At 44.2% G+C, this 72,089-nt stretch overlaps 1 protein-coding gene across 1 annotated transcript; it reads right to left on the bottom strand.

Moving 5' to 3' along the window:
- Positions 1–23,369: 23,369 nt before the first annotated feature.
- Positions 23,370–60,661, bottom strand: LOC147115388 (scavenger receptor cysteine-rich domain-containing protein DMBT1-like). The gene is made up of 15 exons (XM_085989655.1): positions 60,616–60,661; positions 54,946–55,014; positions 52,369–52,680; positions 46,878–47,195; positions 44,977–45,291; positions 43,629–43,943; positions 36,270–36,581; positions 33,853–34,167; positions 33,164–33,478; positions 33,017–33,091; positions 31,848–32,153; positions 25,839–25,970; positions 24,726–24,812; positions 24,556–24,639; positions 23,370–23,574 (listed from the first exon to the last, which is right to left on the bottom strand). The coding sequence occupies exons 1-15, from the start codon at positions 60,659–60,661 to the stop codon at positions 23,519–23,521; spliced, it is 3,057 nt and encodes a 1,018-aa protein (XP_085845781.1). The 3' UTR covers positions 23,370–23,518.
- Between the last annotated feature and the right edge of the window lie 11,428 nt (positions 60,662–72,089).

The raw sequence follows: 72,089 nt of genomic DNA, 5'->3' as shown, positions 1-72,089 counted from the left end.
GCACCTTGCCAATTTGGAGCAGGTGCTCACTAGGCTGAAAGAACGAGGCCTACGAGCAAATCGCCCCAAGTGCGAATTTTTCCAAAATCAGATATCATATTGTGGCCACATAATTAATAAGGAAGGGTTGCATAAGTCACCTGAAAAAATTGAAGCAGTTATAAAAGCCCCAGCACCTGAAAATGTTTCACAATTAAGGTCATTCCTAGGATTAATAAATTACTATCATAAATTTTTACCGAACTTATCAACTATTCTACACCCTCTTAATGATCTTCTACAGACAGGAGTGATTTGGAAATGGAACGAAGACTGTAAACGTGCCTTCCATAAATGTAAAGACTTAATCACATCCGAGAAAATTTTGGCTCATTACAACCCATCACTACCAATCAGACTGGCGTGCGATGCATCCCCTTACGGCGTAGGAGCGGTATTGTCCCATAGATTCCCTGATGGCTCGGAACGGCCGATAGCTTTTGCGTCACGCTCATTGAACTCAGCTGAGCGTAACTATGCCCAGATAGACAGGGAAGCACTCAGCCTGGTATGGGGAGTGAAGAAATTCAACCATTACCTACACGGACAAAAATTTACCTTGCTGACTGACCATCAACCCCTCATCTCCATATTCAACCCTAAAAAAGGTGTCCCCATTATGACGGCACAAAGACTACAGAGGCGGTCCCTTTTTCTAGGGGCACACCAATACAACATTGAATACAAAGGGTCAAAACAGCATGGGAATGCTGACGGTTTATCGCGCCTACCGTTGCCAACGATAGAAGAGGCACCTACAGTAGACCCAGTAGAGATATTCCACTCAACCATAGTGGAATGTCTACCTGTGACAAATTCTGCCATTGAAAGGGAGACAAGAAATTACCCTCTCTCTCGGGTCTACGATTTAACAGTGAAGGGATGGCCAGCACATGGCGAACCACTGTTGCCAGCATTCTCACAAAGAAGAGAACAGCTGTCAGTGTGCCGAGGAACCTTGATGTGTGGGTCCAGAGTGGTGATTCCACCCAAACGCCAGGATAAAGTGCTAAAGGAGCTTCACGAGGGGCATCTGGGTGGAGTGAAAATGAAGAACCTAGCTAGGGCGTTTGTATGGTGGCCAGGTATCGATGGAGACATCGAAGACATGACCAAGAGCTGCCTAGGATGCCAGAAGGTCCAAAATGCTCCGCCACAGGCCCCTCTACATCCATGGGAGTGGCCCTCATCTCCCTGGCAAAGGGTGCACATCGACTTTGCTGGTCCATTTATGGACTCAATGTTCTTAATCGCAGTTGATGCACACTCCAAGTGGCCGGAGGTAATAAAGATGTCCTCCACCACCACGGAAAAAACCATCACAGTATTAAGGACCATATTTGCCAGGAATGGGCTGCCGGAACAGATATGTTCTGATAATGGACCGCAATTTGTGTCCGAAGAATTCAGAAAGTTCTTAAAGAACAATGGGGTAAAGCACTACACGTCCGCCCCATACCATCCCGCCACCAATGGATTGGCTGAAAGGTTTGTCCAGACCTTCAAGAAGGCCATCAAGGCCATGGGTAATGAAGACATAAAACTTCAGCACAAGGTGGATAACTTCTTATTTGCATATAGGAATGCAACGCATATGGTTACTAACCAAACTCCCGCCATGATGTTCTACAATAGAAACCTAAGATGCCGGCTGGATTTGGTCAAGCCCAACATCCGAAGGGACGTGGAGAACCGGCAGTTTCAGGGCATGAATGAAAGGCCAACTAGGGTCTTCCAGATAGGCCAACCGGTTTTGGCCCGGGACTACCGTACCGAGAAATGGCAGCCTGGAACTATCTGCACACTATTAGGACCACTGATGTATACCGTGGACATCGGAGACAGCATAATAAGGCGCCATGCTGACCAAATCATCAAGTCATCCGTAAAGGGACAACCTACACCACCACTCTATACATCTAACGATGAAGTAGCGATGCCCATATCTACCTCCGATCCGGTGATACTGGAGCCCGATGAACCCGACACTGGCCTTCAAGCCGAATCAGCCTTGCCAGAAGAACCTACTACACCACCAGAAACTACTACACCCCCGAGGCATTATCCGGACCGAGTCAGGAAGCCTGCTGAGAGACTAACTTATAATTAATTAATACAGCAATATATATTATTTTGCATATAACATGTAATTAATAATTACTTAAAAAACGATGTACTAGTTAGCTAGAAGGGGAGGAATTGTGGTGTATGTGCCTTTAAGAGCAATTATGGTGTATGTGCCTTTAAGAGCCCCAGGTGTGCGTAATGCCGGTAATTGCCACTTGGGCTATATAAGCCTGTGTATTGTGTATATCCTTTAGAAACCCCCCCCCCCCAGACTTGCTTAGTAAATACCTATGAACCAACTCCTGTCTTCAGTGTCTTTATCTGCACACGGACACTACATTAACCACGACCTCTGACTGTTCGCCCTCCCCCTTCAGAATGCCCTGCAGCCGTTCAGTGAGATCCTTGATCCTGGCACCAGGCCGGAAACATACCATCCTGGAGTCACTTCTGCAGCCACAGAAACGTCTAGCTGTTCCCCTTAGGATAGAATCCCCCATCACTATTGCTCTCCCACTCTTTTTCCTCCCCTCCTGTGCAGCTGAGCCACTCTTAGTACAACGGACTTGGCTCTTGCTGCATTCCCCTGAGAAACCATCTCCCCCAGCACTATCCAAAATGGAAAGTCTGTTGAACAGGACACAGGGGACTCCTGCACTACCTTCCCAGTTCTTTTCCTCTGTCTAGCGGTCACCCATTCCCTGCCTACCTGTGCACTCTTAACCTGCGGTGTGACCACCACGTTAAACATGCTATACATGAAAATCTCAGCTTCGCAGATGCTCCACAGTGACTCCAGCCGCAGCTCCAGCTCCAAAACGCGGATTTCGAGTAGCTGCAACTGGAGACACTTCCTGCAAATGTGTTCGCCCTGGACACCGAAAGTGTCCCTTACTTCCCGCATAGCACAGGTGGAGCACTCCACGCTGCAGAGCTACCCTGCCATGTCCCACCCTTAATTTTCTCCCTTTACTTCCTTTAAATTAAAAAATATTCAATACAATAGGGGCCTTACTTCTATTTAAACACCACTTACTCTAAACTAGAGACCTTACTTTTTCTTTAACGATTGGACTGTAGAAATACCCACCAGTTCCTACTTACCAATCAGATCCTTCCCTGGTTGTGACATCACTTGAGCGATTTCACAGTTCTTTGACTGCTCCCACTGTTGGACTCTTTCCCAAATTGCAGCACACCAGTGTCGGGCCTCCTCTGCAGCGCTCTTTTATGGCCGCTCCGCCTTCTCTCAGGTCTCGCTGCCGCTCCCACACAGGTCAGCCTCCTCTGGTGTCGGGCCTCCCCTGCAGCGCTCCTTTATTGCCGATGAGCCTTCTCTCAGGGCCCGCTGCCGCTCCCACACAGGTCCGCCTCCTCTGGTGTTGGACCTCTTCTGCAGTGATCCTTTATGGCCACTACACCTTCTCTCAGGACCTGCTGCCGCTCACACACAGCTTCTCCTCCTCCGGTGTTGGGCCGCATCTTCAGCGCTCCTTTACAGCCGATCCGCCTTCTCTCAGGTCCCGCTGCCACTCCCACACTGGTCCATCTTCACCTGCTCTATCAGTGACCTTCCCTTCATCATAAGGTCAGAAGTGGGGATGTCCACTGATGATTGCACAGTGTTCTGTTCCATTCGCAACTCCTCAGATAATGAAGTGGTCCATGCCCGCATGCAGCAATACCTGGATGACATTCAGGCTTGGGCTTATAAGTGGCAAGTAACATTGGCGCCACACAAGTGCCAGGCAATGACTATCTCCAACAAGCGAGAGTCCAACCACCGTTACTTGACATTCAATGGTAATACCATGGTCGCATCCCCCACCATCAACATCCTGGGAGTAACCATTGATGAGAAACTTAACTGGACCAGTCACATAAATAATGCGCAGTCACAGAAATAACAAGAGCAGGTCGGAGGGTGGGTATTCTACAGCGAGTGTCTCACCTCCCTAATAAGCTTACCACCATCTACAAGGCACAAGTCAGCAGTGAGATGGAAAACTCTCCACTTGCCAGGATGACTGCAGCTCCAAAAACACTCAAGAAGCTCGACACCATCCAGGAGGAAGCAGCCCACTTGATTACCACCTCTTCCATCACTTTAAACTTTCACTCCCTCCACCACTGGTGCACCATGGCTGCAGTGTGTAATGCAATACTGCCCTTTATATCTATAGGACTAGAATACAAGGGGTTAAAATTCATGCTTCAGCTACATAAAGCACTGGTTATACCACACCTGAAGTATTGTGAGCATTTCGGGATAGCACAACTTAGGAAGGATTTATTTACCCTGGAGGGAGTAAAGCGTTGATTTACCAGAATGATACTTGGACTCACTGGTAGGAGACACCACGGGACACACTCACTGGAAGGAGACACCACGGGATACACTCACTGGAAGGAAACACACTATAAGGAGGTCGGGACCCAGAAGCGAGGTCAAGGCCCAGGAGCGAGGTCAGGACACAGGAGCGAGGACGGGACCCAGGAACGAGGACATGGCCCAGAGGCGAGGACGGGGCCCAGGAGCAGGGACGCAGCCCAAGGGCGAGGACGGAGCCCAGGAGTGAGGTCGGGACCCAGGAGTGAGGGCGGAACCCAGGAGCGAGGTCAGCGCCCAGGAGCGAGGACGAGCCCAGCAACGAGGTCGAGGCCCAGGTATGTTGCAGCGTGGACCAGCAATGGGGTTGGGAGGACCACACGGCAGGCAGGAGAAACCCAGGCAGAGAGGACCCGTGGGAATGAGGGAGGAGGACTGTAGGTGTATGTTTGTGTGTGTGTACTAGGCCGATGTAGCAGAGCCTGGTCCCCAATCATCTTGGATCCTCTTGCCATTGGACCAAGGCTTTGCTCTGTCAAGCCCGTGTGGTAGCTGGTGTGCAACGGCCACCCCACGTTAAAGTAATTCATGCACAGGCATCTTCAACACTTTAAAATGAAGTATGTGACCTGGGACGTCAGGACCCTCATGCACAACCCCAACAGCGACAGACCAGAACGCCATACTGCTATCGTTTTCTGGGAGCTCAGACGTTTCGACATAGACATCGCTGCCCTAAGCGAGACCCAGTGGGCAGGGGAAGGCCAGCTCAAGGAGCAAGGCGGTGGTTACACCTTCTTCTGGAAAGGCAAACCTGAAGAAGAATGCCGAATCCATGGGATAGGCTTCGCCATAAAAAATGAGCTCCTTGAACGTCTCAGAGATTCCCCCTGTGGAATAATTGAATGCCTCATGAATCTATGGCTCACCCTAGCCTGCAACCAGTGTGCTATGGTCATCAGTGCGTGCGCCCCAACACTGGATGTCACAGACGAGACCAAAGAGGAATTCTACACCAGCCTCGAACAATCCTTGCCCCGAGTCCCAACGGGCGACAAGCTGATCATCTTTGGGGACTTTAACACCAAAGTTGGAAAGGACACAGACCTGTGGGGAGGTGTGATCGGCAGAGAGGGTGTAGGGAAAGCCAACTCCAATGGTACCCTCCTCCTGACAAAATGCTGGGAACATGGCCCTGTCAAAACCAACACCTTGTTCCATCAGAGAGACAAGTACAAGGCTTCATGGCAACACCCTCGCTCCAAGCACTGGCATCTGCTGGACTATGTCATCGTCCGAGCAAGAGACTGCAAGGACGTTCGGATCACTCGTGCCATGACAGGAGCTGACGACTGCTGGACAGACCACCGCCTAATCCGCTCTGTCATCTCCATCAACATTTTAAGTCAACCTTGGTTCCGAGGGACAGCCTAAGAAGCAGGAAAGGTTAAATTGCGAGGCAATATTACACACACTAGGGATGTATTACCTGAAATTGTGAAGGTTAAGAGGTGATTTGATCGAAGTTGTCAAGATATTAAGTGGAACAAATAGGGAAGATAGAGATAAACTATTTCCGCTGGTTGGGGAGTCTAGGACTAGGGGGCATAGTCTAAAAAATTAGAGCCATGCCTTTCAAGAGTGAAGTTAGGAAACAGTTCTACACACGAAGGGTGGTAGACGTTTGGAACTCCCTTCTACAAAGGGAAATTGTTAATTATAAATCTGAGATTGATAGATGTTTGTTAACGAAAAATATTAAGAATATGGGGCAAAGGCGGCTATATGGAGTTAGGATGCAGATCGGCCATGATCTCATTGAATGGCGGATCCGGCTCGAGGGGCTAAATTGTCCACTCTTTCTCCAATGTTCCTATAAAATCCTTGGGTACATTTATGAAATAAATTGCATAATAAGAAAGACGTGCATTTATATAGCAGCTTTCATGATCACCGAACGTCCCAAAGAATGTTACAGCAAATTAAGTATTTTTGAAGTGTAGTCACTGTTGTAATGTAGGAAATACGGCTGCCAAAAATGCGTACAGGAAGCTCCCACAAACAGACATGTGAAATTGACCGCACAATCTGTTTTAGATGTTGATTGAGGGATAAATATTGGCTCGGATACTGGGGATAACTCCTCTGCTCTTCTTCGAAATATTGCCATAGGATGTTTTACGTCCCCCTGAGAGAGCAGACGTGGCATCAGTGTAACTTCTCATCCGAAAGAGGGAACCTCCGACAGTGCAGCACTGCCTCAGTACTGCACTGGAGTGTCAGCCTAGGTTTTTGTGCTCTGGAGTCTGTACTGGGACCCACAACCTTCATTACTCAGAGGCGAGGATTGTGCCCACTGAGCCACAGCTGACACTTCAATGGGGCGACGTTAAGATCTCTGGATGAATTAATCAGCTTAATGTATATTATTTTTTTTTAAACAAACCTGATTATGCCACTGGAATTAGACATATTTGCCAGTGCTCTGATGGTCCACTATTCGTACTGTGTGTTTTTGAAGAGCAATTTCAGCACAGCTCATTACTAAATGTAATTTTCCTTATTTATTGGTATGCAACAATTGTTATTTACTTATAGCAAAACGAAGCTTTTTTTTAGACAAAAATATAGAAGTTTCTTTGGAAACGTTATACTTCCTATAGATTTAAAAGTCGCTGTTATTGAGACCAATATTTGTAACAGTCCATTGCTGTTTTGTTTCCTTATTCAATATTAAGATCGTTATCTAGTAAAGCCATTGGGGTGGAAATCTGCTTTGGGCAGAAGTGCAAGATGGGCGGGATCGCATCCACCACCTATTATAGTGCCCACTCATTTCCCTTGACTGCAATATAACTGAATATTGGGCGGGGGCGTATAACAGGCGTCCCATGCGCTACTTCCCGTCTTGAACTAAGGTCCAGGCCGCATTTTTCACCCAATGTGTCGAAATTATGACACGTTATGTTGATGGTTTTCGAAAAAGAGGAAGTGACGTTTCCAACCCTTCAGAAACACGGATTTCAAAAATTCGTTTCGATATAGAAAGAAATATAAACTAATGAAGGGGTTTGGGAGGATTCAGGAAAGGGCAAATTTAAAAGCAGCTAGAGAAATATCAAGGCTCTAGTGCAGAGTAGAGTTTTGGATAAAAATAAGCAGCGTGGGTCAGGAAGGGTCAGAGTGAGTAACAAAGGTAATAAGGCATCAGTGCCGAAGGTGATCTAAGGGAAAAATATAAATAAGTCAAAGCTAAAGGCTCTATATCTGAATGCGCAAAGTATTCACAACAAAATAGATGAATTAATAGCGCAGATAGAAATTAACAGGTTTGATCTAATAATCATAACAAAGAAGTGGTTGCAATGTCACTAAGATTGGGAACTAAATATACCAGGATATCTAACTTTTAGAAGAGATCGGTAAAATGGAAATGGAGGAGGGATAAAGACATGAGAGAGAAAGGAACTTAGCTCAGAGAATCAATAAGTAGAATCAGTTTGGATGCAGCTAATAAACAGCAAGAGGCAGAAAACATTGGTGGGAGTGGTTTATAGGACCCCAAACAGCGGTTGTAATGTAAGGCAGAGTAAAAATAAGGAAATTAGAGACACAAGATTTTTCTCGTTTCTGGGATGTGAGCGTCGCTGGCGAGGCCAGCATTTATTGCCCATCCCTAATTACACTTGAGCAGGTGGTGGTGAGCTGCCTTCTTGAACCGCTGCAATCCCTGTGGTGAAGGGTCTCCCACAGTGCTGTTAGCACTTACCGCCCCCAGCAAAACTTAAGTTCCCCAGCTATCATAGTGGGATTCAAACTCACGTCATTAGTCCAGGCCGTGGGACTACCAGCCCAGTGACATTACCACTACGCTACCATTCCCCATTGCCATTATCGTAACAAGGGTAATACAGTCATCACGGGGACTTTAATCTACATAAAGCCTGGTCAAATCAAATTTGCATTAATAGTGTAGAGGACGATTTCAAGGGCTGTATGCTGGACAGTTTTCTAGGCCAGTATGTTGAGGAACCAAAGAGGGAACAGGCTATTTTACATCTAGTATTGTGCAATGAGAAAGGATTAATTAATAACCTTGTAGTAAAGGGGCCTTTAGGGAAATGTGACCATAAGCCGAGGCATAGAATATAAGAGCAGGGAGGTTATGATGGAGCTGTACAAAACGCTAGTTAGGCCACAGCTGGAATACTGTGTGCAGTTCTGGTCGCCACACTATAGGAAGGATGTGATTGCTTTGGAGAGGGCGCAGAGGAGATTCACCAGGATGTTATCTGGGCTGGAGTGCTTCAGGTATGAAGAGAGACTGGACAGGCTGGGGTTGTTTTCCTTAGAGCAGAGAAGGCTGAGGGGGGACCTGATTGAGGTGTACAAAATTATGAGGGGCATAGATAGGGTAGATAGAAAGGTACTTTCCCCCTTAATAGAGGGGTCATTAACCAGGGGACATAGTTTCAAGGTAAGGGGCAGGAGGTTTTGAGGGGTTTTGAGGAAATACATTTTCACCCAGAGGGTGGGTGGAATCTGGAAGTCACTGCCTGAAAGGGTGGTAGAGACAGGAACCCTCACAACATTCAAGAAGCATTTAGATGCGCGCTTAAAATGCCATAGCATACAAGGCTACGGATCAAGTGCTGGAAAAATGGATTAGAATAGATAGGGCTTGATGGCCGGCGTGGACACGATGGGACGAAGGGCCTCTTTCTGTGCTGTATAACTCTATGAGTCTATGACTCTATGATATAATTTTATATTTAGTTTGAAAGTGATTTAGTTAAATCCGAAACTAGGGTCTTAAATCTAAACGAAGCAAACTACGTTGGTTTGAGAGGCGAGTTGGCTACGGTAGATTGGGAAATTGCATTAAAAGGTATGTTTTTAGACAAGCATTGGCTAGCATTTAAAGAATTAATACATAATTTACAACAAATATACATTCCTTTAAGGCACAAAAACATAGCAGGAAAGGTGGTCCAACCTAAGTTAACAAGAGAAGATAAAGATAGGATTAGATCAAAGGAAGAGGCTTATAATGTTGTCAAAAAGTAGTAAGCCTGAGGGTTGGGAGGATTTTAGAATTCAGCAAAGGAGGTCCAAGAAATTGATCAAGAAATGTAAAATAGAATACGAGAGTAAACTAGTGAGAGGCATAAAAAGAGACTGTAAAATATTCTATAGGTATGTTAAAAGGAAAATATTAGCGAAAGTAAATGTGGGTCACTTACAAGCTCAGACAGGAAAAGTTATAATGCCGAATAAGGAATTAGCAGAGACATTTAAAAAATGCTTTGTGTCCGTCTTCATGGAAGAGGATGCAAAAAAATTCCAGGTAACAGTGGAGAACCTGGGCTCTAGTAAGAATGAGGAATTGAAAGGAATTAGTGTCAGTAACAAAATAGCACTGGAGAAATTAATGGAACTGATGGCCTATATCCTTGGGTTTTGAAAGACGTGGCGATAAAGGTGGTGGATGCATTGATTGTAATCTTCCAAAATTCCATAGACTCTGGAATGGTTCCTGCGGATTGAATATTAGCAAATGTAAACCCAGCATTTGATAAAGAAGGGGAAGAGAAAACGGGGAAATTCAGATCAGTTATCCTGACATCAGAAGTAAGGAAAATGCTATAATCTATTATTAAGGACGTGGTAACAGAGCACTGAAAAAATAATCATAAGATTGACAGAGTCAATACGGATTTATGAAAGAGAAATCGTGTTTGACAAATCTTTTAGAGTTTTTTGAGGTTGTAACTAAAATAATATATAAGGTGTCACCAGTGGATGTGGTGCATTTGGATTTTCAGCAGGCATTCGATAAGAACATAAGAACATAAGAAATAGGAGCAGGAGTAGGCCATTCGGCCCTTCGAGCCTGCTCTGCCATTCAAAAGAGATCATGGCTGATCTTCTCCCTCAACTCCATTCAGCGGCACTATCGCAATATCTCTTGATGCCATTACTAGTCAGAAATATATTGAATTCTCTTTTGAATATACCCAATGACTGAGCCTCCACAGCCCACTGTGGTAGAGAATTCCAAAGGATCACCACCCTCTGTGTGAAGGAATTTCTTCTCAACTCAGTCCTGAATGGCCTACCCTTTATCCTGAGGCTGTGGCCCCTGGTTCTAGACTCCGCAGCCAAGGGCAACGTTCTCCCAGCATCCATCCTATCAAGCCCTGTAAAAAATTTGTATGGTTCAATGAGATCCCCTCTCATTCTTCTGAATTCAAGAGAATACAGGCCTAATTTAATCTTTCTCTTCTCATACGACAGTCCTGTCATCCCAGGACTCAATCTCGTGAACCTTCGCTGCACTCCCTCTATGGCAAGTATATCCTTCCTTAGGTAAGGAGACCAAAATCGTAGACAGTACTCCAGGTGTGGTCTCACCAAGTCCCTATATAATTCGAGTAAGACTTCTTTACTCCTGTACTCAAATCCTATTGTAATGAAGGCTAGCATACCATTTGCCACACAAGGAGCCACAGAAGAGTTTATTAAACAAAATTAGAGCTCATGGGATTGGGGGTAATATACTAGCATGGACTGAGGATTGGTAAACAGACAGAAAACAGAGAGTAGGAAAAAACGGGTCATTTTCGGGTTGGCAGGCTGTAACTACTGGGGTACCACACGGATCAGTGCTTGGGCGTGAGATATTCACAATCCGCATCAACGATTTGAATGAGGGGACCAAATTTAATGGCCCAGAAATTCGGGTCGGGGGCTTCCCGCGGGTGCAAGCCCCCGCTCTGCACTTACCTTGCCGTTGAGCTCTGGGCCCCCGTAGAATTCTGATCCGGGGCCTGGTCCAGCTGCCTGCGCGCAGTGCTTGCGTATCCCAGGGGCGCAGTTAGTTCGATGCGTCCCTGGGATCACGTGGGCCATGGGGAGCCAATCGGAGCAGGGAATGCTCCATTCATAAGTCTGACAGGAAGTGCTGTCAAGACTTATAAATACTACGGCCCCAAAATAGCACTAAATCTTCAAATAAATTTTTTAAAAACATCACATTTTTTAAATAAACTATAAATTACATGAAACAACTATTATAAACAATAATTTACATTTTTGAAAAAAAAAAAATTATTTTCTAATGGGGCTAAAAATAAACTTACCTTGCTTTAAAGTATTTAAAAATAATAAACCTGTGGAGAAAATGTTTTAATTTTAATTTTAATTAATTCACCACTTACCTTGTAAAAAGCAGGCCTTACGGCTGCTTTTTACATTTCTAAATTCTGCAGGCTTACCCTCACGGGAAAACCTGCATAAAAAAACGAAGTTCGATGCACACACGCAGCTTCTCCCGCGCACGCGCTCAATCTCTGAACCTCTTCGTTCAGGGGATCGGAAGTGCCGGTTTCCCGCGCATGCTGATGATACAAGCTGGGTGGGAATGAAAATTGTGAGGAGGATTCAAAGAGGCTTCAAGGGGAGACTAGGCCCATATTCTCTAGACTTTCGAAGCATGAGATTTGATCTCATTGAACCACACAACATTCTTACACGGCTTGACAGGGTAGGTGAAGGGAGGATGTTTCCCCTGGCTGGGGATCCAGATCCATGGGTCACAGTCTCAGAATAAGGGGTCGGCCATTTAGGTTTGAGATGAGGAGAAGCTTCTTCACTCAGATGCTGCTGAATTTTTGGAATTCTCGACCCCAGAGAGCTGTGGAGATCAGTCGTTGAGTATCTCCAAGACAGAGCTCTATAGATTTTTGAATATTAATAGAATCAAGGGATATGGGGATAGTGCAGGAAAGAGGGGTGAAGTAGAAGATCAGCCATGATTTTATTGAATGGCGGAGCAGGCTCGAAGGTTAAAATGGCTTATTCCTGCTCCTGTTGTTTATGTTCTTATGAAAGCAAGTGAAGATACAAACAGGTTTTACCAGAGATTTACTGGGTTCTAGTAGAGGTCAAGGGAAATCCAGCTGAATTTCAAAGAGGAAAATGAAAGCCCTGATGAAAAATATCTCCTCCCATCTTGTCCGAGAGGATGATGACTTCCCTAAGAAAGATCCCTACCAAGTGTGCGGTTTCGTTTTAGAAATCTGTGAGAAGCCATATCAATGCGAGGGGTTGGAACTATCGCCTGGGATGCTGTAAGTTCACGTCAGTTTGCTCTTTTCAAACGTGGAGGCTTAACGGTAGTCTACTGGATGCATTTATAATGTTACTTCACTTGTGCTGGCAAATTTATACAGTCAGACAGCACTAATTATGTTTGTTTTAAAACTGGATAATTCACCAGCAGTTACTTGGCAGAATAGACGTGCACTAAAGTGGCTGCACTGGAAAGAGGATGTAATTATAGGGTGAAAAGTTTTCACAGGCAGATTCAATTATAAACCTGTTTCATAGAGTCATAGAACCATAGAAAGATACAGGACAGGAAGAGGCCATTCGCCGCATCGTGCCTGTGCCGGTTCTTTTGTAGAGATATTAAATTAATCCCACCTCCTGCTCTTTCCCCATAGTCCTGTAATTTTTCCAATGATTCCCGTTTTTAAACAAAGTTTTTTACAAGGAATTTAAATGGAAAATGTCAGCAATTGCACGTTGATGTAAGGATTATAGTAATTTATATGTGCATAATCCTCCGCGTGGGAACAATATGACATTCCCACCATATCCTTGCCACGCAACTGGAATGGCCACAGCCATGCCTGCAGTTGTTACCTCCTCCACATGATGGCACTGCAAGCTCCAAAAGCAAAATTGGAAAAATGCTTGTTGACAAGATAACTAAAGCCGAGGAAGCCCATTCGGCCCACCTTAGTCCATCCATCCACGGAGTTTCTAATATCATACATTGTAATAGCCAACTGTTTCTGAAATTAATCCATTTATTTCATCAGAACATAAGAACTAGGAGCAGAAGTCGTGCATTCGGCCCCTCGAGCCTGCTCCGCTATTCAATAAGATCATGGCTAATCTGATCGTGGCCTCAACTCCACTTAACTATCCACTATTCTATCAGGACATGTATTCTTGTGGATTACAGCTGGATGCAGTATAGTTTGCTCACAACTTCCTCTGACTTATGTCTGTTTTGGCGATGTAATTCAACAGCTAATTGGCTTTGTTGATTGCGATCCGGCATTAGTTGACTATTTTAGTCCTGAGTCTACGAAGACTCGTAGGTCTCTTTCAGCCTCATCCTTCACAATCTCAGCGTTATTCATGGAATATGCATGCTGCCTATTTTCTTACGTAGTGTAGCACATTAGGATTACCTGTATTAAATTTCATCAGCCACTGTTCTGTCCACCTACTTAATCTGTCATTTCTGAGCTGGCGCCACCAAGTCCATTTCCTCTCTTACCATGATATTGGCCCAGAAATTCGGGTCGGGGGCTTCCCGCGGGTGCAAGCCTCCGACCTGCACTTACCTTGCGCGCTGGCCGTTGAGCTGTGGGCCCCGTGGAATTGCGATCCTGGGCATGCTCCAACTGCCGGCGCGCAGTGCTTGCGTATCCCAGGGGCCAGTTAGTTCGATACGTCCACTGGGATCACATGGGCCATGGAGGGCCAATGCTAGCAGTGAATGATTCATTCATAAGTTTGACAGGAACAGCTGTCAAACCTATAAATACTATAAGCCCCAAATCATCACTAAAACCTCAAATACATTTTTTTTTAAATCATATTTTAAAATAAACTACAAATTACTTGAAATAACTATTTTAAACAATAATTTAAATTTTTGAAAAATTAATTACATTTTCTAACGGGGCTAAAAATAAACTTACCTTTCTTTAAAATATTTAAAATTATAAAACTGTGGAAAAAATGTTTTAAGTTTAATTACTTCACCACTTACCGAGTTAAAAGCAGGCCTTGCGACTGCTTTTTACATGTCTAACTTCTGCAGACTTACCTTCCCGGAGAAACCTGGAAAAAAAACCTATGTTCAATACGCACAGGCTGCCTCTCCCGCGCACGTGTTCCACATCTTAACCCCTTCTTTCAGGGGAACGGAAGTGCCGGTTTCCCACGCATGCGCAGTGCAATCACAAAACCGGCACTTTCATTTGGTCTACGCGTGAGTACCCCGTGCGTACTCACGCGTTGGGACCCGAATTTCCGGGTCTCGGCCCAGAAATTCGGGTCGGAGGCTTCCCGTGGGTGCAAGCCCCCGACCTGCACTTACCTTGAGTTCTGGGCTCCCATGGAATAGTGCTCCGGGGCCTGCTCCAACTCCCGCGCGCTGTGCTTGCGTGTCCCAGGGGCGTAATTAGTGCAATGCGTCCCCTGGGATCACGTGCGCCATGGGCAGCCAATCAGAGGAGGGAAAAGCCCATCCATAAGATTGACAGAAAGACCTGTTGGGCCCCTAAATAACAGTAAACCTTCAAATAATGTTTTTTTTAATCACACTTTTTAAATAAACTATAAATTACATTAAATAACTATTTTAAACAATAATTTAAAATTTTTGAAAAAAATAATTTTATTAAAAAACGGGGCTAAAAATAAACTTACATAGAAACATAGAGATAGGAAAAGGAGTAGGCCATTCGGCCCTTCGAGCCTGCTCCGCCATTCAATGAGATCATGGCTGATCTTCGTCTGAGATCATAGCTGATCTTACCAGTTCAGTACCCCGTCCCCGCCTTTTCTCCGTAACCCTTAATCCCCTTAGCCTTCAGAAATATATCCAATTTTCTCTTGAAAATATTTATTGAATTAGCCTTCACAGCCCTCTGTGGCAGGGAATTCCACAGGCTCACCACTCTTTGAGTGAAGAAATTCTTCCTCATCTCTGTTTTAAATGATTTGCCCGCTATTTTTAGACTGTGGCCCCTGGTTCTGTGCTCCCCGGCCATTGGAAACATTCTCTCTGAATTCAGCCTGTCCAGGCCTGCCATAATTTTATATGTTTCGATGAGATCCCCTCTCAATCTTCTAAACTCCAGTGAGTACAAGCCCAAACTATTTAATCTCTCTTCGTAGGTCATTCCCGCCATTCCAGGTATCAGCCTGGTGAATCGCCGTTGCACTCTTTCCATGGCAAGAACATCCTTCCGCAGATGGGGCGACCAAAACTGTACACAATACTCCAGATGCGGTCTCACCAGCACCTTGTACAGCTGTAGTAAGGTATCCCTATTCCTATACTCGAACCCCCTTGATATGAAGGCCAACATACCATTTGCCTTCTTGATCGCCTGTTGCACCTGCATGCTCTCCTTCAGTGACTGGTGCACAAGAACACCCAGGTCCCTCTGCACTTCCCCATCTCCCAATCTATTGCCATTTAGATAATAATCTACCCTCCTGTTTTTACCCCCAAAGTGGATAACCTCGCATTTATCCACATTATAGTGCATCTGCCACGTATCCGCCCATTCCCCCAACCTGTCCAAATCGCACTGTAGCCTCCTGACATCCTCATCAGAGCCCACCCCTCCTCCTAGTTTAGTGTCGTCAGCGAATTTGGAAATATTGCATCCAATTCCCTGATCCAGATCATTTATATATATTGTGAACAGCTGGGGTCCCAGGACAGATCCTTGCGGCACCCCGCTGGTCACTGCCTGCCACTCCGAAAACGAGCCGTTTATTCCAACTCTCTGTTTTCTATCCGCCAGCCAGTTCTCTATCCACGTTAATACTTTGCCCCCAATCCCATGAGCCTTAATTTTGCATGATAATCTTTTGTGTGGAACCTTATCGAAGGCTTTCTGGAAGTCAAGGTACACCACATCCACTGGCTCTCCCCCATCTATTTTACCAGTTACTTCCTCAAAAAATTCCAGCAGATTAGTCAAACACGATTTACCCTTTGTAAATCCATGTTGACTCTGTCCGATCCTTTCCCCATTTGTCAAGTGCTCCGCTATTTTATCCTTAATAATGGACTCTAGCATTTTGCCCACAACCGATGTAAGGCTTACTGGTCTATAATTCCCTGCTTTCTCTCTACCCCCCTTTTTAAATATTGGGGTAACATTAGCTACCCTCCAATCCACGGGTACTGTTCCCGAGTCAATGGAGTTCCGGAAGATGATCCTTAGAGCATCTGCTATCTCCAGGGCCACCTCCTTAAGTACCCTAGGATGTAGTTTATCAGGCCCTGGGGATTTGTCGGCCTTCAGTCCCCTCAACTTACCCAACACCATATCCCTAGAGATACTAATTTCTGTCAGCTCCTCCCTCTCATTAGTCCCTATGTTTGCCGATATTCCTGGGAGGTTATTTGTGTCCTCCTTTGTGAATACAGAACCAAAGTATGAGTTTAATTGGTCTGCCATTTCCTTATTCTCCATTATATATTCTCCCGAATCGGACTGCAAGGGACCGACTTGGGATTTTACCAGTCTTTTCCTCCTGATATACCGATAAAAGCTTTTGCAGTCTGTCTTTATGTTTGCTGCAAGTTTACTTTCGTATTCTATTTTCCCCTTCCTGATTAATCCCTTTGTCCTCTTTTGCTGTATCTTGTACTGCCCCCAATCTTCCGGTCTGGTGCTTTTTTTTGCCAGTTGATATGCCCTTTTTTTTGATTTTATGCTGTCCCTAATTTCCCTCGTTATCCACGGTTGAGTCACCTTTTTAGGTTTATTTTTATGCCAAACCGGTATAAACATGTTCTGGAATTTTTCCATTCTATCTTTGAATGCTTGCCATTGTCTCTCCACTGTCAATCCCCCCAGAAACACCACCCAATCAATCTTACCCAATTCCCGTCTCATACCCTCGTAATTCCCTTTATTTAAGTTCTGGACCTTAGTCTCTGATTCAATTTCCTCACTCTCCATCTCGACTGAGAGCTCGATCATATTATGATCGCTCTGACCCAAGGGGCCTCGTACAAGAAGATTGCTGATAAGTCCCTTCTCATTGCACAATACCCAGTCTAAAATGGCCTGATCTCGAGTCGGCTCCTCGACATATTGGTCCAGATAACCGTCCCGAAAACATTCCAGGAATTCCTCCTCCTCAGAATTTTTACTAATTTGGGTAGTCCAATCAATATGTAAATTAAAGTCACCCATGATGACAGCTGTGCTCTTATCGCACGCTTCTCTAATTTCCCTTTTTATGCCTTCCCTCACCTCCATATTACTATTTGGAGGCCTATATATCACACCCACTAACGTTTTCCTCCCCTTGCTATTTCTCATTTCTACCCATACAGATTCCGTTTCATCCGAGTTAATATCCTTCCTTTCCATTGCATTAATCCCCTCCTTTACCAGCAATGCTACCCCACCTCCCCTACCTTTTTGCCGATCCTTCCTAAATATTGTATATCCCTGGATGTTAAGTTCCCAGCCTTGCCCACCCTGCAGCCACGTTTCTGTAATCCCAATCAAATCATACTTGTTTACCTCTATTTCCACAACTAATTCATCCACCTTGTTCCTAATGCTTCTAGCATTAAGATACAAAGCCTTCAGGCTTGCTTTTTTCACACTCTCATTATGAATTAGTTTGGCCCTTTGTGTTTCTCTCCTTTGCTTATTGCTTCTCACCTTTCTACCATCTATTTCTGACTTCATATGACTTCCCTCTTTTCCACTATCTAGGTTCCCATCCCCCTGCCAAATTAGTTTAAATCCTCCCGAACCGCCCTAGAAAATATTACCCCGAGGACATCGGCTCCCTCACAGTTCAGGTGTAGACCGTCCCCTTGGTACAGGTCACTCCTCCCCAAGAACTGGTTCCAATGCCTCAAGAATTTAAATCCCTCTCCCTTGCACCACTGCTCAAGCCACGTATTTAGCTTATCTATCTTACTCTCTCTAAACTTATTAGCTCGTGGCACTGGTAGCAATCCAGAGATTACTACCTTTGAGGTCCTACTTTTCAATTTAGCTCCTAACTCCCTAAATTCAGCTTGTAGGACCTCCTCCCTCTTTTTACCTACATCGTTGGTACCTACATGTACCACGACAACTGGCTGATCCCCCTCCCCCTTCAGAATGCTCTGCACCCGCTCCGAGACATCCTTGACCCGTGCACCAGGGAGGCAACATACCATCTTGGAGTCTCGGTCTCGGCCACAGAAACTCCTATCTATCCCCCTTACAATTGAATCCCCTATCACTATAGCCCTATCCCTCTTTTTCCCGCCCTTCTGTGCAGCAGAGCCAGTCATGGTGCCCTGAACCTGGCTGCTGGTGCCTTCCCCTGATAAGTCATCTCCCCCAACAGTACCCAAAACGGTAAACCTGTTTTGGAGGGAGATGACCGCAGGTGACTCCTGCACTACCTTCCTGCCTTTACCCTGCCTTTTGGTCACCCATTTACTGTCTGAGCTAGCCTTTACCTGCGGTGTGACCAACTCACTGAATGTGCTATCCACAACATCCTCAGCATCGCGTATGCTCCAGAGTGAGTCCATTCGCAGCTCCAGCGCCGCCATGCGGTCCGCTAGGAGCTGCAGCTGGACACACTTCCTGCACACATAGTTGTCAGGGACAGTGTCCCTGATTTCCCACATGGCACAGGAGGAGCATGACACGGGTCTGAGCTGCCCTTCCATGACTTAACCCTTACAATACCTTTTTATTTACTACGATTTAGCTTAATTATTGAATTCTACTTAGAATAAGTTTGTGAAAGTACTCACCAACCAGTCACCTACCTGTTTTCTGGTGTTGTATTTTCACTGCCGCCTCCTGTCCTGGAACCTTTTCCACCTAGGTTAGGCTCCTGAAATAAAATAAATTGAACCTACCTTTTCAACTTCCCCTAACCCCTAAAAGGTTAGAGGAGGTGGAAGGGTGGGAGACACTACACTGTAGTGTTTCGGGTTTAGCAACAGCTCCACCTATATAAGAGTTACTGGCCTCCTGCTCTCCCGACTGCACCAGCTGCTCCCTGGTGACGTCACACACTGATTACTATTTACCCCTCTCCTCTGCTGTTGATTTGGTATGCCTCGCAGCTGCCGCCGGTTTTTAAGCCGGTCTCCTCCTTGCTGCTCTCTGCTGCTCCGAGTGGTCGGGCCTCGCAACTGCCGCCGGTTTTTTAAGCCGGCCTCCTCCTCGCTGCTCTCTGCAGGCCTCGGTGCTCGTGCCGGTTTTTCTACCGGGCTCCTCCTCGCCTCACTGCTCCCTGGAACTGGTCGGGCCTCGGTGCTCGCGCCGGTTTTTATACCGGGCTCCTCCTCGCCTCACTGCTCCCTGGAACTGGTCGGGCCTCGGTGCTCGCGCCGGTTTTTATACCGGGCTCCTCCTCGCCTCACTGCTCCCTGGAACTGGTCGGGCCTCGGTGCTCGCGCCGGTTTTTATACCGGGCTCCTCCTCGCCTCACTTGCTTTAAAGTATTTAAAAATAATAAACCTTCAGAAAAAATGTTTTAATTTTAATTAATTGACCACTTACCTTTTAAAATGCTGGCATTACGCCTGGTTTATACATTTCTAAAATCTAAAGAATTACCCTCACGGAAAAACCTGTAAAAATCCGTAAGTTTAAAGCGCATGCGCAGACTCCCGCACGCACGCGTTCGACCTCTGAACCCCTTCGTTCAGAGGAATGGAAGTGCCGGTTTCCCACGCATGCGCAGTGCATGCAAGAAACCGACACTTCCATCGGGTCCATGCCTGAGTATCCCGTGCATACTCATGCATTGGGACCCGAATTTCTGGGCCATGGCCCAGTAATTCCTGTCACAACCCGTGAGTACGGACGGGGTACTCACGCGTGTGCCCGGAGGAATTGCCGGTTTTCAGCATGCACAGCGCATGCGCTGAAAACCGGCATTTCCTTTCCTCTGACCCAAGGGGTTAAGAGGCAGTACGTGTGCGACTTGTGATGCAGCATGTGCGCAGTGAAATTCCTTTTTTCCCCAGAGTTGCCCGAGTGTAAAGGCCTCCGGTTTTGACGTGCGGAAAAACCAGACGTAAGTATTTAGTTTTACAGGTAAGTGGTCTTTTAGTACAATTTTGAAAAAAAATTTCCACAGGTTTATTATTTTTAAAGAATTTACAGTAAGGTAAGTTTAGTTTTAGACCCTATTTTTTTTTAAATTATTTTTTTCAAAATTTGATTAATTGTTTAAAATATTTTATTAAACTTATTTATAGTTAATATAATCAGTGGGAAGTTTTTTAAAATTTTATTTAAAGTTTAAGTAGTGTTTTGGCAGCCCATGCTTTTCATGAGTTTGACAGTTCTTACTCTCAAAATCATGAATGAGTTTCCCCTCCCCTGATTGGCTGCACAGTGCTCACCTGATCCCAGCCGGCACATCGCACTAACTACGCCGCTGGATCAGGTTAGCACATGGCACCGACATCTGAACCGGGCCAGTGACAGGAAATGCAAGCAGGCCCGGGCTTCAGATATTGGTGCGCCGGGTGAGTGCACATCGGGGGCTTGCATGCGCAGCAAGCTCCTGATCCTAATTTCAGGGCCATTGCCCAGAAATTCGGGTCTCCACGGGTGAGTATGCATGGGGTACTCACTCGTAAGCCCAATGGAAGTGCCGGTTTCCTGCATGCACTGCGCATGCGCGGGAAACAAGCACTTCCATTCCCCTGAAAGAAAGGGTTAAGAGGTGGAATGCGTGCGCAGGAGAGGCTGCGCGTGCGCATCGAACTTAGGTTTTTTTTACAGGTTTTCCCGGGAGGGTAAGTCCCCAGAAGTTAGACATTTAAAAAGCAGGTGTAAGGCCTGCTTTTTACAAGGTAAGTGGTGAATTAATTAAAATTAAAACATTTTTTCCACAGATGTATTATTTTTAAATACGTTAAAGCAAGGTAAGTTTATTATTAGCCCCGTCAGAAAATAAAATTATTTTTTTCAAAAATTTAAATTATTTTTTAAAATAGTTATTTCATGGAATTTATAGTTTATTTAAAAAATGTGATTTTTTAAAATGTATTTGAAGATTTAGTGATGTTTTAGGGCCGTAGTATTTATAAGTTTTGACAGCTCTTCCTGTCAATCTTATGAATGGAGCATTCCCTGCTCCGATTGGCTCCCCACAGCCCACGTGATCCCAGGGGACGCATCGAACTAACTGCGCCCCTGGAATACGCAAGCACTGCGTGCCGGCTGCTGGACCAGGCCCCGATCGCCATACCACGCGGGCCCACAGCTCAACGGCCGGCGCGCAAGGTAAGTGCAGGTTGGGGGCTTGCACCCACGGGAAGCCTCCGACCCGATTTTCTGGGCCATTAAAACACAACTCTAATAACGCCATTTTTAAGGTAAACGTAGTTAACTTGTCAAATATTTAGGTTGGACATAGCTGCCCGCCCCGATGGGTCAGATGTGGAGCTGGAATATGCTCAGCATTGATGAGAAAGCGAAGACCCTCCATCGCCAGGTTCCGCCCTGTGAGCCAAGACAGGGAGTTGAAGAAGCCAGAAACAATCAAGTGCTTTGATGTTCCTGATATTGAGAGGCGGGGAGTTTTCATTCATGCAAAACTTAATGTCACGCAGGCATTGGGACAGTACAGCAGGGAGCCTGTGAGTCAATACATCAGGGACAGAAGGATATTAATCCGTATAAAGGCAAAACAGGATTGGAATATTTAATGTAAATTGTGAGCAACTTAACTGCTTCAGTTCCTAATGGCAACAAGTGGTCTCGGGCTTTAACATTGCTGTCATTGGTCCTACAGGTTTGTAATATCTGTAAAGAAAGCGTTAATCCGACTGTCCTGAAGTCTACTAATGTTACACCGTAATTGATTATTCTTTATATTGTAGTAATGATAATCTTTGCTTTGTAAGCAGGCAACTTTAAGTCAATTTCAAGTACCACTGGCCGATTGGGCCAGGCCTGATCCTGCAGCAATGGCCAGTTTCAGGATAAAATAATACATGGTTTCATTAAAGGTTACCATTGAATCATTTGATAAAAGTGCGGGGAAAACATCTGGGCATAAATCATCCTGTTCAATTGTTACAAATGATACAGAAACGAAGACAGGTTGAAAGTTAAAGGTTTCACGTAGTAAAGCAGCAATTATATGGAACAAGAGAGAAGCTAACAAAGTTAAGGAGTTGTACAGTTCTATGGAAAAAGCGCTTGTTCAGTCGGGAAACTAAAGTTATTGATAAGGGATAAGTCAATTGCATTCTTCTTATTTGGAGTTGTATTTTAGCTTTTATATAGCTATAATGCAAAACTGTGTGGATTGTAATGAACATTTGGATTCGCAAAGGCCTAAGATGCTGAAATAATTGTAACCCGTTTGAATCCCCAACAATAATATGACGTTTGGTATAAGTACTGCCTTTTAAGTGTATGCTTAAGTTTTATTGCATGTTCTCCTTCTTTAATAAATTGGTGACACCTGATGTTTCAATGTTTAGAACTTTATTGATTTGAGGAGTAGATTAGGAATAAGCACCCCTCCTTTAACAGTCAGGGTTCAGGCTTATATCCGATTAACGAGCCAAGAAGCCAAATGTTTGCATATCTGTAGCTAAAGAGAGATCGGTACCTCTACAGTGTACAGCTGGTATAGACATTGTTTGTTCAGCACTAAGAATCAGACCTCATTAAACAGGTTCGTTCGTCAATCTATTTCACAACTACCAGCATTTACTTTGCCACTATCATTCGATCAGGTCGGCCGTCCCGCTGTCGATGATACAACATAAGGATCATCACTTTGATGAATACCAGTACCTGAGCACGAGGAGCAAAATCTAGCCAAGCGCAGTTCCTTTAAGCACTCACGTGTAATAACTACAATAAGAAAGCTGCCAGGCCTTTAAGTTTGCATCCTGTAAAAGCAAATGGACAGAGCGTGAAAATTGTAAGGCATTTACCAAAAAAAATCCAAAATAAACCCATTTTAGAATTCGAACCGATGAATGAATCTACAGAAAGTTCCAATCTGCCATAGTCTGCACAACAAATTACTGTCCTGTTTAATTTCTCGGAACTTCCCACTGGAACTTCCCCATCACTGGTGACTGAGAATTCTGTTGGATTCTCTTTTCGATTTCCAATATCAGGGCCTGGTTCAAATCAAATTCACTAGTTAATTAACAAATGACAGGATTGTTCCTAATTCCACAAATTGCAGGGTGAGTAATTCCAGTCATGGTGGTCCTCACAGCTCCATCTCAAGTTATTCAACATCATCATATTCTCCTCCGAATTCAGTATCAAAGACAGTAAAGGAACCTAAAAAATTAGACAGACATAGTGAGCTGATTATAGACAATTTAGTCCCCAAAATAATGAGCTCAGCTGTCACATAGTCTGTTTATGAATCTATCCAACTCCAATTGGTTTGCTGTCAGTCCATCTCATCACTTTACATTTCCATTCAGCTATCGCTCACTTGACACAAGGATTCACGATACTTTAATTGGGATACTTCATTGATATTTATAATTGATCCCAATAAATTCGCAGGAAATACTTCTGAATAATGGCCCTTTATAACTAATCATGGGTTTAATTTAGAGGACAATGCAAGGTGTGGGGTAAATAATGTGTTCTGTAGATAGGCGATGCTGAATTGCTTTCTTTCTATTTTTGAGTGCTGAAGCCATGACAATGATTTACTGCCCTTTCTATAAGGTGAACTTATAACACCTTTAACGTACCGGGTGAACGTGTGCAGTTTTTTTCTGAGCCCGAATTCAATGAGGCCGATGACAATTCAACCACCTAACACAAGGGACATTGGAGTCCCGACACTGATACCGACAGAATGTTAAAACTCTAGTTTTATACTATGCAAAACGTCTAAATGATATTTACAAATCGTTTCAGCTGCATGATTTCCACAGTCAGGTCCCATTAGTCCAAGATTAGCGAATTATCAGGTATCTGCCACTGCAATTATCGGCCTTCGATCACAATGCAGGCAGGTAGCTGAGTAAATTCGGACTAATAACAGCTTCAGATCCACAGCTAAAGAGTGTAACGTCCCTCGAACAATGCAGTCAGTGTGCTTCAGTGGATGATACAATCAATGATTAACATACACTTTTACACAGTGTCCGTGTTAATTAAATCAGTCCGCACTAAAACCAGTCTATCGTTAGATAACTGTGTGTTTGTAAAGTGTCTGAGTATGACTGTGATAGATTACTTCATTTTATCTCGATCTGTGTCGCGGCGGGCGGCGTGTGACATGATCTCAAATTGTCTTACCTTCCATATTTATATCTTCTCTTTCATGTAAATCGCTGTCTAGATAATATTCCAACTTGTCCGCTGAATTGATAGAGTGCGAATCTAATAATGAAGCACAATTTAATCTTAAAATACAAATAGTTATCAAAATGCAAGGTAACATAGGCATCAAGCTTAAAGATAATTACCGGGTCCTCCCCCAAACTCCTGTATCTCTATCTCCTCATAAACCGGCTCAGGGAATCCATTCGTTGAAGGTTGTCTTTTTCTTTCACCTGTAATACCAAGAGCAGGAGAATATCGGGTGACCGAGAGTCGAGAGTTATTTATATCTCTCTTTCCTCGTTTCCTCTTTCCAACTCTCTTTACTACTTTCTGGCAATAATCGGTTACTTTGATTATGATATATCAGCGTAATTCCCCTTACCATGTCCCGGAAGAGCGCTGCACCACTGAAGAACTCTCTCGCTCTATTTTGCAGAATAGGACCACTAGAGGTCGGCACAGAATCAACAGCTGGCATGATCTTATGGCCGGAACTATCGTTCTAACAGGAAACATGGCCTAAGAGTCCTGACAGTATTCTCGTGCCTGTGGGACTCGAGTTCCTCTGGCAGATGTTGGCGAGGCCAACGTCTCAATGTCCAGCTGAGGTAATGAAAATAATTGGCGTATCTTCTGCGGTGCTCCATTTGGCCTTCTCCCGACCACCACACAACCACCCCCGCCCACCGCCCGCCTCCACACCCCGGGATCCTCCCGATCTGAGGAGGGTCCTGGCAGGTCCATCACTGCCAACTTCCTGGGAGTGTATCTGAGTTCGGGAACCCCATGGGCGTATTTCGAGGAAATCGAGGCAGCAAGGCCTTATTCGAAATAATGGACCGGTGCCGCTTGCAGGTGCAGATCCACTTACGAACTCGCTGGAAATCGCAGGGCAAGGGTCAGAGCCGGGGACATAACATTAAGCATTTTCGCCCTTTATCCATGCAAAACACCAGGGAACTTAACATTTCTCAGGCGCTACGAGGAGGGAAATCAGCCGTTTCGTGTTGCGGCAATTCAGCTCTGGTCAGGGATGCCAGTATCATTGATTTTGGAAGCGGACGTTTGATTGGTTTGGCTGCTTGCCCCATAAAGAGGATCTATCCTCTCTTATATAGTCTATTTTGTTCTGCATATATTGTGCATTCCGTGGGTTGACAACCAATTCCGATAACATTTAACAATGACTAAAAAAGATGAACAGTAATAAGACACACAGTTTGTTCACCAAGAGTTCCGACGATTCATAAACCAACCTTTCTGGAAGATTCTCTGCAGTTCTGCGGCCAAAGCAATTGACATGGCAACCAAAAGGACACCAAGAATGCAGGGGATGATGAAAATGGAGGGTCTCTGCTGGTTGAAAGGCGCTGTGTACTGCTGATGGCCTGTAAACAAAAGCACTTACTATTAAGGAGAGGACTTGTAAATTGGCCAGAAAAAGCAGTAATCCAGAGGATTGGAAGCAGTTTAGGATTCAACAAAGGAGGACAAAGGGATTAATTAAGAAAGGGAAAATAAAATATGAGAGTAAGCTTGCAGGCAACATAAAAACTGATTGTAAAAGCTTTTATAGATATGTGAAGAGAAAAAGATGGGTGAAGTCAAGCGTAGGTCCCTTGCAGTCAGAATCAGGGGAATTTATAATGGGGAACAAAGAAATGGCTGACCAATTAAATACATATTTTGGTTCTGCCTTCACAAAGGAGGACACAAATAACCTCCCAGAAATGTCGGGGAACATAGGGTCTGATGAAAGGGAGGAACTGAATGAAATGGTGTTAGGGAAATTGATGGGATTGAATGTCGATAAATCCCCAGGGCCTGATAATCTACATCCTAGGGTACTTAAGTAAGTGGCCCTAGAAATACTAGATGCATTGCTGATCATCTTCCAACATTCGATGGAATCTGGAACAGCACCCATGGATTGGAGGGTAGCTAATATTACCCCACTATTCAAAAAAGGTGGTAGAGAGAAAACGGGGAATTACAGACCGGTAAGCCTGACATCGGTAGTGGGGGAAATGCTAGAGTCCAGTATAAAAGATGTAATAGCAGCTCACTTGGAAAACAGTGACAGGATCGGACATGTCAACATGGATTTACAAAAGGTAAATCGTGCTTGACTAATCTGCTGGAATTTTTTGAGGATGTAGCTAGTAAAATAGATAAGGGAGAACCAGTGGATGTGGTGCATTTGGACTTTCAGAAGGCTTTCGATAAGGTCGCACGTAAGAGATTAGTGTGTAAAGTTAAGGCACATGGGATTGGGGGCAAGGTATTGACTTGGATAGAGAACTGGTTGGCAGATAGAAAGGAAAGTGTTGGAATAAACGGGCCTTTTTCTGAGTGACAGGCAGTGAATAGTGGGGTACCGCAGGGATCGGTCCTTGGACCCCAGCTTTTCACAATATATTTTAATGATCTAGATAAGGGAACGAGATGTAATATCTCCAAATTTGCAGATGACACAAAGCTGGGTGGGCGTGTGTGCTGTGAGGAGGATGCCAAGAAACTACACGATGATTTGGACAGGTTGGGTGATTGGGCAGAAGCATGGCAGATGCAATATAACGTGGATAAATGTGAGGTTATCCACTTTGGTGTCAAAAGCAGGAAGGCAGATTATTATCTGAATGGCATTAGATTGGGAGAAGGGGAAGTGCAACGAGACCTGGGTGTCCTTGTGCACCAGTCGCTGAAGGTAAGCATGCAGGTGCTGCAGGCGGTTAAGAAGGCAAATGGTATGTTGGCCTTCGTAGCGAAAGGGTTTGAGTACAGGAACAAGGATGTCTTGCTACAGTTGTACAGGGCCTTGGTGAGACCACATCTTGAGTATTGTGTGCAGTTTTGGTCGCCTTATCTGCGGAAGGATATTCTTGCCATGGAAGGAGTTCAGCGAAGATTCACCAGGCTGATACCTGGGATGGCAGGAATGACGTATGAGGGGAGATTGGGTCGATTGGGCTTGTACTCGCTGGATTTTAGAAGAATGAGAGGGGATCTCATTGAAACTTATAAAATTCTGGCAGGACTGGACAGACTAGATACAGGGAGGATGTTCCCGATGGTCGGGGAATCCAGAACCAGGGGTCACAGTCTAAGGATAAGGGGTAGGCATTTTAGGACAGAAATGAGGAGGAATTTCTTCTCCCAGAGAGTGGTGAACCTGTGGAATTCTCTACCACAGAAGGCAGTAGAGGCCAATTCATTAAATATATTCAAGAAGGAGTTCGAAATATTTGTTAAAGCTAAAGGGATCAAGGGGTATGGGGAGAAAGCAGGTACCGGGTACTGAACTTGGATGATCAGCCATGATCGCATTGAATGGCGGAGCAGGCTCGAGGGGCCGAATGTCCTATTCCTGCTCCTATCTTCTATATTTCTATGTTTCTATCTTAACCACCTTTAGCCAGAAGTGCCGAATGGCTGATCCTTATCGGCCTCTTCCTGAGTTCCGCACCATCACAGAAGTCAGTCTTCAGCCAATTCGTTTCACTCCACATGATATCAAAAAACGGCTGAGCATACTGCATACAGCAAAGGCTATGGTCGTCGACAACATCCTGGCTGTCGTCCTGAAGACTTGCACTCCAGAAGTAGTCGCGCCTCTAGCCAAGCAGTTCCAGTACAGCTACAACACTGACATCTATCTAAAATTGTGGAAAACTGCCCAGGTATGTGCTGTCCATAAAAAGCAGGACAAATCCGGCAATTACCGCCCGATCAGTCCACTCTCAATCATCAGCAAAGTGATGGAAGTTGACTTTGACAGTGCTATCAAGCGGCACTTACTTACCAATAACGTGTTCACCAGTGCTCAGTTTGGGTTCCGCAAGGTCCACTCGGCTCCAGACCTCATTACAGCTTTGGACCCAAACTGGACATAAGAGCTGAATCCCAGAAGTGAGATGAGAGTGACTGCCCTTGACATCAAGGCAGTATTTGACCGAGTGTGGCGTCAAGGAGACCTATGAAATTGAAGTTAACGTGAATTGGGGGGGGAGGGGTGGGGGAGATTGACCACTAGCTGGAGTCATACCTTGCACAAAGGAAGATGGTTCTAGTTGCTGAAGGTCGATCATCTCAGCCCAGGACATCGCTGCAGGTGTTGCTCAGATTATTGTCCTAGGCCCAACCATCTTTAGCTGCTTCATCAATGACCTACCCTCCAGTTCAAGGTCAAAAGTGGGGATGTTCGCTGATGATTGCACGGTGTTCAGTTCCATTCGCAGGTAATGAAGCAGCCTATGCCCGAATGCAGCAAGATGTGGATGACATTCAGGCTAGGACTGATATGTGGCAAGTAATATTCGCACCAATCAAATGCCAGGCAATGACTTTCTCCAACAAGTGTGAATTTTACCAACGCCCCTTTACATTCAACGGCATTACCATCGACGAATCCTCCACCATCAACATCCTGGGCTTCACGATTGACCAGAAATTAATTGGACCAGCCACATAAATATAGTAGCTACCAGAGCAGGTCAGAGACTGGGAATTCTGCGGTGCGTGTCTCACCTCCTGACTCCCCAAAGCATATCCACCATTTACAAGTTACCCGCTAGGAGTGATATGGAAAAGTCTCCACTTGCCTGGATGAATGCTGCTCCAATAGCCCACAAGAAGCTCAACACCATCCAGGACAAAGCAGCCCGCTTGATTGGCACCCCATCTACCACTTTAAACATTCATTCCCTGCAGCACTGGCGTATCGTGGCTGCAGTGTGTACCATCTACAGGATTCACTGAAGCAACTCGCCAAGACTTCTTCAGCAGTGCCTCCCAAACCTGCGACCTCTACCACCTAGAAGGACAAGGGCAGCAGGCGCATGGGAACATCATCACCTGCATGGACCCCTCCAAGTCACACACCATTCTCACCTGAAAATATATCGCCGTTCCTTCATCGTCAATGGGTGAAAATCCTGGAACTCCGTCCCGAATAGCATCGCGGGAGTATCTTCACCATAAGGGCTGCAGCGGTTCAAGAAGGCGGCTCGCCTCCACCTTCTCAATGGCAATAATGAATGGGCAAAAAATGTTGGCGTTGCCAGCGACGTCCACATCCCAGGAACGAATTAAAAAAATTAGCGCAACGCACGTCTGTCCCACTCATTTCATTCACTCACGGATACAGCAACTGGATCGAACTGAAATATTCACGGGTTAGAGATGGGAAGTGTTCCATCACCTGTTTGGTGTTCTATTTTTGTTTTACAGAGGTTATTACTCTCCGCAACATTTTAATTTAATCCCAGATAAGAAACGCAAGTGTCAATGTAAATCTCACACTAACTTTTCCTTGGATCGCGATCTGAAGCTTCCATTAAACGTAAATTGCACTGTTTGTCTAACAAGGGTTCAGTTCCGGACAGGCATTGGACCGTAGAACAGACGGGTAGATAATTCTACCCCGAGGTGCCAATAACGTAAAGCAACAGAGAGCCATAGATCCATTTGCTGTCGACACCAAGTCATTTGCCACAGTATATCATGCAGATAGGCGCATCACGCTGCAAATGGAGATTACAAGTTTAAATGAGTGGACAAAACTGTGGAAAATGGAGTTGAAAGTGGGGAAGCGTGAGGTGATCCACTTTGGAGATAAGAAAGATAGGTCGGAGTATTTTCTAAATGGTCAGAAGCTAGGAACTGTGGATGAGCAGAGAGATTTGGAAGTCCAAGTACAGAAAACAGTACAATCTAGTGGATAGATACAAAAGATAGTGAATGGAAGAACAGGCATGCGGGGCTCAATGACCTATCACTGTCGCTCTTTCATCGCATGTAGGACGGTTCTCAGGATGGACTGTGTCAAATACCACTGTGTACCGGTGCAGTAAGAGCCGGCATCGCTTCACCAGGTGACATCCTGGGTCAAGAATCGCTGTTTCCGAATGATAAAGCCTTTCAGTCGTCCAGCAGACTGAGGCGGTTACAATGCAATTCAACACATTTTAATTGAACATCTGGACGATGTCAGGAAACATGTGACTGTAGTGTTAAACTAGTGAGAGATACTTAGTTACTCCTGAACTATTCCAAACAATCCTAGTTTTGTCCCTTTGAGCGTGTTGTCTACATGCGGATTATCACAATATCTTCTATTTATTTAATACCTTTAAAGTGGTAGAAACATCCCAAGGCGCTTCACACGAGCGTTATCAGAGAAACTTTGACACCGAGCCACATAAAGAGATATCAGGACAGATGACCAAAAACTTGGTCAATGAGGTAACGTTTAAGGAGCGACTTAAAGTAGAGCGAGGTAGAGAGGTGACGAGGCTTGATATTCCCGAGTTTACAGCCAAGCAGCTGAAGGCAAGGCAAGCAATGGTGGAGCGATGAAACTTTGTGATATGCAAGAGGCCAGAGTTGGACGAACACATAGATCTCGTAGGGCTGTAGGGCAATATTGGCCAAGAAATTCCGTTGGAATTGGAAACATTTCCGCCTGGACCGGAGGGCTCCTGGGAGGCACAGAGTTCCATGGCTGGGCCTCTTCAAACTGACGGTGTGCAGGGCACGCGTATCCCAGGGGCGCAGGTAGTTCGCAGCGTCCCTGGGATCACGTGGGCCATGAGGAGCCAATCAGACCAGTGAATCTCCATTCATAGAATTGACAGGAAGACCTGTCAAATCGATGAATAGAGATCACCCCCAAAACATAAGTAAAACTTCAAATGAATTTTAAAAAATATCACATTTTTTAAATGACTATAAATTACATAAATTAAATAGTTTAAACAAAAATTTAAACTTTTGAAAAAAATAATTAAAGTTTTTAACGGGGATAAAAATAAACTTACCTTTCTTTAAAGTATTATAAAATGATAAATCAGTGGAAAACATTTTTTTTTTACTTTCTTCAACTCTTAGCCTGGTAAGAGCAGGCCTTGCTCCTGCTTTTACAGGTGCAAGAATTGTAATTGTTTTCTGCGGGCGGAGGATCTCCAAAAAATGGAAATCTCCACCCGCAGAGGCCCTGCTCCAGCGCAGGCGGCGGATCTGCCAAAAGCTTCCTTGAGAGATCGGAAATGCCGGTTTCCAGCGCATGCGCAGTGCATGCCTGAACCCGGCATTTCCGATGTCCCTACGGGTGAGCACACAGGTCGTACTCACCCGTAGGGATCGAAATTTCTGCCTCATAATGTTATAGACGTGGGGTGGCGGGAAGCCATGGAGGGATTGGAACACAAGGTTTGATATCAAGGATGAGAATTGTAAAATTGCGACTTTGCTTTAAAATCACCTACCAGAACATATCACACCGACGTCCTCCTTATGCCCACAGTCATGACGGCCCATTGCTGAAAACTGGCAATCCCACAGGAATTGCTCACTCCCCTTGCATTTAGCCTCGTCCATCCAAATGGTGCCGTTTCCTCGGCCGACTAGCGTCTCTCCGGGAGCCCAGACTGGGTCGCCACAGTTTAATTGTCTACAGACGACAGCGGCATCGTGTCTATCCCAGGAATCATCGCACACCGTTCCCCACGTACCACTAAAGAATATTTCAACTCTTCCGGAGCAATTACTGAATCCTGCAGCCAGCCGCAGCTCTACATCAAAAGATACACGTGTAAGCACTTGGACACTTTAACGTGCACTTGGATACAATCACTTTGTTTTATTTGTCCTGCTCCGAGTCCCAACCCATTGTCTGACGGGACACATGCTAACGATCCTGGGATTCCCAGAGGCCGGGGTCACTCTGTTGGAACACATAAAGCTAAACTAGATGGCGAACGTGTACAGTGGAAGATAACTGTTCACCCTTGGGTTTCCTGATGTTTAATGCGAGACTTCAGAAAATGTGAGTGGAACCAATTTTATTAATATCCTGCCTGCTAACCGCTAACTGAGACCCTAACATAAATCGGAGGGCAGTTGTCACGCTGAACCCACCGAGAATTCAGAATAGAAACTTCGAATGTTCCTCGAAAGGAGGCAATGGGCCAAAATCCAGTGTTCAATAAAGAGTTGCTGTAGCCTGTGTGGCAACTGATCCATATGCTAACTGGGTTTGACTCAAAAAGCTATCTTCCATCGACATTTTATCCACGGTGCCCCACTTCCAAACCTGTTCTATTGATTAACAACAGCGAGTTCCGAAGTGATGAATGACATCGTACAATCGGTACTTTCAAAACAGCTGATTCTGGCAATGGTGAAATCAACTGTCTGAAAGGCAATTCAATCGCCTACTGTCCTTGGCGAGTGCATTCGCTACTGGACTTAAACGTGCTGTTGCACTATTGGTGCAAAAATCAACGAGGTGATGTGCAGACTGATTGTATCTACCTGGGATTGTAAATAATCAAAAATGCATGGACACATACAGAAGTATTAAAATAAGTCAAAGCAAAATAAATCCCAAGAGACAAAATGCAAGAATCATATTAATATCCATATCAGTAATTACCAGCATCTTCTGGAATTGGTCCCATTTTATTTTTCTTCGTGTCCGCCTCATCGCGGTTCATCATCGGATTTATTTCTGGAAAAAAATTCCAGCCATTACTTTAGTGAAACTTCCCCAAAGAAACGTGTTCCATTTGCAGTTTGTTACCTGAACAAATGACCCCAACATCTTCCTTGTGGTCACAGTTATGTTGTCCCCATGGTGAAGATGGGCATTGCCATAAGAGAGAATCGTGCAAACGACATTTCACATCATCGAGCCAGATCGGTCCAGAACCCTTTCCAAATGCTGCATTAAGCTTCACAGATCGGGCCGAGCCGCAGCTGAGCTGCTTACAAACCACTTCTGCATCTTCCAGGCCAAAGGCATCAGAACAAACAGTGCCCCAGGTCATATTAAAGAAAACTTCAACTCTACCCTGGCAGGGACTCCGTCCATTCGCCAGCCTTATCGCCCTGTGCTCTGTAGAACAAAGAGTGAAGTGTAATCTTCATTTTAGCGATACCTCACTTAAGTAAATGTAAAAACAAGAGATCAGACGCTTTCCGTTCTATAAAATCGTTTCCTTTAACAGATTGCTTATCTCAGAAGCGGCAAAAGGCCAATGATTCCAGCGGAAGAAATTTAGATGGTGTTGATTCAGCTCTTATGTTCTACTTTGTGATTGGGGTCAGTAGATCAAAGCCCTTTCATATTTGTCATCTACATTACGAGGCCTTAAAGTTTCAAATTCAATGATTACCATGGCCAGAAATCAATTGTCCTGGCCTCATGTTTGTTAAAAATGGCTCTTTAACTGGAGTCAAAAAGTGCACATATTTGAATGTACTTCTCACCCGAGCAGATAACTCCAGCATCTTCTTTATGAATGCAGTCGCTCTCAGCCCACGGCCCCGCCAGGCATTCCCACAAAGCCGAATCATTCGCTGAACATTTCAGGTTGTCCAACCAGATAGGCCCCGATCCGGGGCCAAACCAACCGGAAATCGTTGCGTTTAGAGCCTGTCCACACTTCAGCTGGTTACAGACAACATGGGCGTCTGTTAAATCCCAGGAATCATCACACACAGTTCCCCAGGTTCCGTTGTAGTTAATCTCTACCCTTCCAGCACAGCGACTTCCACCATCTGCCAACCTTATCGCAATATGATCTGCAGCGCAAGAATAATTACAATAAACTAGATGCGGTCCAGGAGGAGGCTTCTGCACGGCTCCCAATCGATTCATTCCCAACTGATACATTGTTTTTAATTACTTTTGTTGCAACGATTAGTTTGTTGTGACGTTTGTGTCAAACCTTTGTACAACTTTTTCCATTATAAGTTCCTATGCACACATTGATAATGAAAACGAACTACCTAAACTTGTTAATGGCCGCCTCTCCCAGTGCAGGTGCTATAATGCTACAAATGTCAGAGGATATAAAGTAAAAACATAAAAATAAAGACTAAATCAATGATCTTAAAATTGGAGCTGAATTCCATCTGAAGCTGTTTCATTTAAATAAACTTTATAAAACCCATTCACGGGATACGGTCGTCACTTTTATCGCTCATCTCTAGCTACCCTTCTGAAGCAGGTGATACAATTATTTGGCTTGCCCGGTTACTTCAGGGGCAGTTACAGCAACTATGTTGGTTTGGAGCTAGAGGCATATATAAGCCAAACTTCGTAAGGATGGCAGGTTTCCTTCCCTAAATGACATTAGGGAACTAGTTGGGTGTTTATGAAAATCCGACAGCTTCATGCTCACTTTTAATGATGTGTCTAGTTTTTTAATTTAAACTAAATTCAAATTCTCAAATTGCCCCGGTGGGATTTTAACGAACCTGTGCTGGATTGTTAACCCCGGCCTCTGGTTTACGAACCCAGTAACAATAAAACACTACGCCACTGTACCCATGCAGTGCAATGCCTCAGGTGATCAACTAGTACTATAATAAATTCATTCTGTCTGTGCACACTTAAACTGGCTTTTTCTATTTACACGGAGCCCTCTATATAAACTTGGCAAGCTGCAATTTCAGTCTGCCTCCAGAGATGGCGCTGTAGAGCCTCGGTTTCATCTGTTTGATTGCTCTGTTTATACTGCAGAGACACTCATTTGTTCGAATCCACTCTAATTCTTTGCTTCTTAAATTGTCCAAGAATTTGCAACTTAATATAAATAGAAATATATAAACAATTTATTATGAAAGACGAACAAGAGAATGTTTTCCTATTAAGTGTGTCCGAATAAAACTTGTGTGCTCGGGTTCACCTGAACCCGGACATCTCACACTGCTTCAGGTGAAAACTACACTCGAGCAGCAGTCCTCGTGTGCAACCTCAAGGGAGATCGACTATCATTATATGAAATGTATTGTGCACCGATGCTTTTCCTGTTGTTGTCACACTTAACTTTCATTTAACGCTTTCCCTTCATACTTTACCAATATTACAAAGTATTAAAATATTCACAGCACAGAAACAGGTCTTTCGGCCCAACAGGTCCATGCGAGTGTTATGCTCCACACGAACCTACTCCCATCCCTCTTCATCTAACCCCATCAACATATCAGATGCAAAATACTGCGGATGCTGGAAATCTGACATAAAAACAGAACATGCTGCAAACACTCAACAGGTAAGGCAGCATCTGTGGAGAGAGAAACAGAGTTCACGTTTCAGGCCGATGACCTTTCGTCAGAACTGCAAACAGTTGGAGATGTAACAGATTTTAAGCAAGTGCAGGGGCAGGGAAAGTGGGAAGGGGGGGGGAAGAACAAAAGGGAGGTTCTGTGATAGGGTGGAAGGCAGCAGAGATTAAATGACACAAGGTATGATTGTACAAAGCAAAAGGAGATGTAATGGGACAAGTAAAGAAACAAAAGATAAGTCTAGAAGAGGTATAAATGGGAATGGCAGAATCATCAACAGCTGTCATGTGAAAAAATGGGGGCAGAGGTTAAGGTCTGTAATATTTGAACTCAGTGTTGAGGACAAATCTCCTTCATGTGATTAACTAGATTCCCCTTGAAAGCATCTATGCAATTCGCCTCGACTACTCCCTGTAGTAGCGAATTCCACATTTTAACCACTCACTGGATAAAGAGTTTTGTCCTGAATTCCCTATTAGATTTATTATTGACTGTCTTATATTTATGGCCCTTTTCCGACTTGCTGTGAGCAAGTCCATCGGATATTCAGCAGCATATCTTTGCAACGTGATATTCTGATACATATTTTTATTTAGAGGTCAATAAATTCTTACCAGAACAAAACACACCCACGTCATCAGCGATAGAAAAGTGTTTCGCTTGTGTAAAACTACAGTTCCACAGGTAGGGTTCACTTCCATTACATCTGACATTGCTCATCCACACCGGCCCGTTAGCTGGTCCATACTTCGAGTAATTATAAATACTTATTGCGGAGCCACATTTCAGCTGTCTGCACACGACATCTGCATCATTGAAATTCCACAGACTGTCAATTACTCTTCCCCAAACACCGCCGTAATAAACCTCGACTCTGCCGTCACAATCACTCTCTCCATTGGCCAGTCGCAGCTGCCAAATTTCAGCTGTAAGAATACAATATGGAAATGAATGTTTCGCAAGTTAATATTTTGAACATAAATTATACAAGCTCATAATTTTGTATCGTTTCACTTTGCCTGAGTTAATAAAATGAGAAACTGTTGCAAATACAAGACAATATACTCGGTATCTGCAAGAGAGAATTAGAGCATTAGAGCCAGGTTACCTTTTCAGTAATGCTGTGGTCAGAATGACAAGTCCTTTACAGACAGGCCAGAGGAAACAAGGCAGCTATATCGTTAGGTGAAGGTTAAGGCTACAAGTCCTGTTACAACCTTTAACAGGTTTCTAATAACCTACCCAAGTAGACACGGAATGCTCGTAATAACTTGTAAATCGGGATTAAACAGGATGCAACTAATCTGTTAATTGGCTCAATATCTGGGACTTCAGCGGTTCAAGGAGAATGCCGACAGCCTCCTTCTTCGGGCATCTAGGGATAGTCGGTAAAATCCAGTCTTGTCTATATCACCCAATTTCCGACAACAAATTTATAAAAACAAAGGCTAACTGGAGTTTTGGTCACTGAAAAAGCAGAGAAATTGAGAGCAATAGGAACATAAAAACAGGATTAGAACATTCAGCCCCTCGAGCTGGTTCCGTCATTCAATGAAACCATAGTTGATCTGTGTCCTATCCCGATCCACCCGCCTTAGCTCTACATCCCCTAATACCCTTGGCTAGCAAATATCTATCGACATCAGATATAAATAATTAATTGAACGAGCATCTATTGCTTTTTGTGGGAGAAAGACCCGCACTTCCACCACTCTTTATGTGAAGAAGTATTTACTAACTTCTCTCCTGAATGGCCTGGCTCTGAATTTATGGTTATGTCTCCTTCTCCTAGACTCCCCCACTAGCGGAAAACGTTAATCTCTATCTACCCTATAAATTCCTTTCCAAAGCCTATAAAAACACAATAAAGTCACTCCTGTATACAAGGGTATACAATCCTAGTTTATATAATCTCTCCTCGCTATTTAACTCTTGGAGCTCTGCTAACTTTCTGGTGAACCTGCGATATACTCCGTCCAAGGCCAATATATCCTTTCTAAGGCGTGGTTCCCGGACTGTACACAGTAATCCAGAAGTAGTCTAACCAGGGCTTTGTATAGCTGTCGCAAAATTTCCTTCCCTTTATATTATAGACATCCAGTTATAAAGCTTAACAATCCATTAGCCTTTTAGATAATATTTTTACTTGACAACTGCACTTTAGTGATCTGTGTACATGAATCCCTGAATCTCACTGAACCTCCACTGTTCCTGGCTTTCACCTTTTTAATAACCCACCGGTATAGCCTTTTTCTGTCCAAAATGGATTATCTTAAACTTAACTGCGTTGTAATGGATCTGCCACAGTTTCGCCAACTAAGTTATCCCATTTGTAATTGTGTGCAAGCCTTCTACGCTACTTACTATGGCACCAATTTTTGTGTCGTCGGCAAACTTGGATTTATGGCTCTCTAATCACTGACAAATATAGGGAATATATGACACACTAGCACAGATCTTTTCTTTAAATTCTTTCATGGCATGTGGGCGTCGCTGGCAAGGCCAGCATTTATTTCCCATCCCTAATTGTCCTTGAGATGGAGGCGGTCAGCCGCCTTCTTGAACCGCTGCAGTGCGTGAGGTGAAGGTAATCTCACAGTGCTGTTAGGGAAAGAGTTCCCCACTTGGTACTCAGGTATACTACCCGCTTTGGGCTTACGTGGCAACAGCCATTCCAGGCTTCAACTTTTATCCAATGTTGTATCCAGCACACCCTCAGGGACTGTGTAAATTTAGAGGTGGTCTCCTCACAGGATGTGAAAAATTAGATACACTCTATTTTCCGTCTGCCCGAAGAGGACAAATCGAAGAGCAGTAAATCACCCTGGCATTCTGGTCCCTAGGACACCGCCCCCTCGCCCCGCTGTCTTCTAATTTATCCCAAAGTAAACAGGGCGTGACGTCGCATGTAGTTCAGTATTACCACACACACATGAATAGCAACAACCACAAATTGTATTTGTATAGCCTTTAACGTGATAAAACGAGTGAGAGGGGGTATAAAAAGGAGGGGGTGTCGCAATATTAATCAAGGAGTCAATTACTGCTGTAAGGAGGGATGATATCTTAGCAGGTTCCTCTAATGAAGCCATATGGGTAGAACTTAAAAACAAAAAGGTGGCAAGCACTTTGACTGGGTGTGTACTATAGGCCTACCAACAGTCAGGGGGAGATAGAGGAATAGATATGTAGGCTAATCTCAGAGAAAAGTAGAGATAATACTGTAATAAAAGTGGGAGATTTCAACTTCCCCAATATTAACTGGGATAGTCAGAGTGTGAAATACTTAGGGGGTGCAGAATTCTTAAAGTACATCTATGAGAGCTTTTTGAGCCATCGTGTAGAAAGATTACAAGAGAGGGGGCGCTGCTGGAGCTAATTCTAAGGAATGTAGCCAGGCAAGTGGTAGAAGTGTCAGGAGAGCATTTTGGTGACAATGACCATAATTCGGTGAGATTTAAGGTAGTCATGGAAAAAGACAAAGATGGACCAGAAATAAAGGTTCTAAATTGGGGGAACACCGATTTTAATATGATAAGGCAGGATCTGGCAAAAGTGGACTGGGATCAGCTACTTGTAGGAAAATCCACATCAGAGCAGTGGGGGTCTTTGAGAAAGAGAATAGAGAGTACAACGCCAACATGTTCGCATAAAGCGCAAGGGTGGGACCAACAAGCCTGGATGTCAACCCTGGATGTCAAGGGATGTACAAGAATGGATTAGGAAAAAAGGGAGGTTTTTGGCAGATAAAAAGACTAACAACAGTGGGAGCCCTAGAGGAGTATAGAAAGTGCAGGGGGTACTTAAAAAATAAATTAGGAGAGCGAAGATGGGACATGAAAAAGTACTGGCAGGCAAAATAAAGGAAAATCCCAAGGTGTTTTATAAGTATATTAAGGGCAAAAGGATAACCAGGGAAAGACTAGGCCCCTTTAGGATGCAATGTGGCATTTTGTGTGTAGAGCCGGAAGATGTGGGTGAGGATTTAAATGAATATTTTGCATCTGTGTTCACTATGGAGAAGGACGATATAGGCATAGAAATCAGGCAGGGAGATTGTGATATACTTGAACAAATTAGTACTGAGAGGGAGGAGGTACTAGCGGCTTTAGCTGGCTTAAAATTGGATAACTCACAAGGCCCAGATGAGATGTATCCCAGGCTGCTGTGTGAGGCAAAGGAGGAGATTGCAGGTGCTCTGACACAAATCTTCAGATCCTCGCGGGCCACATGGGAGGTGCCAGAGGACTGGAGGACAGCTAATGTAGAACCATTATTCAAGAAGGGTAGTATGGATAAACCAGGGAATTACAGGCCAGTGAGCCTAACATCAGTGGTAGGGAAATTATTGGAAAAAGTTCTGAGGGACAGAATTAGTTTCCATTTGGCGAGGCAAGGATTAATCAAGGATAGTCAGCATGGCTTTGTCAGGGGGAGATCATGTCTAACCAACGTGATTGCATTTTTCGAGAGGGTGACTGGGTGCGCAAATGAGGGTAGAGCAGTTGATGTAGCCTACATGGACTCCCGTAAGGCTTTTGACAAAGTCCTGCATGGGAGATGGCTCAAGAAGGTAAGAGCCCATGGGATCCAGGGAAATTTGGCACATTGGATCCATAATTGGCTTAGTGGCAGGAGGCAGAGTGTGATGGTCGAAGGTTGTTTTTGTGACTGGAAGCCAGTTTCCAGTGGTGTACCACAGGGATCGGGGATGGGTCCTTTGCTGTTTGTAGTGTACATTAATGATTTACATATGAATATAGGAGGTATTATCAGTAAGTTCGCAAATGACACGAAAATTGGTGGAGTGGTAAACATAGAAACATAGAAGATAGGAGCAGGAGCAGGCCATTTGGCCCCTCGGCCCTGCTCCGCCATTTAATGAGATCATGCCTGATCATCCAAATTCAGTACCCTGTCCCTGCTTTCTCCCCATATCCCTTGATCCCTTTAGCCTTAAGAAATATATCTAACTCCTTCTTGAATATATTTAATGAATTGGCCTCAACTGCCTTCTGTGGTAGAGAATTCCACAGGTTCACCACTCCCTGGGTGAAGAAATTCCTCCTCATCTCTGTCCTAAATGGCTTACCACTTATCTTTAGACTGTGAACCCTGGTACTGGACTCCCCCGCCATCGGTAACATCCTTCCTGCATCTAGTATGTCTAGTCCTGTTAGAATTTTATAAGTTTCAATGAGATCCCCTCTCATTCTTCTAAACTCCAGCGAGTGTAAGCCCAATCGACCTAATCTCTCCTCGTACGTCATTCCTGCCACCGCAGGTATCAGTCTGGTGAATCTTCGCCACACTCCCTCCGTGGCAAGAACATCGTTCCTAAATAGCGAGGAGGGAAGAAGCCTTAGGCTACAGGATGATATAGACGGGTTGGTCAGATGGGCAGAACAGTGACAAATGGAATTTAACCCTGAAAAGTGTGAGGTGATGCATTTTGGGAGGACTAACAAGGCAAGGGAATAAACAATGAATGGTAGGACCCTAGGAAGGACAGAGGATCAGAGGGACCTTGGTGTGCATGTACATATATCCCTGAAGGTAGCAGTACAGGTTGATAAGGTGGTTAAAAAGTCATATGGGATCCTTGCCTTCATTAGCCGAGGCATAGAATATAAGAGCAGGGAGATCATGTTGGAGCTGTACAAAACGCTAGATAGACCACAGCTGGAACACTGTGTGCAGTTCTGGTCGCCTATAGGGAGGATGTGATTGCATTAGAGAGTGTGCAGAGGAGATTTTCCAGGATGTTACCTGGGCTGGAGTGCTTCAGTTATGAAGAGAGACTGGACAGGCTGGGGTTGTTTTCCTTAGAGCAGAGAAGCCTGAGGCGGGATCTGATTGAGGTGTACAAAATTATGAGGGGCATAGACAGGCTTTTCCCCTTAGTAGAGGGGTCAATAACCAAGGGGCATAGTTTCAAGGTAGTGGCAGGAGATTTAGAGGGGATTTGAGGAGCACCTGTTTCACCCAGAGGGTGGTGGGAACCTGGATCTCACTGCCTGAAAGGATGGTAGAGGCAGGAACCCTCACAACATTCAAGAAGCACTTAGATGAGCACTTGAAACGCCATATCATACAAGGCTATGGACCAAGTGCTGGAAAATGAGATTAGAATAGATAGGGCTTGATGGCCGTCGTGGACACGATCGACCGAAAGGCCTCTTTCTGTGCTGTGTAACTCTAGGGCCTAGAAATTAGCTATAGCCCCGCCAGCTCGCTGGTGGCCAGAATTTACCGCTGGGCGCGGAGCCACTCGCGCCCAGCCGATATTCAGTTTCAGCGCCCAAAGTCGAGGACAGCCGCTGTTCAAGGGTATGGCCGCCCCCGCTTGGGGTGCTGAAACTGAATATCGGCGCGCTAGTGGCTGCAGCGCCACCCGCAGCGGAGCGGCAGGCTGCAGTACTGCAGGCCTTCCTCCCTCTCTTAAGGGGGAGGTGCCTGCAGCAGCCGGAGCCCCAATCGCGAGTGCCGGCAAAAGAGCCCGGCACAACGGAGAAGTGCCGGGCTCCCGGAAACCAGCCGGCAAAGCCGCGGGGGGGTGGGGGGCGCTGGAGGAGGCCAGGGAAGGAGGTGCGGGCAGGCGGCCGCCGAAAAAGCGGCCGGCCGCACCTCCACCTTAAAGCGCCACACTAAGGCTGCTGTACGGACCCAGGCCTAGAAATTCAGTGGGCTTTGCGCCCAGTTACTGCCCAAATAGGGTTTCTGCGCCAGTGTAAGAGGGTGCGCTGATATTCAGCGCTGCGGTAATGGCGGCGGTAGCCGGTAGCGCTGCGCCGACACCGATGACGTCATCGGTGTGCGCAGTGCCCTGGTTCCGCACCGCTTCCGGCCCAAACCCCATATTTAGTTGCGGCCGCCTCTTCTGCAGCGGCCGCAAACAGCGCTGGCAAAACGGGGCCGTACTGCTGCGCTACTGGGGTGCTTTAAGGTGGAGGTGCGGCCGGCCGCTTTTTCGGCGGCCGCCTGCCCGCACCTCCTTCCCCGGCCTCCTCCACCACCGCCCCCCCCCCCCTCCGTGGTGCCGGGCTCATTTGCCGGCACAATCCAGCGGCGATCTCGCTGTTGCAGGCACCTCCCCCTTAAGAGAAGGAGGAGGCCTGCAGTACCGCAGGCTGCCGCTCTGCAGCAGATGGCGCTGCGGCACCTAGCGCGCTGATATTCAGTTTCAGCGCCCCAAGCGGGGGCGCCGAAACCCTTGAATAGAGGCCGCCTTCGAGTTGGGGCGCTGAAACTGAATTTCCGGCGGGCGCAAGTGGCTCCACGCGCAGCGCTAACTTTTGGGCGTTAGCCTGCTGGCGGGCCTTAACCGAATTTCTAGGCCCCGGTCTCTGAATGTTATTAGCGGCCACCACAGAAGAGGCAGCCGCTACTGAAGATGGGGGTCGGGCTGGTGTCGGGGCAGTACTGGGGCGCTGCGCACACCGATGACGTCATCAGTGGCGGCGCAGCGCTACTGGCTACCGCCGCAATTAGCGCGTCAATGAAGTTCGCCCGAAGTTTGCAGACTGGCGCAGAAGCCCTCTTTGGGCGGTAACTGGGCGCAAAGCCCACTGAATTTCTAGGCCAAGGACTCTAAAACGTCCCAAGACGCTTCACAGGAGCGTTATAATTAAAATTTGACACCAAGCCACATAAGGAGAAAGTATGGCAGGTGACCACAAGCTTGGTCAGAGAGGTAGGTTTTAAGGAGCGTCTTAAACGAGGAAAGAGAGGTAGACAGGCAGAAATGATTACAGAGGGTAATCCAGACCTTAGGGCCTTGTCACCAATGGTTGAGCAATTAAAATCAGGGATGCTCATGAGGCCAGAATTAGAGAAGGACAGATATCTCGGGCGTTGTGGGGCTGGAGGAGATCACAGAGATAGGGAGGTGCGAGACTATGGTGGGATTTGAAAAAAGGATCAGAATTTTAAAATAATTATGAATCATTGATACTTGACACTGATGTACCTACCGGAACAGATAACGCCAGCATCATTTCTGTGCGTGCACGGATGGTGCCCCCATGCTGCAACGGGGCAGTCGCTCAAACGCATCTCATTGCCGTTACATTTGTTAATATCCTTCCATATCGGACCATTTCCCTCTCCAAAGAAGGCTCCCGCTGGAGTTGATACCGCAGTCCCACAACCAAGCTGATTGCAGACCACAGCCGCATCCTGTAAATCCCAGTAAGTATCGCAGACCGTGCCCCAGGTGTCACCCAGTAGAATTTCCACTCTCCCTGAGCAGGTGTCCTCACCACCAACTAATCGCGGTCCGTTTTGTCCTTTGTGCACAAAATGAATATTATTGAACTGATTTATATTCAGTTGGAAAGTCCTTGTCTTTATAAATCTATCAAATATACACAAATAGAATTCTTTAAACAGGAATAGCTTTATATTTGGGATAGGACTGAGTGAGAAACCCTGCAATGCATCATCTGCACTTGGTCATTGTGACCTACACAAAGAGTTTCTCAATGTATCCTTGACATCGCTGTAACAATTAACACAGCACTGCAGCGCCACAGTAAGAGGGAAGGAATGACTGGGGAATGCAGCAGCTCGGCCAGTTGTTGAGAGCCAAGGTAAAAGAGGAGGCCGCATAGTGGAAGATGATACCAATACCCTGAAGAAAGAAAGGATTAAACTAGGAAGAAGTGATCAGGTGACGGAAAGCTTTGGGCTTTTATTAGCCTGAATACCTTCCAATTAAAGGGAATACTAGGCTAGGAGGAGTTCCATAGGTTATAAAGTCCTGGAAATGGCTAAAGTAAAGGGGGAAATGGTGCGACGAGTCTTCCTTTGAAACCCGGTGCAGAAGTGGCCCCAGGGAAGGAAGCTGTACGAATGGTGAATGGGGGCTGGGGGCGGGACTGGAGGAAAGGTACTTTTCTGATCCTGTTTTTGGTGAAGAAGAACAAGTCCATCAGAATCCGCGGGGTTTTAATGTAACCATTGTCAGGCACCAGATTTTCCTGGAGTCTGACCCTCGGTACCGTATTATTCGATTGACTTTCGGTGCTTTTGGATGACGTGTTTATTATAAATGGAAATATCTCTATTAATACGGTGAATAAAGGAATTTGATACGAAAAGGCTACGTGATATCTCCGCGTCATTCCAACCTCCGATGTTAACCTGGAAGCTACAGTGTGGGTCTGATTTTGAACGTCAACGATGTTTTCCATATAAATGATAGGGCTTTAGAGATAAAAAGTATCGAGTCTATTCGGGAAACTGCACAGATTTTAAGCTACCTGTGATCTGCCTTCATCACTATCTGAATCCAGATATACGAACGAATGAAGCACCTACCGGAACAAATGACACTGACATCATTTCTGTGCGTGCAGTTGTGCTGATTTCTTGGTGTAGTGGCGCAGTCCCAAAGACTAGTCTCATTACCCTGACATTCATACGTATCCTGCCATATAGGACCACTGCCCTCTCCAAAGTGAGCCCCTCCGAGTACCGATATCACGTCCCCACATTTCAGTGCTGCGCACACCACACGGGCGTCCTGTGAATCCCAGTGCGAATCACACATAGTTCCCCAGGTCTCTCCATACTGTATCTCCAATCTTCCAGTGCATCCGTCAGCTCCGCCTGCCAGTCTCGGCTGTCTGTGTCCTGTTGTTTTTAAAAAGATGGTAAACAATCTTTAAAACAATTTGTGTGAACAAACAGCTTAAAACAAGGACAAATAAACTTTTTTTAATGAAAATATCTGCCTTGTGTTCATACTCGCAGTTCCCGATTTAATATTATATTTTACATAGTTCTTCCAAATAATTTATAGTTTTTGTTATACAGTTTTCTAGGAACCACAGGGTTCAGTTGAACTCATTTTGTTCTTGGAATCGCTGAGCTGCGACCTCATTCGATCTTTCCCTTTCGTATTTTACCCTTTCGGGTTATTTCTGAAATCCCAGTGACAAGAATGAAATTTCAGACGGCCGTCCGATATCACTCTGAAACACGACCAGAATTTCATCATCTCACACCAGAAAATAAAACAGAATGTTACTGTCACCATTTGAAGCTTAAAAGTATCTGTTGGGATCAAGTGATTGTAGTCATTAAAGTGTTACTGTAACCGCTAAAAAAATTAAGCAATTTTAATCGTTAATCTGTTTCGGTAATCTGTTACGATGAAATGTTAGAATAATTAATTGTCATAGTATTTGATCCATGTGCTCATTTTTCTCTTCAGAACTGTTCTCAATCAATTCATAGGACATCAAGTGTGTAATGATTTCTTTATGATACTGAACTTCTGAAAAATAGTGAGAAAAACACCTTCGATGCTAAAACTAAGGTAAGGGCGACAACTTGTAGTAAAAAAGTTGGCATAAATACAGGTCGCATATCTCTTTTCTATCCTAACAGAATTACCATGACGCCAGTGTATTCTGTATTCTCTGGATTGGGTACCGGTACACTATCTGTATATCGGCGGCGCTGCTCTTGAAGTCACTAAACTAATTTGTTGCTATGAACGAGATGATTTGGTGCCCAAAAACATTAGACTTTATCTCTCATTACAGCATTAGGCTGTCAAACCCACAACATATCTGCCGACTGTTCTCCAAGAAACTGCATCCCAGCACCTCAACAATCAGCTTCGTGTAAAGGGGTTTCATGTCGCTTTCAGATCCTCTTTTTAAAACCATTCTTGCCCTGGACTCTCGTACTTTACAAAATGTCTAGGAGTCATGTTTGTGAATCCGAACTGTGAAAAAATATATATTGTTGTAGCAGTACACTGATTGGAATATCACAAGTAAAGTTCCAATTCCTTCAGTCGGCAGTTAGAAAAATCGCGTGATTTTAGAAATAATTATGAGTAAATTAAAATCGCTAGTACCGTCCCGCCTCCAACTCATTGGCTGACACAGCTGTGTCAATATACATTCCGTTTTTATTCCAACCAGAGATCGGCTGCCCTCTGTTCTTTATATTCCTGATCAAACGAAAACAAGTTGAGAAGGGACTTCTTATTTTGGTGACACGCATAACGAAATGGATAATTTATAAATCATTATATTAACCGTGCTTAGATTCTTCCTGTAAAGCTGTCAACATTCAAAGTGAGTTCAACAGCTTTCAGTATTTTAAAATGGCACGTTCTTGCCCAATTTGTGTGGTTCACTGCTCTGGAATGGAGTGACGTCACCTTTCGTTATTTTCTAAGGTATTACAGGCAGAATAAGTACCTGAACAAACGACACCAGCTGTTTCCTCGTCCCTAGAACAGTTATTATGAGCCAAATTTTTCATCTGACATTTCCAAGGGTCGTCCTCGGTGCCTTTACATTGAACTTCAACGTTCAACACAGGCCAGTGTTCACCCCCAAACTGGGAATTCCCTGATGCAGATACGGCGTCGCCACAGCCCAGGTATTTACACAAAACGCGAGCCTCGTTCATATCCCACATTCGACCGCAAATAATCCGCCACTGTCCAAAGTTACTGGCCTCAACTCTTCCTGCACAAGGACTTCCTCCACCCACCAGCGACAGCATTTGCGTGGCTGTTGTGAAAGAAATGCATTTTTAGATTATTCACCTTAAATATATTACACCGATTTAAACTGGAGACAAATAGCGTCTCGTTCAAAGTCATCTACACAACGCATCTTAAGTCTATCCTGCTGTAAATTGCACCAAATTTAAAAATATTACATTTGCAGCACAAGCAGTTAGCTCTACACATATAGCATAAACTGCACAGATAGTGATCAATATAAACATAGCACATAGAGCGCAGGCAATTAGTACCGGAAGTTGGCACTATAAATACAGCACAGATGCAGCACAGGCAGAGAGAAATACATTTTGCAAGTATGAATAGGAAAATTATGAGATTTCAAATGGAGTGGAAGAGCATTGGCGCAGCCCAGGTAGACAAGGCGAAAATAAGGCAGACCAAATCCTTGCTTTGTAACGAGAATAGAATATGAAACCAACAGCGTTGCGCCCCAGTTGGAGTGTCGTCTATGTGCACTATGATTGTCCTTTCTCAAGTCCACACTCTACATTCAGTCAGGCATACAAGCATCGATTTTCTGTCTCGCATTTTTTTAACGCTGGCAATCTGGAAAGCACGATTAGACTAAATGGCCGATGTGCACCAAAGCTCGATTGGCGGGCCGAATAAACTGCCATATTCTATGATTGTAGAATAGAGGCTCTACCTCAGCTGCAACGGCAGTAAATTCCACAACTGAAGCACAAGGTTCTTACTGAAGTAGTATTGAACTTTTGCATTCTCCAGAAATCCATGTTACATACCTTGTCTGTTGAAGGGACAATTCTGATGGGTATTTAATAACGTTATGTGCCCACTGGATCTGGCGCATCATCTATTTATGTATTAATTTACAGAGCTTAAGTAGGTGGAGCCTGTTCCATTCACCAATCTTTCTTCCTGTTGTTATATTTTTGCCAACATTTCCCATTTGCAATTCATATGTCCATATCTCTAACAAAATGTACTTTATCTCCTATCATCTGTCAGAACATTTCCAAGGCATCATCGGCAGCAATTCCAGAACCCACGATCTACATTACCTAGAAGGACAAGGGCAGCACGTACAGCGTCAGAACCAATTTCCCTTCCAAACTAGACTGCATCCGACTTGGACATATATCGGCGTACCTTCAGTATGGTCGGGTCAAGATTCTTTAACTGCCCACGTAACAGCATTGTGAGAGTACATTCAAAACATGAACTGCAGCTGTTCAAGAAGAAGGTCCATCACTGTTTTCATAAGGGGTACTGGGGATGGGCAATAAATGCCGACTTTGCCAGTGACGCACATATTCCGAGCATGAATTAAAAATATCACAGTTTCTGGCTAGTAGGTGGTGCTATATTGGCCCGTGCTTTCCGATGCCTACAGGGGTGTAAGAGGTGTGCACACACCCGTAGGGACATCGGAAATGCCGCTTTCAGGAATGCGAAGTGCATGCGCTGAAAACCGGCATCTCAGATCTGTCAGGAATCTTCTTGACAGATCGGACGTCTGCCCCGCAGAAGGGCCTCTGCGGGTGGAGAGTTACGCTTTCTGCAGAACCTCTGCCCACTGAAATCACTTAAAAATCTTACACCTGGTAAAAGAGTTAAAATTGTTTTTACAAAATCACTAATTTATAATTTAAAAATACCTTAAACAAAGGTAAGTTTAGCCCCATAAAAAAATTAATTATATTTTTCAAAAAATTAAATTTTTGTTTAAAATATTTTATTTAATATAATTTTATTTCATTTTAAAAACGTGACAGTTATTTTAAAAATATTAATGTTTTAGTGTCTTTTTTCAGTGATCACCATTCACACTTTTGAGAGGTCTATCTGTCAAAAGTATGAAGGGGGATTCCCTTCTTTCATTGGCTTGCCTGGCCCACGTGATCCCAGGGACGCTTGCGAAATGCATGCACCCCACGATACATGGGCGCTCCGCATTTCGTCGTGGACAGGCCCAGGAGTGGAAGAGTCCGGACCTCGGAAACCTTCAGGTAAAAGCGTAGATTTTTTCCACGCAGGAAGCCTCCGATCGGAAATTACGGGCCAATAATTTGGCCCAGAACTTCGGGTCTCCATAGGTGAGTAGGCACGGGGTATTCACCCGTAGACCCAATGGAAGTGCCGGTTTCCTGCATGCACTGCGCATGCGCAGGAAACCCGCACTTCCGTTCCTCTGAACCAAGAGGTTCAGAGGTCGAACGCATGTGCGGGGGAGTCTGCACGTGCGCATGGAACTTCTTTTTTTTAAAGGTTTTTCCGTGAGGGTAAGTCTGCAGAATTTAGAAATGTAAAAAGCAGGCGTAAGGCCTGCTTTGTACAAGGTAAGTGGTGAATTAATTATAATTAAAACATTTTTTCCACAGGTTTGTTATTTTTAAACACTTTAAAGCAAGGTAAATTTATTTTTAGCCCCGCTAGAATATAAAAATTATTGTTTTCAAAAATTTACATTATTGTTTAAGATAGTTATTTCATGTAGTTGATAGTTCATTTTAAAAAGTTGATGTTTTTAAAAAATGTATTTGAAGGTTTAGTGCTATTTTGGGGCCGTAGTATTAATAAGTCTTGACAGTACTTCCTGTCAGACTTATGAATGGAGCATTCCCTGCTCCGATTGGCTGCCCATTGCCCACGTGATCCCAGGGAACGCATCGAACTAACTGCGCCCCTGGGATACGCAAGCACTGCGCGCCGGCAGCTGGACGAGGCCCCGGATCGGAATTCCACGGGCGTGCACCCGCGGGAAGCCACCGACCCGAATTTCTCGGCCATTATCCTTTCCCCACTAATCATTGAACGTGTTTTCTAAAACAAAAAAATGGTTTGCCATTTTTTGTCTCTTTACATGACAGTTGTAATGATCAAATAAGGCATTGACACAAATATATATATTTCAGAATGAGCACGATTAATTGTGTCAACGGGATTGTCCATTATGTTTTTTAATTCTTTCAATAAAGTCTTTAGGGCTCAGCAATTGCCAACAGCCTGGGCTTTGAGTGGATTTGTGATGGTCGTAGTTGATACAAATTGTGCAAACTGAGCATGTGCAGTGTTAATAATTATATGTTTATCTTCTAGTTGTTTGTGCTTAGTTATTTTCAAAATTATTTGAAGAACAGCTAGAAGGCAATTGTAATAAGCTTTATTGTGGTTCATTTTACATTTAAAAATAGCAGAGAGGGCTCATGTGAGAGAGAGAGAGAGAGGGGTAGACAAAATCAGAAAAAGGAGACAGTTATGATTAAATACCTAATGTTTGTTTCAGAAACCTCAGAAAGTGTATTTAGTTGGTGAAAATGAATGCCAGACTTCCGATTTCCACCATGCACAGTATTTTGCTTTTGTTTCAGTGTTTAATTCACTGCCACTTCCCTTCCAGGAATGGCCACCTTGAGGAATTTCTGCTCTGCTCTCCGATGGGATTTCAGTTTGTCTCTTTTACCCTGTTCATTTTCATTGCTTTTGCTTTCCCTTCTCATGTTTGAAAAAACACTTCTTCTACAACAATCTATCGATTCTTTACTTTTCCCATTCCCATATCCCTTTGCTTGCACCAGCATCCCTCTTGTCATTCAATCTCTCCTGTCTTCGAACCTCTCACAGACTTTCCCTTTTGTTCTTTCCTCCCCTCCCCCTTTTCCTGCCTCTGCACTTGCTTAAAACCTGTTGTGTCTCTAACTTGTTCCAGTTTTGACGAACGGTCATCGACCTGAAACGTTGACTCTGTTTCTCTCTCCACAGATGCTGCCTGACCTGCTAAATGTTCCAGCCCTTTCTGTTTTTTTTTTATTTCAGATTTCCAGCAGCCACTGTATTTAGCTTTTGCAGACTTCTTTATTTAAAGCATAGAAGCAAGACATTGCCTCACCCTTTGCACAGGGATGTTAGGTAGTCACAGACAGAGGTCTAATTAAATAAATGGAATGAAAATCCAGAAGGCACTGTTTTTGTTCTGCAATCCTCCATACCAAATTGTTCTCTGTGGTACAGCCAGATTTAACTTAATGCCTAGGCAGTAAAGACAAAATTTACGACAAAGTGTCTTTTCTCACTCTTATTTAAACTACGCTTTTTTTTCAAAAATGGATAATTTTAAAGCAAAAAGAAGGTGTGCAATTATCACAAATGTTATTTTCAAAGTATAAAGTGTAGACATTCTAATTAGTAACATTCTGTGTGTGTGTTTGCGTTGGTGAAAGAGAGTGTAACTATCAACTTCTCTGCGGGAGTAATGGGTGTGGAATTGAATTGGCTACAAATTAGACACTCTGCTCAACTTTCCTTTCCATTTACTGCAATGAGTTGAATTTCAAAATGAAACAGAATAACTCTAATTAACTTCAATGGAAAGGAAAATCAGGCGGCGTGTATCAGGGGTAGCTCATCCACTGTCAGACATTTTCAACCCCGGCTTAAGTTAAAAATTCCACCCAAAGAGAAGGAAAGACGGACAAAACAGGCAGAGCACGTGTTCCTTTTCATTCCAATTTCAGTTTCTATGAGTTGAATTTCGAAAACAGACCTAAAACTTCTAATTATAATTGTATTACCAGTGATGTATTGCTAACACTTGGAAAATGTTAATTGTCAAACTCATGGAGGACAACAGGGAAAGGGAAGAAACAAAGACATATAAAAAAGACATAGAAAGGCCCTCATTTTAACTTGATTTTGCTCATATTAAAATAAAAGTGTTGAATATTGAAAGCAAATAGATCAACTCTAAATATCAGTTGTGTTTTATTGATATTATTTAGAATATTTGCGTTTCTCTGAAATATATCAGCCGAGAAAGAGAAAGAGAGAGATACAGCGACACACATCCAGGAACAAAATCACAAAACAAAATCTAACGTTAAAGCAATCCGATAGAAAGTAAAAAAAAACTATTGCCAGACCTGGAATGCCCAAACAATGTGCCGTCAGATGCAAAATTGGCGGGTAACTCGCTTTCACCCATTTTTGGCAACTGATAAACAGTTAAAATTACCGCTCAGTCTGCATTTTCCTGTAAGACCTCCGCTGGGAGTCTACCCGTGACTGCAGGACTGAGATTGAGAACTCAGTGTGCGACAGACATGGTGAATGCAGAGCATCTTGTTGGATAATTTTCATGCAAACGATTAAAACAATTGAAAAACATATTCATCAGTAATTAGCAACAACACAGATACCTTTACAGAAGACGCTTACAATCGTGCCAGTTTCGCAGCTCTGCTGGCCCGAAACATTGAAGGGACACTCCCACAGAGAAGGCTCAGTTCCCTTGCACTGAACCTTATCCAGTAAAACAGTTTCCGTTTCTCGTGAGATGGGATTGGTTACTGATGTGTGAAAATATTGGCAGCCAATCTGCCTGCAGACGACTTCTCCATTAGCTGAGTTCCACAGGCTGCTACAGACTGAGCCCCACTGGCCTTGGTAATAAACGCTCAGTTCCCCGAGACATGGCGCCTCCGGGCCCACCAATCTCACGTCTCTAAGCTCTGTTAAAATTTAAGAGAAACGCTAATTATGTAAGTACTACCAAACTGAACTGAAAGAATCATCTTATAATCATTACAAGCCACTTTAAAACATGACACTAAAATTACAATGATTAATCAGAATATTAAAGTTAGTTTGTGCACTAACGTTTCACTTTGTTCTACATTTTGCTCTTTTATGATTTTAGCATAACGCCTCTAACATCTCCAACAGATCCCTCTGTGATTTTGTGTCACAGGCGGAATTACATAAATATAAATATTTAGCCTCTGCCACTTACCCATTCTCTGTTGGCGTATAACTCTGATTTTGTAACCATTTCCTTTATTAATCTTTGGAACGTATCATGGCCAACTGCGATGGCAGGAGATGGACAATACATGTGGCATTGCCCGTGCCGCCCGCAGCCCGTGCAAAACAAATCTGAAGCCATCTACACTGAATGGCCCATTTCCCATTTCTACACGACCGAATTACAACACATTTGGAGCCACAGTACTGAGGATAAATGAGCACCGATCTGCAACGCCAGGTCTATTTCGCTGGTCACGTGGGGCGAGAAATTCGACTTGAGCAGTGCCCAAAGCGGGCGGATTTGAATCTGCCACCAGTTATACATCGTGTTCCAGTGGACTGCGCCTACATGCATTAATTCCCAATTCAATCTAGCGCTGTGTGATATGCATGTTCTGGAGCCTGAAACGAACATGAGTGTGCAGAGTGCATAATAAATCACATGATACACTGGGACAAACGTTTCCTTTGTTTCAACGCGTTTAAGGTCCAGTGCAGGTTGTTCTAATTAAAAGTGGTCACTGAGAGTGGTAAAGGTTCCGTTTCACTGGCAACCATTTTGAAAGGATAAGAAGGAAACTGTGAAAATCGTTGTTTTGAGAGTTTGGTGTCATTACGCAATTTAAATTTATAACGGATCCTGGCCAACTCCTGATATCATTATGTTGCTCTGATATAACGGTAGTGTTTGGAGTAACTTTCTCTCAGCAGAATCGGCCCCCTTTTGGGACACCAGAATAAATGGTTTATTAGCAAGATCTAAGTTTACACAGGGTTCATTGCAAGATGCCAGAGAGCTCACCAGTGCATTCGCAGGCCATAATTTCCACGGGGGTTGTGCGAGACTTTTGGGACTTGTGCGAGGTCCGGCTGCCGCACTGCAGGGCAGACACAGCTCAGTCACTGCCAGTGAAGTTGCACATCACCCTAATTTTTCGCCACTGTACCTTTATGCGTGATGAGGACAATAGTTGTATCTGTCACTGCATTGCTGCATAAAACAACTTATTGATACCTTGCTTCGTAGAGTCAACAATTACCTCAAGTTCCCCCTGGAACTCAGAGAGCAACAACAAAGAGTCCTCTGGGTCTGTGAATGGCAGAATTTCCAAGCGCTCAGGGGATGATAGATGTTGTGCATCTTGCTCTTCGTGCACCAACCCAAATGACTTCCTGCTGCATAACCCTTTAATGCTTCTATGCTATTATTATGCAGTTTCTGTGTGACCATCTTTACACATCATACAGGTTACTCGTCAATCTTCGAGGCTGCACTCACAATGCATTTAGTTTACTCTAGTCTTCCATCTCAGCACATTTTGATGATCCATAGTCAACGGCTGGCTTTGGGCGGTGAAGGATATCTGGCGCTCCTTTGGCTCATGATATTTCTATAATATTGTTACACAGAAGCTGAGTTTTGATATGAGGCTCAGATCGCCACAAGAACCAACTAATGATTGACATCTTGACGGACCCCTTCTAGTCCTTGGGCACTTACTACGCTGCAGTACAAACCTGCGAAAGTATTAAGGATCATGGTGGAAACGATAGATCGCCATAGAGAGGGGCATTCAGCTTGAGTAACTGCATTAGGAGCCCCGTGAAAAGGAGTGGGAGGATTGCTGTCGGGAGGCTGGAGAAGCACTCTGCCAGGTAAACACGGTTTTAACTATTGTTAAAAGAAAAATGTACATATTCAAATAAAACAAATGTAATGCAGTTGACGAGCATGCTTTCAGCAAAAATAAATTACCGGAGCTGGTAACTGAGAGCAGACCTGCGGCCAAATCTGCTGTCCTCCAGTCTCAGAGCAGAATCTCAATAAATCAACATTGTAATTGTTCAGAAAACGAGATATATGTTGTGTTTCTTCAGAGCAAGGTTTGGTAATTCAATACAAAGGGTTAGTTTCTTATATTTTTGGATAATTTGCGATATATTTATCTTCCAAGGAAGAAAACGTTTACCTCTGTCATTCACTGCTTGAACTGCAGCACTTTGACTGGGAGGTTGCACCGATGATCGAATTGCTGAGACTGAAATACAAAATGGAGGTGATACAAATTCTGAAAATTTACAGAGACTGGTTAGTGGTATCAAATAATTGAACCCGAACACACCAATAGCCGACCCGCCGCGCAATGTGATATCCTTATTACATTTCCATATTGTTCTGTTATTGCCTGCATTCGCGTCATTTCTCTATATAGGCCTGGAAATTCCGCAGCGGATTTCGTAATCTCCCGCGAGAATGTCGGCGGAACCCAAGAGAAAGAGTACAAACGACTGAAAATGGTCGTTAACGTGTATCCTTTGGTGGCTTCGCCAGTCAGCGGAATTGCAGCCTGTGAGAACTGGGAGCCCACAGAATTTCAGGCCATAGTACATAAGTGCGTCCCCAGAAAATTCCCTACGGAGCCCCATTCACTGCATCAGACCCAGTCGGAGAAACAGCCATCCTGTTAGTCTCAATAACCGTCCCTGAGAATGTATTCAGAGATTCTACTGCGTGAATTCATTTTCTCCGACTTCCCGTCTTACTAATTTTGAATCTTGTGGCCCTGGTTTGCCAAATTGACCCTAATGAATAACTTACTAGGAGTCGCTTTGATGTAAAAATGCAATTAAATCAACTAAAAGTCCAAGGAAAGTTTCCAAAGAAAATAAGGCCAAATTCCTCGAGGGGGTAGATCTTGGCTTTGTGCGTTATGTTAAACGGGTGAGAGCGAGTCAGCCGCCCGTGTTACATCTCTCCCCAATTTTTGTTTCTACTGACGTCAAAATTAACATCATAATCCATGTTAGATTGCAGACATCCAGCATTTTTCTTGTCCCTTTTATACCCTCTAAAAAGGCAATATTATCATCCCCGTCATTACATCAGTACTCCAGATGGGATTTGACCAGAGCCTTTGACTGTTAGGAATAAATCCATTTGAGTATGCGCTCTGTGGGATGACATTCAATTTCCGCGCCCGACTTTCTCTTTCATTGAAGGCGGTTAGCGGTCATTTTCACTGTTATGGTCGGGCGAGAAACGAGTTACCGCGAATCGGCAGCCTGGTATAATCTCTTGTGATTTTCTCATCCATTTAAATCAACGGAAAGGAACATCTGGAGAGTTCCGAACCGGTTGCACTGTTCCCTATCACTTCTATTTCGTCCAGCGATAAAAGTCAAATGTATCCAAATAACCGATCCACTAACGCCCGTTTTGCGCCTCGCTGTGTAGTTTATGTCTCCATTTCACAGAGTGCCTCGTTTATCTCTCCTTTACCAGTCATATTTTGTTGTTTATCTTTCACCCGCCCGCCCCCCCCCCCCCTCATTGTACCGAGTTTATCTCTTTCTCCTTTCTCTCTGACTGTTTCGATGTCACTTGTTTCTTTCCTACCCGTTCTGTTCTCCACACAGCCCGTCAGTCTCACTGGCCTCACCTCTCTGTATGAGTGGGGTCACTTTCATTACCTCAGCCGGCTCGGAAAGGTCCAGTACTGTGTGGCTGTGTGTAATGGAGGGCGGTATCCCTGTTTGTCACGGAGGTCGATGTGTCCATCACGGAAATGTTTGTAACATTGTGTATCGGCTGACTATAGTTACTGTACTTTAATAACAGAATTTAAAATATATTTCTTATTACACTGGAATCGGACTGATTAAAGAAGTCTCCAAAATGATCAGACACTTTGCATTTGATTCTGGGCTCTGTATTTACATAAGGGACACGAAGTTTTTATTTCTGATCCCGTTATTGGTTGTGTTACGAATTGGGGAAGAATTTCAAACATCCCCTTACGTCACATTCACGTCTCCTATTACCACGCAGACGGAACAGTCTCCGTCTCTTCCTTATTGTGATTGTTTAGAAACGTGGATAATTTGGTTTCTTGCAATGATTCCAAGTTTAGCATTTTAACAGATAATCACAAAATAATATAATAGTGACGCACAAAGTGAGGCCATTCGCCCATTCGTTCTTTTCCCGCTCTTTTCCCATATCCCTGCAGTATTTTCTCCTTCAAGCATTTATCCAATTCCCTTTTGGAAGCTACTTTTCAATCTATATCCACCACCATATCGGGCACTGCATTACAAATCCTAATCAAAGAATTAGGAAGAAAATATCTAATATCTGGGATTTTTTCATATTCTTCCATCAACATCAACAACAATTTGCGTTTAGATAGAGCCTTTAACGTAATAAAACGTCAAAAGGCGCTTCACATGAGCATTGCGAGCCACAAAATCTGACACGGAATCACATAACGAAAAAGTAGGGCAGATGAACAAAAGCTTGGTCAAAGAGCTAAGTTTTATGGAGAGTCTTAAAAGAGGAACGAGAGGTAGAGAGGTAGAGAGGTTTAGGCGGGGAATTCCAGAGTTTAGGCACAGGCAACAGAAGGCACGGCCACCAATGGTTGAGCGATTTTAATCAGGGATGCTCAAGAGGCCAGATTTAGAGGAGCGCAGAGATCTCGGGGGCTGGGGTGTGGTTGTGGGGCTGAAGGAGGTTACAGAGATAGGGACGGCGAGGCCATGGAGGGATTTGAAAACAAGGACGAATCAAACTGAATCAAACTGAAAATTTGCATTGAAAAGGCCCAAGTTCAGAATTTATTTCTGTTTAGTTCAGAACATGAATGATCTGTAACAGTTAACTATTCACCGAACCCTCCAACTGCCAGTTTCCCTCTGGTCCGTTTTTAATTATCATCAACAACTTGTCTAATGTTACTTTTTGGGCGCGATTTATACAACTCAAGTAGAATTGTATACAGCACGAACTTTAATAAATAATACTTGTTTTATTTTTTCCGCCGCTCTTCTTGGATCTGTGAGTGAAGCTTATCTCAGTGCCGCTGTGAACTGGCCTGGAACCTTAATTCGGAGCTCGTTGATTAAACAGTCTTTAACCGCGTGCTTTACTTGGAGCCGGCTTTTAAACAGCATTTAACGGAGTCCTTACTACGGAACTGGTTGAGAAACGGCCTTTAAACGAGTCCGTAATATCGAGGCAAGTGCGAACCAGCCTTTAACGGAACCCTTATTTATATCTGACGCCTAGCGGCTGGTCTATTTTTTTCTATCGTGTGTAAACCTGTCTCGCAAATCAATCCATGAACACACAGAACGAAACCGTGCAAGCCTGACGCACCTGCAGCCGGGAAACACTGCTTTCGATGCTGTTGAGTTGCCCAGTGTTTGAGCTGCTTGGTGTGAGCCGCGGTAGAAGGGGCTGCTGCTTCCTTAAGTTAGGTAGGCTACCTTTAAGCTGAGGAATATTTTAAACTTGCCACCAATGCTTAATTCGGCGTTGCGGAACCTCTGCCAGTTCTGGTAATAAATATGGGACGGTTCTGTAACGGGTGGCTTTTGGCAACAACAATAACTTGCATTTAGCGGAGTAAAATGGCCGAAATCGTTTCACATGAGCGTAATCAGAAAGAAATTGGCACGGAGCTACATAAGGAGAAATATTGTCAAAAACCATCAAAAGCTTGGTCATATAGTTACGTTTTTAGGAGTTTCTTTAAGGAGCAGAGGGAAGTGGGGAGGTTTAGGTATTAGCCCCCAGGCAAGCTGAAACATCTATTCCATTGGGGATAACAGTTAACTTGGGTCGGGTCGCCAAAGCAGGCGGCAGCGGATTAGGCGCTCATTTGCAGCCTGCATGCTTTCTATATCCATTTGACTGATCGGCTACCGCCCCTCGCCCACCCGCCGTTGTCTTGGCCCACCGAAATTGAATTTTACCAGGACTGAGTTTGGATTATTCACGTTGTGAGCAAAAGGCTGCCTGACAAATTTAAACAAGTTAGGCCGCTGGTGTTGAAAAAGAGTGAAATTGTTCTTGGGCTATAGCCCAAAGCCGGCAGAACGCATCTGCAGCCCAGTTTACACTCTGTCCGATGATCCTTTCGATTGAGAGAGTTGTATAATGGGCCACTGATAACCCCGGTAACCCTATTTCAAAAATTAACATACTCCCGTTTTGCTGCCCTGGAATAAAACTGCTTTTGCAGTGGATCGGCCCTCATCAAACGCGTCCGACTTTCATTTCCATCACCTTCAGCAAAACCCGGGCAGCAAATCGAACAGCAGAAGAAAAATGTTACAAATGGCCAAAATGTAACAGCAGTAGCAGGTCAGAATATGACATCAATTAAATATCAGTAAATCAGGCACGTGTGACTGGAGAATCCTGCTGGGTTTGGTCTTTTTCCTACATTTCCTTTCACAGAAAATGAGCTGACTCCCGCCCCCCACCCCATATCGGAACGAACCGCAGAACTGGTCAATTTAAATCTGGCACAAACTGGGCGAGGAGGCTCTATGGATGGCACGGTATATAATATCGTGGAGTTACTTATTGGATGTTGAAGCGCCTTCCGCTAGGTTAATGTAAAACATTGCTGAAATTGTGCTTGCGGGAGCTGCTGCACAAGGCGCGAGATATTGCTTCAATGGGATCAACATGTTTCAGAGACATTAGGGGCAGCGTTGAGATCCTGGGATATTAATCTTTGGCAACTGTCAAGTTCTGTAGGCCAGCAGTCAGCATTAAACCCTCGCCCCAGAATGATAGTCAGGGACAAACACATGGCAGAAACTCGCAGCAGCTGGAACTATAAATTATACTCAAAGGAAAGGGTCAAATTATTGATTCAAGTTGCTGAAGTTATCTCCCTGTTTATAACATCTGTACAACTAAGTTACATCATGAGAAGAGCAAGGATCAAGAACTAAATCTTTATTCCCGAGTCTTTAATTTTCCACTAGGTTCTAATTTACAATAATTTCAAGTTTCCTGTCTGTTGACGTCAAATTACTTTAGAATCGAATTAAATTATATTTCTAAATGTGGATTTTCTTCACTGGCAAGATATTGAAACTAAAAATCTGCTGAACTCTTCCCAAAGAAATAATTTCACCGATATTTATCTCTGTTACTTGCAGTGACTTAAATATTCAAATCAACATCCAAGTATAACATCAATAAACCACACTCGCAAATATACTGAACTACATTCGTTTAAGTTGTAGTTTTGAGTACAAATTCATTCTACGTATCACAGAATATCAGCCGGCATCAAAATTCTATAGTTTAGCATCAGTTTAGTTCAGTACATTATTACTAAACATATCATATTATATAATTAATAAATGTAATTAGTTAGCTGTCCATTTGCTCAGTCAGCAGAATATCGGCACGCGGCAATTTCACCCTGATTGGATTCTGTGTTTGAATAAGACACGGACTGTAATACATTTCAACCAGATATCGAATTCCATCTCAACTGAAGAATGTCTGGAAACCTTTTCACTAATCACGGCACCAAATAAGAAACGAGCAAAGATTCCCACTGCTAGAAATTTTTATTGGTAGATTGGGATTGACGTTCCCTCTCTTCCTGGACAGTGCGGAGTTGAGAATTTGCAGTGAGATCACCATTAACATCAGGAAGACTCACAAAAGGATGAAAAATATAACAAAAGGAAAATTATTCAATAAATACCGTAGGTTTCTGTGTGATTGATTGTAATATACAGAAACACTCCGAGATAAGCACCGTTTCCAGAATGTATATTTCGGCAATGTGTACATTTCAGCAAAAGCGGAATTGAGATATACTTACAGTTTGAAACTTGCAGAACCAGCACGAGTATCCCCAACCCCTGCATTTCACGGTGAGTGTATTACAGAGACATGAAGGAGAAGCTGATCGATGGATCTGTGGAGAACCTATACTTCAGCCCGCTGAGAAATGCATCTGGCTCACATCAGACCGCGGCTCTGTCCATTCACCGGAAGCAGGCTCTTAAATCCAGGCCGGCCAATCAGTTCTGAAGTTTTCGCGGCAAACAGAGGTCTGGAATCAATACACCAATAACAGGTATTATTAACAATTTAGGGAAAGCGTCAGTAATGCGGTCAGGGGAGGGGCTATAGAACCTGAGATTGCCCCACAGGTTTCAGATCAGGGCTAAACATAGAAACGAATTGGGATTTGGATCCAACAACGGCCAATTTTATTAACGGCTACTACAATGTTGTTCTCTTTATACAGATAGATAAAGAACAGAAATACCCCAAGTATACAGAACATCACGAATGATTAAATCAGTCGCTGCCACTCAGTGGCTTCTCTCTGTGCACAGCTGGTGGGGAAGTGGAACGTCACACGGGAGGATCCATCATCAGCCGTACTGTCCTGGTAGGTACAACACTTTGTGAGGTCGATCTATCGATAGTTATATAGCTAGATAGCTAGATAGCTAGTTAGCTAGTTAGATATATATAAAGATAGATAGATAGATAGATAGAGAGATCGATAGATAGATAGGTAGACAGATCGATCGATAGATAGTAGATAGATAGATAGATAGATAGATAGATAGATAGATAGATAGATAGATAGATAGATAGATAGATAGATAGATAGATAGATAGATGTAATGATAGATACAAAAGGCAAACATACAAAAATGGCAAAAAAAAGAGTTGGCATATGAGGGAGAGTGTAATGGAGAGAGGTAGTGTTAGGGAGATTAATACAAGCAGGTAGAAATAATTAATTTACACTTATAGAATGCCGTTCGGATCCTCAGATCTGTCTGTTTTGCATCTGTCTCTCACCCGGTTTAGTTGTTTGCCTCTGTTTCTGTCCCAGTGTCTGTCTGTATTTCTCTTTCTGCAATTGGCACGGTTTCTTTGCCTCTCCATTGCAGAACGTATGTTGCTGGACAAGAAATTCAGATACTTGGATTAATCATCTTGAGAACTTGAGTTCAAATGCCACCATGGCAGACTCAGAATTTGTGTTCATTGTATATGTTGCTCTAGTCCCATACTAAACCATCGTTTTAATGTAGAGCTGGTAGCAGTATTTCTGCACCTCTTAGCTCCACATACATGCATTTTTTTTTGTAATCTGCTTCTTAATTGCGCCCTATATCGGGCTGTGTGAGGCTGCCGCAAGGCTGCAGGTACACCTGGTTTGACTGTAAGCAGTCAGACCGGCTTACATAATTTAGTAAAGGGGCCTCAACCAGGCGTTAAGCCCCTTATTTGCATATGCAAAGGCCTAACTTCTGTTTCAGGTGCGGGCCCTGGACACATTTCTTGATGCTCTACCAATCTGGTGGGTGCCCAATGTCTAGCTCAGAACGTACATCGCACAAGGCACGTCATATTGGATAGTGTGGCACTTCTTTATAATGGTTTTCTCTCTCTGCTTTCTGTTCCTTAGCCAAGCATATATCCATGCTGCCAGTGTCCCTTAAATACAGTGGGCTTTAATTTTGCTAACAAGTTCATTATGTGGTACTTTGTCAAACGCCTTTTGAATGTTCAAATACACAACCTCAACCGCACTACCCTCATCAACCCTCTCCGTTACTTCATCAAAGAAATCGATCAAGATAGTCAAACACAATTAGCCTTCAAAAATCCGTGCTGACTTTCACTTATTAGCTGAAACCTTTCCAAATATCTAATGTAATACCGATATTTAAGAAGGGGGATAGAATATGTTCAGGGATTTATAGACCAGTCAGCATAACATGGGTGGTAGGAAAAATAATGGAACCCCTACTAAAGGAGAAAATAGAAGAACACCTAGAAACCAAAAATATAATAATGAAAAGTCAACATGGATTTCAAAAGGGAAAGTCTTGCTTGACCAACCTTATTGAATTTTTTGAAGAGGTAACAGAAAGAGTAGGCAACGGTAATGCAGTAGATGTAATTTACCTCGGTGTTCAAAAGGCCTTCGATAAGGTATACCACAACAGACTGCTGATCAATGTCAGAGAATGCGGATTATGGGGCCAAGTGGCCGAATGGAATGCTGGTTGGTTCCAGGGGAGAAAGCAGAGAGTAGGAATAAAGGGTAGCTATTCACAGTGGCAGAAGGTGGGTAGTGGTCTTCCACGAGGATCAGTGCTGGGACCACTGCTGATCACAATTTACATTAGCGACTTAGACTTAGGAATCAAAAACACAATTCCTAATTTGCGGATGACGCCAAATTGGAGGGGTGGGAGGGTTGGCAATACTGTGGAGGACTGCAACAAGTTACAGGAGGACATGAATAAACTTGCAGAATGCGCATATAATTGGCAAATGAAGTTCAACACAGATAAATGTGAGGTATTACATTTTGGTAGGAAGAATACGGAGGTCACTTATCACTTGGAGGGTGCGAGACTAGGTGGGGTAGAGGAACAAAGGGATCTCGGAGTACAAATACACAAATCACTAAATGATACGACACAGGTTAGCAAGGCCATAAAATGCAAACCAAGCATTAGGGTTTATTTCTAGAGGGATATAATTGAAAAGTAGGGAAGTTATGCTACACCTCTATCGAACTTTGGTTAGACTACACTTAGAGTATTGCTTAGAGGTCGCCTTACTATAAAAATATATAGAGGCATTGGAGAGGGTGCCGAGATGATTTATAAGGATGATACCAGAAATGTGAGGATATTCATATCAGGTAAGGATGAACAGGTTGGGTCTCTTTTGTCTTGAATAACAATGCTGAGGGGTGACCTAATAGAGGCCTTTAAAGTGATGAAAAATTTTGAAAGAATGGATACAGAGAGAATGTTTCCACTTGTGGGGAAGAGCATAACTACAGGCCATCAAAATAAGGTATTCACCAATAAATCCAATAGGGAATTCAGAAGAAACGTCTTTACCCATAGAGTGGTGAGAATGTGGAACTAGCTACCACAGGGAGTGGTTGAAGCGAACAGTATAGGTGCATTTAAGGGGAGGCTAGACAAACATATGAGGGAAAAGGGAATATAGGGTTATGCTGATAGATTTAGATGAGGAAAGATGGGAGGAGGCTCGTGTGGAGCATAAATGCCCGCATGGACTGGTTGGGCTGAATGGCATGTTTCTGTGCCGTATATCCTAATTGTACTATGTATGTTAGGTGCCAATTAATTTTGTCCCGGAGTTTTGCTCTTAAACATTTCCCCATGACCGATGATAGACTGACTGGGTTCTAATTGCCAGTTGTATCCTTCTCGCCTTTTTTGAACAGAGGTGTAGCATTTGTAATCCTCCAGTCCTTTGGCACTTCACCCATATCCAAAGATGATTGGAAGATTATGGCCAGAGTCTCCGTTATTTCCATCCTTACTTCCCTCAGCAATCAAAGATACATCATATCCTGACCAAATGAAGAGCTGTAAACTAAAAGGCTACTGACCAAGAGATGGAACCTGGGATTAGGCTGGATAGCTCTTTTTCGGTCAGCACAGACACGATGGGCAGAATAGCCTTCTTCTATGCCGTAATGTTCTATGATTCTATGATTCTATCTCCTTTATGATCTCTAATCGGCTCCACTCCTTCTTTGACTACGCTTTTACTTTTTAGCTGTTTATGAAGTACTTCTGGGTTCTCTTTTATGTTAGCTGCTAATCTATTCTTATATACTTGCTCTTTGCCGCTCGTATTCACTTTTAATATATCTCCTCTGTACTTTCTATATTCAACTTGGTTCTCTACTGAATTCTGAACTGTACAATTGTTATAAGCCTCCTTTTTCCGTCTCATTTTAATCTCTATTTCTTGAGTCATCCAGGGAGCTCTAGATTTGGGTGTCCTTCCTTCCTACTTGATGGAAACGTGATAGTCTGTACCCGAACCATCTCTTCTTTGAAGACCTCCCATTGTTCAATTACTGCTTTGCCTACCAGCTTTTGATTCCAATCCACGTGGGCCAGATTCCTTTCCAACTCACAGAGGTTCGCCCCCCTCCAGTTAAGTATTTTTATGCTTGATTGAACCTTGTCCTTTTCCAAAACTATTCTAAACCTGATGATATTATGATCACTATTGTCAAAATGCTCTCCCACTGAAACATGCTCCATTTGCCCCAATTTATTCCCCCGAACTAGATCCAGCGCTGCTTCATTCTCGTTGGGCTGGAAGCACACTGATCAAGAAAGTTCTCTTTTAGGCATTTCAGGATTTCTCCCCCCTCATTGACATTTACACTCTCACTATCCTAGTGTATATTGAGATAAGTGAAATCCCCCATTATCACTATTCTGCAGTTATTGTACCTTACACCCTAGGGTGCAGATTATCAGGAGCTGGGGATTTATCGGCCTTCAATCCCATCAATTTCCCTGACACCATTTCCCTACAAATACTGATTTCATTCAGTTCCTCCTTCACATTAGACGCTATGTTCCCCAACATCCCTGGGAGTTTATTTGTGTCCTCCTTTGTGAAGACAGAACCAAAGTATGTATTTAATTGGTCTGCCATATCTTTGTTCCCCATTATAAATTCCCCTGATTCTGAATGCAAGGGATCTACACTTGATTTTACTAAACCTTTTCTCTTCACATATCTATAGAAGCTTTTACAGTCAGTTTTTATGTTCTTTGCAAGATTACTCTCACACTCTATTTCCCCCCTCTTAAGTAATCCCTTTGTCCTCCTTTGCTGAATCCTAAACTGCTCCCAAACCTCAGATTTGCTGCTTTTTCTGGCCAATTTATATGTCCTCTCCTTGGATCTTATGCTATCCCTAATTTCCCTTGTTAGCCAATGTTGAGTCACCTTTTTATATTTTTATGTCAAACAGGGAGGAACAAATTCTGTAGTTCATCCATGCGATCTTTAAATGTTTGCCATTGCCTTTTCACCATCAGCCCTTTATGTAACATTCCCCAATCCATCATAGCCAACTCGCACCTCATACCATCAAAGTTTACTTTATTTCAATTCAGTACCCAAGTCTCTGAATCAACTGCTTCACTCTCCATCTTAATGAAGAATTCAAACATATTATGATCGCTCCTCCCCAAGGGGCCTCGCACAACAAGCTTTCTAATTAATCATTTCTCATTACATAATACCCAGTCTACGATGGCCTGATCTTTAGTTGGTTCCGTGACATATTGGTCCAGGAAATCATCCCATATACACTCTAGGAATTCCTCTTCCACAGCATTGTTACTAATTTGGTTAGACCAATCTATATGTAGATTAAAGTCACCCATGATAACTGCTGTGCCCTTATTGCACGCATCTTTAATTTCCCGTTCAATGGCATCCCCAAACTCAGCATTACTGTTTGGGGGTCTGTATACAACTCCCACTAACGTTTTCAGCCCCATGGTATTTCTCAGCTCTAGCCATACAAATTCCACATCGTCAGAGCTAATGTTCTTCCTTACTGTTGTGTTAATCTCCTCTTTAACCAGCAATGCTAACCCACCACCTTTTCCTTTATGCCTGTCCTTCCTGAATATTGAATACCCCTGTATGTTGAAGTCCCAGCCTTGATCACCCTGGACCCATGTCTACGTAATCCCAATTATATCATATCCGTTTACATCTATTTGTGCAGCTAATTCATCCACCTTATTAGGAATGCTCCTCACATTAAGACACAAAGCCTTCAGGCTTGTTTTTTAACACACTTAGATGTTTTAGAATTATTGTTTACTGCAGCCATGTTTGATTTACACACTTGATTTCTCTGACTTCCACATTTGCTTTTCTCCTTCCTGTCATTTGCTTCTATCCTTGCTTCCCTTTCCTCTGTCTCCCTGCACAGGTTCCCAAACCCTGCCATTTTAGTTTAAACACTCCCCAACAGCACTAGCAAACACTCCCCCTAGGACATCGGTCCCAGTCCTGCCCAGGTGCAAGCCTTCCAGTTTGTACTGGTCCCACCTCCCCCAGGAATTTGAATCCCTCCCCCCTGCACCATTCTTCTAGCCACGTATTCATCTGAAGTATCCTTCTATTTCCACTCTGACTAGCACGTGGGACTGGTAGCAATCCTGAGATTACTACGTTTGAGGTCCTATTTATTAATTTACGTCCTAACTCTCTATATTCAGCTTTTAGGACCTCATCCCGTTTTTTACCTATATTTTTGGTACCTATATGCACCACGACAACTGGCTGTTCACCCTCCCCCTCCAGAATGCCCTGCAGCCGCTCCAAGGCATCCTTGACCCTTGCACCAGGGAGGCAACATACCATCCTGGAGTCTCGTTTGTGGCCACAGAAACGCCTATTTATTCCCCTTACAATAGAATCCCCTATCACTATATCACTATAGCTCTCCCACTCTTTTTCATCCTGTCCCGTGCAGCAGAACCACCCATGGTGCCAGGAAGTTGGTTGCTGCTGCCTTCCCCCGATAAGCCATCCTTCCCAACAATCTCCAAAGCGGTATATCTGTTTGAGAGGGGGATGGCCACAGGGGACCCCTGCACTACCTGCCTGCACCTACTACTCTGCCTTGCGGTCACCCATTCCCTTCCTGCCTGTGCAGCCTTTACCTGCAGTGTGACCAACTGATTAAACGTGATATCCACAACGTCCTCAGCATCGTGAATGCTCCAGGATGTATCCATTCACAGCTCCTGTGTCACAATGTGGTCTGTAGGTAGCTGCAGCTGGATACACTTCTCGGTCTCATAGTCGTCAGGGACACAGGAAGTGTCCCTGATTTCCCACATAGTGCAGGAGGAGCATGCCACGGGGCCAAGATTTGCTGCCATGACATACCCTATAATTAATGTAAATTAAATCAATACCACCAATTATACTACAATTAAATGATATACTCAAGGGCCCTTGTTTCCTAGCACTCCCCGCTACACAACAGATACCTTAGAAACTATAACCACAAAATTAAGATCTTCTAAACGTTATATATTATGAACGTTAACTGTCAAGCTATAGAGTAGTATAAGTACTCACCCAATCAGCTGCTTCCTCCTGCCCATGTCACATTTTGAATCTTGACGTGGCTCTGGAACGCGCTGCCGGTCTGTGAGATTGGTAAGCCTGTGAAAAAAAGCCTGCGAAAGTAAGTTTTAATACCTACTGAACTTCCGCCCTTAGCGCTGCCGACAATGGCCTGTAACAAAAGGCCCGCGAAAGTGAGTTTAAATACTCACTGAACCTCCGCCCTCGACAACTGGGCCCCACATATTTCCCTTGCTACCTGCAGGGAAGTGTTTGGACGCGCGTTAGGTCTCATTTGCAAAATATCTACTGATGCTGTTTCGTTGCTTCAAAGCTTCGCAGGACCATCTGTGTGTATTATTAGTAACATAAATATGTCTGTGTTCTGCTTCCGTACTTTGATGAAGAGAATATGAGTTTCTCGGACAGGAAAGTGATTGAACTGGAAGGGGGCACTGGAATTTTGGGCATTCTAACGGTCTTTCTAGGTGACTAAAGGGGAATCTGTGTGCTTACGGGAGCAGCAAGGCATGAAGTAAAATTATAAATTAAGAAAACACTCAGCAGGTCAAATAGCATATTTGGAGGGAGGATCAGATGGCCGGACTTTGCGATGGATAATAACGGCGAACTAGCAGCGTTCGCCATTATTACCACTTTGAAACTGACCACAACTTCAAGATGTAACACATGCGCACCTTAAGGTGGAAATCTTGTTGCGGCCAGTCATTCACTGCTCCAACGCAGGCTGCGCCATGCCGCCCCTACCCACCGCCTCCCGCCCACATAGCCGGCAATCTGTGTAATCAAGGAATTAAGTGAAACTGATGAAAACTTTGACTTTCCCGCGTTAGTATCGGTTTCAATTACACCATTAAAATTTAGGCCATGTTGGATTAGGTGAAACTGTGGTTTTAACAGCGTAATCACGGCAACACAAAGGTTATCGCCCTGAAAAACTCATTTTCATTGTGATAATTGTCTAATTTCTCCGTTATGTTAAATATCACAATTTTTTAAAGTTTGTCCTTGTTATTTCAGATTCTATCTTATCCTGGGGTAAGAGCCCCAAGTTTTACGTTGCTCACTGTAACAATATTTTAAAAATCGTGATTAAAGCACGTTGTCACTTCCTGGTTCCCTGTCTGTGAGGTTTCTGTAATGAGATTGGATGCTTAGACAGGCTGTTAACGTCATACCAGATCGCATTAGGGAATTCCCACTATACTGCGCTCAAATCACGTACACATCGAAAATGACAAATTCTCACCTCAGAGATCGTGGGCAGCTTTCTTCAGGGCCAGCGACGAAAGCATGTGCTTTACCACTGACCGCAAGTTCTGCACCAATATTTCAAGTCGATAAATTTTCAGAACTGCAATAAGCTAGATATTAAGCAGTTTATATGCAAGTGTAGAGCCAAGGAAAAAACGGGGTGGGGTGGGGGGATAGAGTCGTGGGCTCGGAGGAAAGAACTAATGTGGATGTCTGTGCTAGGGAAGAGGGCAGGATTGCTAAATGATAATAGGGGTGACGGTGCAGGGCAAGAAGGGGATGATAATGGGACATGCAACGTAACCAAAATGAGTCCAAAGGAGATGCAAATGGCGAATGCAGACGCACTTTCAGCCCCTGCTCTCTGAGAAATTGGAGCAGTGGTTATGATCGCAAGATGTTGAACTGAATTTTCGGATCAGGGGGCTTTAAAGTGTCTAATCGAAAGAAAAATCTGCTGCTCCTCGAGCGTGCATTCAGCTTCTTTGGAACAGTGTAAGAGAGCGAGGGCAGCGAAGTCTGAGTAGGTGTGGGATCCCGCACGGCCTAACTTTCTCAAGCAGCAGAGTCAGTTGGATCTAATGAATCATTATTATGTGCGCGTGTTGAGCATATTAATGACCCGTATTTTATTGCCAACCACAACAGAGATGAAAAGGTGGAATTACGCAACTGACGAATTTTGCCAGTACCCCTCTCGTTCCCCAGCCCCAGCCCCGCCACACACACACACCTCAGCTTTAGACAGGAATACACCACTGGAAATGCCTTTGCCCTTGTCCAACCGTAGGATCTCCGAATACTCCCGGGCCAATAAGGCTCCAAAAAGGAAATCTTCTTGTGGAGACATGAGGGCATGACTCCGGATTCACTCTTCATGGGTCACCTTCTACCTGCAATGTTCCCGGACCGTACATGGACCTTCTCCAGACAATACGATACCTTGTGATCTCTGGCACGAGAGTTTAGGTTGTGAGCGCTTTTCCGGGGATTCCAGTAACGGAGACGGATCGTCCTTTCTCTTGTTTCAGCTGCAGACAAACCGCAGGTTCTGAAGCAAATAGAAAGGAACGTCTCTGTCAATGTCCCTTCTTCCTGCAGACCTCCGTCAAAGTCCGTGCCCTCTCCTGTGACTGGAAACCTGTGGCCAGTGGGGTACCACAGGGATCGGTGCTGGGTCCCTTGCTGTTTGTGGTCTACATTAATGACTTGGATATGAATGTAAAGGGTATGATCAGTAAATTCGCGGATGATACTAAAATTGGTAGGGTGGTAAATAGCGAGGAGGGTAGCCTCAGTCTGCAGAACGATATAGATGGGTTGGTCAGATGGGCGGAACAGTGGCAAATGGAATTTAACCCGGAAAAGTGCGAGGTGATGCACTTTGGGGGGTCTAACAAGGCAAGGGAATACACAATGAATGGTAAGACCCTAGGCAAGACGGAGGGTCAGAGGGATCTGGGTGTGCAGGTACACAGATCCCTGAAGGCGGCGGAACAGGTGGATAAGGTGGTAAAAAAGGCATATGGGATACTTGCCTTCATTAGCCGAGGCATAGAATATAAGAGCAAGGAGGTTATGATGGAGCTGTATAAAACACTGGTTAGGCCACAGCTGGAATACTGTGTGCAGTTCTGGTCGCCACACTACAGGAAAGATGTGATCGCGTTAGAGAGGGTGCAGAGGAGGTTCACCAGGATGTTACCAGGGCTGGAGCGCTTCAGCTATGAAGAGAGACTGGGCAGATTGGGTTTGTTTTCCTTGGAGCAGAGGAGGCTGAGGGGGGACATGATTGAGGTGTACAAAATTGTGAGGGGCATAGATAGGATGGATGCTGAGGAGCTTTTCCCCTTAGTAGAGGGGTCAATAACTAGGGGGCATAGATTCAAGGTAAAGGGAGGGAGGTTTAGAGGGGATTTGAGAAAGAACTTTTTCACCCAGAGGGTGGTTGGAGTCTGGAACTCACTGCCTGAAAGGGTTGTGGAGGCAGAAACCCTCACAACATTTAAGAAGCATTTGGATGAGCATTTGAAATGCCATAGCATACAAGGCTACGGGCCAAATGCTGGAATATGGGATTAGATTAGACAGGGCTTGATGGCCGGCATGGACACGATGGGCCGAAGGGCCTCTATCTGTGCTGTATTACTCTATGACTCTATGACTCTATGACCAGACCCTCTTTCCTTCAGACTACGACTTCATCTTGGGTGCGGATATCGTGTATTCTCATGCAAGTGTTCTTTTAATTCTAAAGACAATTCAATACCTCAGCAACGAAAAGACGATCGTTTATTTCTCCTCCGCAATGTCGCTCTGTAACTATTTGACCATTTCCGGTTACCAGACTCTGTCTCAGTGTTTTAACTCTCATCATATTTGCAGAAATAAAGAAAACGAAGTCAACGTGTACAGAATGACAAATATGATTGCAAGTGCTGTAGATCATCCCTAACCGTTGAGTGGGAAGTCGGTCGGTCCATTAGTGTAGATATTGGGCTGGAAATGGAATTCTCGCCTTCAGTGTGGTCTTGGAATGTCGCCTTGACCAAACATGGGCCTTTTCTGCCCTCTATCTACAAGCCTGAGAAGGAGTATTTCATACATCTGAATGAGGTTTCAAATCAGTGGAAAACCGGATTAAGTATCAAACTGGATCAGATATTGAAAGACTTTATCAATCATTGGTTAGACCTTAGCTAGAGTGCTGTGTCCAATTCTGGGCACCACTCCATAGGAAGGATGTCAAGGACTTGGAGAGGGTGTAGAGGAGATTTACAAGAATGGTGAAAGGTATGAGAGACTTCAGTTATGTGGAGATGCTAGAGAAGCTCGGGATGTTCTTCTTAGAGCAGAGAAAGTTATGGGAAGATTTAATAGAGTGTTCAAAATTATGCAGCTTTTTCATAGATTAGATAGTGATGGACTGTTTCCACTGGCAGGAGGGTCGGTAACCAGAGAACACAGATTTAAAATAATTGACCAGAAGAGCCAGGAGGTGATGCAGAAAAATAATTTGTACAGAGCTAGTTGTCATGATCTGGAATGCTTTGCCTGCACGAGTGGTGGAAGCAGATTCAATAGTAACTT

Source organism: Somniosus microcephalus, chromosome 6, assembly GCF_052327205.1.
Source record: "Somniosus microcephalus isolate GS21.2 chromosome 6, FLI_Smic_1.0, whole genome shotgun sequence".
NCBI lineage: Eukaryota > Metazoa > Chordata > Chondrichthyes > Squaliformes > Somniosidae > Somniosus > Somniosus microcephalus.
Note: the sequence above shows the minus strand (reverse complement) of the source record. Positions and strands in the feature narration are given on the sequence as shown.

Bases quoted from the DNA above. Each gene is read 5' to 3' on its own strand.
- LOC147115388 (XM_085989655.1), bottom strand. From the start codon at position 60,661: ATGCAGGGGTTGGGGATACTCGTGCTGGTTCTGCAAGTTTCAAACT. The intron at 34,168-36,269 runs GTAAGAATTTAT...CTTGCGCTGCAG, and splicing joins CGTGGGTGTGTTTTGTTCTG to ATCATATTGCGATAAGGTTG. The intron at 25,971-31,847 runs GTAGGTGATTTT...TTTTGTTTACAG, and splicing joins CGTCGGTGTGATATGTTCTG to GCCATCAGCAGTACACAGCG.